Here is a 72,089-nt window from a genome sequence, read left to right as displayed (position 1 = left end):
AAGCAAACATTGATCAACCAAACTCACACATCCCACAAAATTTTGATACAACAACTACGATTCAACCAAATACCACAATTGAGACTTTAGTAGAAAACCCCTTTCATAACTTCCTTAATTACAATAGTCCACCTCAAACACCACCACATCAAGAACCAAACCACCCACCACAAATGGCTCTTAGAGATCACAACCGGCCTAACCATAATGATTCATGTAATCCCATCAATTTTGGCACCTTGGCCCCAAACAACTTTGAAATGCATCCCGCCCAAGTCGGGTTAGTTGAGAAGGACTTGTTTGGAGGTCATATTGAGGAGGATGCCCATGCCCATCTCCGGAAGTTTAAGAGGAAAGTTTCAATGATGAAGAAGAATGGGGTGTCCGAAGACACCTTGAGAATGATGTTGTTTCCGTTTTCATTGACGGGCAAAGCGGACCGGTGGTTGAACATTCACCCACCGGATACTTTCACTACTTGGGATGACTTGGCCCAAGCATTTATGGCCAAGTACTACCCTTCCTCAAAGACCGCGATGCTCCGCAACGAGATCCATACGTTCCAACAAGAGGATGGGGAGTCCTTAGGTGAGGCTTGGGACCGTTATCAAGATTTGATAGCAAGTTGCCCCCACCATGGAATACCGGAATGGTACATTACTCAAACATTCTTCCAAACTTTACTACCAAGAACTAAGGAGATGGTAAATGCCTCCATGGGGAGGTTTTGACCACTTGAATGATGAGGAGGGCACGGCATTGATCAAAAAAATGGTAGACTCGGAGGCAAACTATGGTTCTAGAGGGAACATGCTACGAAGGAACGGGAAATTTCCTAAGGAAAATGCCTCCAACTCCGAGACAAATGCCAAGCTCGACTTGCTCACAAAGCAATTTGAGAAGTTTTCAAAGAATCAAGTGAACCAAGCCGCGACCTCATATGGGCCGCCCATGGAAGAAGTTGCTCAAGTCGCGAGTTGTGAACTTTGTGGAGGGAGTGGTCATACATATGACTTGTGTGGCAACAATTACAATGGTGCCTATGAAGAGAATGCTCAAGAGGTGAACGCTTTTCAAAGTTACAACAACAATCCTAGACCACCAAGGCCTCCTTACAACAACCCAAACACCTACAATCCAAATACCAATTTCTACCACCCCGGGTTAAGGAACCACCCCAACTTTAGTTACAAAAGCACCAATGTTCAAAACCCCCAACATCTCCAACCACAAACCCAAACCAATCCACCCGGTTTTGCTCAACCAAGGGGAATTCTCCCAAACCCAAGAAATAATTCCGGAAACCAAAACCAATGGTCAAGCAACAATCAACCCCAAAACTATGGCAACCAACAACAAGGGTACCAAGAGTTTGGTGGAAACCAAAGCAACCAAGGGTTTTACCAAGGGAATCAAGTAAATCAAGCAAATCAAGGATTTGGGCAAGGGTATGTTCAAGGGTCTCAAGAACAAGGTCAAGGATCAAATTTCAACAACTATGGTCCTAGAGGTAACTTCCAAGGTGGGCAAAACAACAACCAAGGTCCCAATGCTAGATATGACTATGGGTTCCCTTTACCCATAGCCAACCAACCTCATCAAGAACCTCAAGGTGAGCTCTCTCAAGTGGAGCTTTTGAAGATGATTAAGAACATGCAACTTCAACATAGCCAAGAGATAGCTAATTTTGCTAAAGCTACTCAACAAGAACAAGCAAACTTGAGAGCTACATATCTTAAGGACATGAGGGAAATGGAATCTAGGATGGCTTCTCATGCTATGGCTAACCCTCAAAGGCCGCCCGGTGGTTTGTTGGCTCAAGGACAAAGCTCCAAAGATGCCTCAAATAGCCACCATGCTCATGCGGTAGTGCTAAGGAGTGGTTTAGAGCTTGAGGACCCTTACAAAGACCTTGAGTTGGAAGTTAATGATGATCCCAAGGGGAATGAGATAGAAATGGATGATGAAGAGGAAAGCTCACCCATTGAGGCTTCGGGTAAAGCTAATGAAGACAAGAAAGGAAAGAAAGCTTGTGAAGATTTGACAAGAAGAGGAATTCAAGTGGGCAAGGATGTTGATGGATATGTGGAAGACCTCCCTTATGAGGAGGAAGCTATTGAAGAAATACCTTTGCAACATTCTAAAAAGATAACAAAAAGTTCGGCTCCTCCAAAGGTATCTTCCAATTCCCAACTTGTTTCTAAAATTCCTTACCCTTCAAGAGCCATAAAGAGTAGGGAAAACCTCAAGTATGCCAAATTTTGTGATATGCTTGAGAAACTTGAGGTTACCCTACCCTTTACCGAGGTGATAATGAACATGCCAACCTACTCAAAATTTTTAAAAGACATTTTGACAAAGAAAAGAGTCTTGGGTGACCAAGAAATAGTGGCTATGGAAGAAGCATGTAGTGCTCATATCCTTAACAAATTGCCCACTAAACTTGGTGACCCGGGAAGCTTTTCCATTCCTTGCGTAGTTGGCGGTGTTCCTATCTCTAGAGCTCTTTGTGACTTGGGGGCAAGTGTTAGTGTTATTCCTTTGAAAGTTGCAAAAAGGATTGGCATTCAAAACTTGGCTCCCACTTCCATGACTCTCTAATTGGCGGATAGGTCCGTCAAACGCCCTATGGGGGTGCTTGAGGACGTGCCCGTCAAGGTTGGAAAGTTTTTGATTCCCACCGATTTTGTTGTCCTTGATATTCCGGAGGATAGCCACACTCCCATCATCCTAGGTAGGCCATTTTTGGCTACCGGAGGAGTACTCATTGATGTGAAGAATGGGCGGCTAACCTTCCAAATTGAGGGCAACAAAATCGAATTTAACTTGCCAAATTTGATGAAAGGTCCAAGTGTAGAAAGATTGAGCACAATCGAGGTAATTGATGAAGTAGTGCACGAAGTAGCCCGTGAAGAGGCGGAGATGGAAGAGGTTTTTCAAATCTCTTTGCATGATGAGGCAATGAAAGAGGATCACGAGGTTGATGAGGAACTATTGAAGAAAGTGGAGGGCTTTCTCCCTCCAAAGGTACAACTCAAACCCTTGCCTCCCTCACTCAAATATGCTTTCCTTGATGAGGGAGAGGCCTATCCGGTGATCGTCAATGCTAACCTAAGTGAGTCCCAAGAAAAGAAGCTTTTGGAAATCTTGAAAACTCATAGAGGAGCACTTGGGTATAGCATTGATGACATCAAGGGCTTAAGTCCGAGTTTGTGCATGCATAGAATAGTTTTGGAAGAGGGGAGTCAACCCAAGGTTGACGGTCTTAGGAGGATTAACCCAAAGATGGCCGAGGTGGTGAAAAACGAAGTGTTGAAACTCCTAGAGGCCGGTATTATATACCAAATTACCGATAGCAAATGGGTTAGTCCGGTCCACGTGGTACCCAAAAAGGGGGGGATACAAATGGTTGAACAAGAGGATGGCACCACCCTACCCACTAGACCCGTGACCGGGTGGCGAATGTGTATTGACTACCGCAAGCTCAATGCCGCCACCCTCAAAGACCACTTCCCAATTCCCTTCATTGACCAAATGCTAGAAAGGCTCGCGGGCCATGCATATTATTGCTTCTTAGACGGTTATTCCGGGTTTTTCCAAATTCCCATCCACCCGGATGACCAAGAGAAGACGACCTTCACTTGCCCAATAGGAGTCTATGCTTACCGTAGGATGCCATTCGGGCTTTGTAATGCGCCCGGCACCTTCCAAAGGTGCATGATGGCAATATTTTCAGATTTCCTTGAAAAAAGCATGGAAGTCTTCATGGACGACTTTAGTGTCCATGGGGACTCGTTTGAGCTTGGTCTTGAGAACTTGGCTAGTGTGTTGAGACGGTGTGAGGAGCATAACCTCGTCCTTAATTGGGAAAAGTGCCATTTCATGGTGGAGGAGGGGGTTGTACTCGGTCACATCGTTTCAAGGAGGGGTATTGAGGTCGATGGGGCCAAAGTTGCGGTCATAGAGAACTTGTCACCCCCTTCCAATGTTAAGGGAGTGAGAAGTTTTCTAGGCCATGCCGGGTTTTATCGGCGTTTTATCAAGGATTTTTCAAAAATAGCAAAGCCCCTAACCTCATTACTCCTCAAGGATTCCCCCTTTGTGTTTGATGATTCTTGTCTTGAAGCTTTCAATAGGTTGAAGAGAGCATTGGTCACGGCACCGATAATCCGGTCTCCGGATTGGAATCTTCCCTTTGAGATAATGTGTGATGCTTCGGACTTCGCGGTTGGTGCGGTACTTGGGCAAGTTGTGGATAAGAAGCATCATGTGATTTATTACACAAGCAAGACTCTCGACCAAACACAATGTGGATATGCTACGACCGAAAAGGAAATGTTGGCAATTGTTCATGCCGTGGAGAAATTTCGGCAATACCTTGTTGGGTCTAAGGTGGTGGTTTACTCCGATCACACCGCCTTGAGACAATTGATGGTGAAGAAAGATGCAAAGCCCCGACTCTTGAGATGGGTCCTTCTCCTTCAAGAATTTGATTTAGAGATTAAGGATAAGGCCGGTTCGGAAAACGTTGTAGCCGATCACTTATCTAGATTGACCGTTGAAGACCATGGAATAGAAGACAAGAGTGGACCCATTAATGAGTGGTTGCGGGATGATGGACTCATGGAAGTTACCGCCAAAACCCCTTGGTTTGCGGATCTTGCCAACTACATTGTGAGTGGTTTCCTACCGGATGAAATGGAACCAAGAGAAAAGCGGAAGTTGAGAAATGATGCTAGGAGATACTTTTGGAATGACCCACATTTGTTTCGCAAGTGTGGGGATGGAATGTTCCGGAGATGTGTTTCAAGAGAGGAGGGCTTAGAGATTGTGGACCGGGTTCACAATTCCGCCTATGGGGGACACTTGGCCACCTCTAGAACAATTGCCAAGATCCTCCAAGGTGGGTTTTATTGGCCCTCCATGTTCAAAGACATTCACTACTTGGTTAAATCTTGTGATGCTTGTCAAAGAGTTGGGAACATTGGGAAGAGAAGTGAGATGCCCTTGACTAACATATTGGAGATTGAGCTTTTTGATTGTTGGGGCATAGACTTCATGGGACCCTTTCCCAACTCTTGTGGAAATGAATACATCTTGGTTGCGGTGGACTATGTATCCAAATGGATTGAAGCGGTTGCCTCCCCCACCAATGATAGCAAGGTTGTAATGAAGCTTTTTAAAGGCACGATTTTTCCAAGGTTCGGAACACCAAGAGTAGTCATAAGTGATGGCGGATCTCATTTCCGCAAAAGTACCTTCAAAGCTCTACTTGAATCACATGGAGTGCGGCACAAAACCGCACTTGCCTACCACCCTCAAACTAGTGGGCAAGTGGAGGTTTCTAACCGCCAAATTAAAGCCATTTTGGAGAAAGTCACCAACAAGAGCCGGAAAGATTGGTCCCAAAAACTCCCGGATGTCTTATAGGCATTGAGAACCGCCTTCAAGACACCCCTTGGCACCACCCCATATAAGCTTGTGTACGGGAAAGCTTGCCATTTGCCGGTGGAGTTGGAGCACAAAGCTTGGTGGGCTCTTAAAGAAATGAATTTTGACTTTGATGCCGCCGGTGAGGTGCGGTTTCTCCAAATGAATGAGCTTGAAGAATTGAGATTGGAGGCTTATGAGAGCTCAAAAATTTACAAGGACCAAACGAAAAAATGGCATGATGGAAAAATCATGAGGAAAGAGATAAGTGTTGGGGACCTTGTTCTCCTTTTTAACTCCAAGATTAAGGTGTTTCCGGGCAAGCTCAAATCACGATGGTCCGGACCCTTTAAAGTGATGAAAGTATTTCCTTATGGTGCTTTCGAGTTATGGAGTGAAGAAGGGGGAACTTTTAGGGTCAATGGGCAAAGAATCAAGCGATACTATGACGGTGATAGCAAAGGTCCTATTGAAGTGCTCTATCTCGGGGAACCCCTCCCCGAGGAGAGGGAACGTTGAAATTCTCAAAAGTGAATTGGTTTGGTGGTGTTCCACAAGAACCACCATTTGTAAATAGCATGCATGTAGATAGAGTGTGAGATAGTTTGGATTGGACATTCTTGACAAAATTGAATTTGGGAGTAGGACCCCTAGCCTCGCCCAAAATCCCGACACGAGTCGTCGGTTTGAAAGTTGAAAACTCGAGAAATGGGCAAGATTAGGCCTTGGAAGGTTATTTGTGAGCATTGGAGGAAAAACAAGTTGACATTGACGTAGTGTAACTCTTTGCCGGTGGACCGGCAGCCGGTGCCCTCCACCGGTAGCGCGTCGAAAATTTCTCTGAAAAATTTGAAGGAATTAAGCTGAGGAGAATTCCCTGCCGGCAGGCCGGCAGCCGGCCCACCGGCAGGGAGATCCATACTTGTTGAACAAGGCGAAATGTTGAAGGAAATGAATCCTCTACCGGCAGGCCGGCAGCCGGCCCACCGGCAGAGGAATGCTTACTGAGCCAAAAATGAAGGAAGTATTTGGAGAAGGACTCCCTACCGGCAGGCCGGCAGCCGGCCCACCGGTAGAGGATCTCTTACATTGATGAATGTTAGGAAATTGAAGAAGAAGGAATCCCCTGCCGGTAGGCCGGCAGCCGGCTCACCGGTAGGGGAACCACTGACATCAAAATGGGAGTATTGAGGAATTCTCTGCCGGTGGACCGGCAGCCGGTGCCCTCCACCGGCAGCGCGTTGGATTTATTTTGGAGAAAGTTCGAATCCCCTACCGGCAGGCCGGCTGCCGGTTAGCCAACCGGCAGGGGATCTTTATAACCCGCGAAATCAGCCCGTGAAACCCCATTTTCTCAAATTCCTTTCTCTTTCCTTCTTCACTCATCTCCCTCATCCCTCACCCCCATTAACCCTAACCCACCCACATCACCATTAATCAACCTCCTCACCTCACCCTCCTTCATTCCCCTCATCCTCCTTCCCTTCTAATCCTCCATTCCTCCTTCAAGCATGGCAAACAAGCGGACTCGGTCAGAAATGGCGGAAGCTCAACGGCTTTTGGTCGAGGCGGCGGCGAGTGACACTAACCCGGATCCCGACTTCCCGGATGTTGAGTTCGTCACACAAGAGCAAAAAGGTAAATTTATCTTGTTCAAAAATCGCCCCTTAACCCCGACTAAATTCATTTGTCGACCGGCTATGAGAAATATGGGATTAGACAACGAAACCTTTGAATTGTTTAAGGGTGTTGGTATGAAAGGCTTATATGATTTGCATGAGGAAACTTATCCCCGCCTCACTTGGGAATTCCTTAGTAGTTTCCGTCTTGATAAGCACCGACAAACCCGTATGGTCGAGCAAATTCACTTCCGGTTGATGAACCGTGATCATTCCATGTCCCTAGGAAGGCTTTGCCGAATTTTCGGCCTTAACAACCCCCCAAAATTCAAGGCACCCGAGACCGCTCACTTTTCTCGGGTGTGGAAAGCCATTTCGGGCTTAGATGACCAAACCGGCGTGAAAAGGCCGGAAATTGCGTGCCACAATGCTCCCATTCACATTTGGCATCGATTTGTGGGAGGTTCTATTTTTGCAACTCATGAGCCATGGGTTTTTCGGGTTACCGAATTGGAGATTTTGGGGTCTTACTTACTCACCACCCCGGCCCCCTATGAAATCAATGTGGCTCACCATTTGGCCCTCCATTTGCAATCACTTTCTAAATCACCGGGGCAAAAAGTCCCTCTTCATGTGGGTGGGATAATAACCCGAATTGCTAAGAGCCTTGACCGCCCGGTGAACTTGAACAACATGAGGTGGATCCGGGGGGAGACCTACATCACCAAGCAATGGTTAACGAAAAACCTAGAGTGGATCAAGGTCAATCCTTTTGATGGAATCGAGTATTGGCAAGTTCAAAAGAAAAATTCCGTCCCAATTCCCAATACCTCCAAATTCAAAATCAAGCCCGGTGAGGAGTCCTACCTCCTTGAAATTGAGGAGGAGCCCGATCAAACCCAACCTCCCCCGACCAACCCCATCACCTATGGTCGTGACAACCGGAGGGAAACTCCATCCTCCCTCCACTACTCCATGCCCTCCTTCCGACCACCCTCCACCTTCCAACCTCAACCTTGGGGGGGTAATTTTGGTGAAGGCACCTCTAGCAACATCCCTCCTCCCCCGCCTCCTATGCATGCCGATTTGGTCAAATTCATGAGTGACATGCGGTTGGGTTTGGAAACCGCCGCTAGTGAGAGGCGAGGCATTGAACAAAGGTTGGATCGGATATACTATGACACCTCCGTGGGTCAATTTCCGATTTATGATGATTATATGAGGAGGAACTACGAGCACCCCCAACATCTCCACCCCTCCTACTACCTTGAGCCGGATGGTGGTTACCACAAGGATGCGCGGTTTGTCTACGCCGACATCAACATCCGGCCGGATTACTTTGCCGCCCCGGTCTTTCCCCCTCCCGCTTCTCAAGAGAAGGGGCTTGACGCTCAATGGTTCGAGGGTACACCCTCCATTTTCTCCCGCCCCGAGGTTGGGAGTGGCTCCGGGGCGGCCTCCGGCGGCTTCCTTTCGTCCGGCGGGAATTTCGGCGACTCCACCGCTCCCATGAACACCGACGACTTCCTTAGAGAGTCCGTGTTTGCAGCGGTGGACGGAGATGACAATGATGATGATAATGATAATAATGATGATGATGATGACGGGGACCTTGAGTCTTAGGCGGCCTCGAGTTTGGCCTATCTTTCCTCCATTTTCAATCCAAAGCCTTCGGTATGCTCCCCATATTCAATCCAAATGTCAAGTATGTATCCCAACAATCCAAACTTCTCATTCATATTTAAATTTCGTATGCATTTAGTTAGAAATACATATAATTGCATTCATATAAAATTGCATTAGATTTCAATTTGTAATATATTGTCACATTTAGTAATTGCATTCACTTAGGATAACTTGCATTGTCATTTAAATTTTGCATATAGAATAGAGCATGCATTGCATTTTCAAAGTAAAAAAAACCAACTAAAAAATCGAAAAATGACTAAAATCACCAAAAACATGTTATTTTATTTCACTCAATTGCCCTCCCATGTAAATGAATAAGTGTGGGGAGGGCCCCAAAAAAAAAACCAAAAACATGCATTTTAATTTCAAAAATCAAAAATACCAAAAATATGTTATTTTTATTTCAAAAAAAATTCAATAACCACCAAAAATATGTTGTTTATTTTTCCTATTCTCTCCCTATACTTTGTTCCATTGAGGACAATGTAAATTTCAAGTGTGGGGAGGGAAATATCCATTTTGTGAATATTTGTTTGTGCCTTTAAATTTGATAAAAATTCAAAAAATGCCTAAAAATTAAAAAATTTCAAAAATTCAAAAAAATTGCATTGTATATATATGTTTGTCTAACAAGTGGCGCAGGCACATACGGGACATTTGAGGCATTAGGAGACTAGAAGACCGCTCGGTTCAATCTTTCTTATCTCTTTCTCCTTTTCCATTCCTTTTCTTTTACAATTGTTGTATGTATGGAGGAGGATGGGCTATGTTGATGAGGATGTTCCATTTTGGAACTTGGTGTGTGTTGCTTACGTGCTGCTAGGTTTAGACAATTGTTGCATGTTTATTTAGGTTGCTAGTACTTAGAATTGCATTTCGTACCTTGTGAATACGTGTTTGTTGCTTTATTTACATTTTGCATCGAGTTTGTATATAAATTTTTGAACAAATTTGGTCTAGGAAGGGAGTATGATACCTCAATGATGATATTGTCTTGGCCACGTCTTTCCCCTCCTATTGGCTTGCACCTTGTGACATCCTCGTTATATACGGGAAATGAGGCTAGGCCGGAGAGTTTTGACCACCTTGTGAGACCATAGACCGTAGACTAGGCCTATATTTCGACATAGCTACTTACTAGTGAGATTTAGAGCCTCCTTGGGACCGGTACATCCATACCCGGTCCCCCTTTAGGTGTGAGTAGGCTCCTCGCGTGGCATGTCACATCACGACGCACAAGCATGGCGTCCTCTCCTTTTAGACCATGAGATGTTCATCTATATGCATATTTTGAAACAACAAGTTGCATTTCGATTTTTGAGCCTCACATTGCCAAATAAGCCTAATTCTTCGACCCTTTAGACTAGGACCGATTTTGTTTACCCCTTTTGAGCCTTGACCTTTCATTTGATACCTACGATACTAACTACAACCCAAAAACAACCGACCTTGATCAAGAAAGTTGTCTATGAGTTTTTGTAGTATGAAGCAAGGGGATTTGAATCTTGGTTTAGTGGATGTGCACAATCCACTTGAGTCGGAATGATGGTTTAGTTTGGTTTGCTTTGAATAAAGAGGTTTTGAAAAAGAAAAGAAAAAGAAAAATAGAAAAGGAGAAAAATATGAAAAGAAAAAAAAAAAAAATTACTTATTATGTATTTGAATTATGTTTGATGAGAAAAAGCCGAGCAACACTCCCTATGCATCATTAAAGGAGTAGAAAAAGGCGTTGCGAAATAAAGGGGAAATGATGTTTTTCCAAATGAGTCGGATTTTCAAATTTTTGTGTGATTTAGGCAACTAATATCATGTTCTTTTTGATTCATTCATTTGTTGTGATAAGTTGGGAAGAAAGGGAAATTTTGACAACTACTTGATCTTAAACTCCAAATAATCCATAACGGTGCTTGCACCAGTCCCGTTTCGACCCATCGCCTAACCCCATTACAACCCTTGTTTCTTTTATGCATATTTTTCCTTTTTTGCATCTCATTAGTGGTCTTGTAGGAGGAGATTCCATGTTAGATTACGGGCATGTCTCACGAGTCGAGTAGATGAGTGATTTTGGTTACTTTTTGCACAAAAATCACCCGTTCCAAAAACAAAATGAGAGATTAGTGAAAACCGTGAGGAAGTCGGTAGTCTTGGTCCCCTTAGTCATGGGTCAATTTGGTTGAATCTTGAGTGTGTCATGTGATTCTCGAAGGTTAGGCTTTGTTTCCCTCTTTCCCGCCTTTGAATTTGTTTTCCTAGGCATTTGGTTGTCAAATTGCGGTTGCTTGAGCCACCATTAGGGCATTGACACCCCGCCGAGACTATGAGATGGTATCTCCCGACCAAAACCTTTAATCGTTCAAAGCAAAACGGCCGCTTAGATGAGGAAAGCGGTTTGATTTTTGTGATGCATCATACATTTTGACTTGTGCTTGATTGAATGTTTGCATCAAAAATTTTGTAGCAAGACCCAACTTGCCTTGCAATAGGGCACTCTCCCCTCATGAGTGTCAAATTGTGAGTTGAAGGGGCGTTGAGTGCGCTAATACTCGATCGGCTTAAGTAGTAGTTTAGTTGAGTGATGCTTATATTGTGCACTCACTCTCCTTGTCTATTTTAGTAGGGACTTGTGCATTGATTTTGGACTTACTCGAGGACGAGTAAGGTTTAAGTGTGGGGAGGTTGATATATGAATTATTTACACCTTATTTCCCTCTTTCTTTTACGCATTCCGGCTCATAACGAGTCGGTTTCGTGTGCCTTTCCTCGCATTTGTGCCCGATCCCCGTACTTGTCATTTTGTGTGTCCTTTTGTAGGAACCGAGTCGAGTATGGAGGAATTGGGGCAAGAAAAGGCATTCTAATGCCTTTACATGAAGAAAAGGGAAATGAAGGATTTTGAAGAAGAAATCCTCTGCCGGCAGGCCGGCAGCCGGCCCACCGGCAGGGGATATGGCTATGAGGAGAAAAAGAGGAAACAAGCTGAGCAGATGTTCTCTGCCGGCAGGCCGGCAGCCGGCCCACCGGCAGGGAACACAATCCCATACTTAGTCAAATTTTTGAAGAAGTTTTTGGCCAAAGTTCAAGCAACGCGCTACCGGCACAGGTAGCCGGCAGCCGGCCCGCCGGCAGAAGGCACCTGACATGAAGAAATGGAAGAAAATCTCAAGAAGAGGAATCCTCTGCCGGCAGGCCGGCAACCGGCCCACCGGCAGGGAATTACGCAACCTCAATTCTTCCTCAGTTTTTGATGAACGCGCTGCCGGCACATGAGGCCGGCAGCCGGCCCGCCGGCACAGGAACACTTTACACGCAAATGGGCTTTTCCACTCTTTCCTCCCTTAATCCAATGATAGCCTATAAATACCCCCTCCTTAAACCCTTTTGCACATAACCCTAGATCTGAGAAACATTCCATATTTATTGTAATACCTTCTTAATCAAGTTCTAATCTTTCAATAATTATTATTAATATTTAGCAAGAATTAGTTAGTTCTAGTAATAGTCAATTGTTTACACTTGTTTGTTGAAGTTTGTATTGGGGATTTTGAAGGGTTTTCCTTCTTATTAATCAATCAAGCATCCATCTTTCCTTTTGTTGGTATAATTCCTCTCCTTTCTTTTACTTGTTTATCATTTGTTTACATTTTCCTTGTCCTTTGATATTGTTATAACCTTCATTATGTCTCCTCCTTGTGTTGTTTGCTTTTCTTCTCTATTTAGCATAATTTCCCTTAACATGAGTGAGTAGATCCCTTCTAGGGTTTAGGGTGATTCTTTATGGAATTTAAGGGCATGATTCTTTGAATATTTTGGTCTTTGGTGAAATTGTTTAACTTTCCTATTCATTGCACTCAAGGTGTTTGTTGATTTGCTCAAGTGAAAGCTTTTGCCTTTCTTCCATTTTTGCTTAATTCTCCCTTAGAATGAAAGTTATTTGGGAGTCTTGATGTATGTTAGGAGAGGAGGGATACTTAATGAAAATTAGTAGCCACCCTTAAGATAGCCAAGACATTGGTTCTTCATCTTAGGTTAATCTCTCACCGTTGGCCCTTTTTGATCTTCATGCTTGCCCCTAAACCATATTGATGACCCCGAAAGCCCTAACTTTTAATTAACCGTATTCATTATCATCATCTTGTTTGTCCTTTGTTCTAGTGATTATAACCAAAACTCTTACTTTTAATTTTGATTAAACTTGACTCTTAATCGAACTTTGTAGCAACCCCCGCCGTCCTTGAGTTCGACCCCGACTAAATACTACGCTTTTTCGGGTTTTACAAATAGTTTTGGTATAGGAAGTAGACGACAAATTTCCTACTATCACTTCCCAGTGATCATCTTATCCATTTTCGTTTGCTTAATGTTGAACGGTCCTTAACCTTTGACCGTCTGTCTGAAATCCTGGGAATAGATAAGCATACTGACGGGGACTTGTATGGTGTTTGTGGGTTGTCCGCTGTTCGTTATTTTCCATTATTTACCGGTTATGCGGACGCCGACGTCAGTGTTATGGCTTTGTTGGACATCCAACACGTTTGTCTCCGTATGTTTTTGAGGTATTTGAGCTATTTGTTGTATGGCCGGACCGACAAGAGCAAGACCTCCACTATTGAGGTCCTCATCCTTGCTAGTTACTTGAATCCTTATAGGGAGGAGACATTCCAGTTCTCTCCCCCTGCTCTTGTGTGTATGGCTTTTGACCGGATGATTGGGAGGTATGGGAACCTTGACTGTGGTGCTCTTGTCACCAAGATTGCTAGGGCTGTTTGTGATTTTGAGGGTGATGACCCATATGAGCCCATGGCTGACTATGAGCCACTTGTTGATGATGACCACCTTCGTTATGACATTTCTTATCTTGATATCAAGAATGGGAAGGACCATTACTGGAGGGTCCGGGGCGAGTCTTACATGCTTCTACCTTGCGCCCGTTTACCTGCTGTCGACCCCCTCGAGGAGAGTACGGCTGTGGAGCGACCCCCACCCGTTACTTATCTGATTCCTGAGGATCTTCTGGTTACTTTTCCTGGGTCTAGTACTACTACCACCACCGGCGGGCGCCGGAGACGTCGTGCACCCACTACCCATCTGCCAGGCTCATTCCAGCCTGCTCCTCCTCCACCTCCTTCAGCCTATCCCACTTCAAGCTATGCTTCAGGTTACCATTTTGATCCCGTTGTTGAACGGGAAGTGAGGATGCATACGGGCATCAACACTGCTTTGACAGAGAGGAGGATGTGGGAACATATGGAGGCTATGTCTTTAGCTTCTAGGGGGCAGTATCATGGTGTGTCACCTTCTTATTACACCACTCCTGGTGACGACAGCCGTGTGTTCCATCTCTACGGAGTGACTCCTACGGAGTTTGGACAGTTTAGCACCGCCTACGGTGCATTAGGCCGTCCCTTCTACACTCCAGTCCGCCCCCTCAGCCTACTTCTGTTTTTGCGGAGGACACCGGTATCCCTTGCTCCCAGAGAGGCCCGTTTGGCCAGTTTAGTGCTTCTACTTCCACTGTTGTTGCTACTGGAGGCACCCGTGGTAGAGGTCGTGTTAGGCGACCCACCCGTGGTAGAGGTCGTGGCGCCCCAGTTCCTGATCCTGAGTTGATGTCTCTTTATGCCGAGATTGATGGTTTTAATGATGCTGATGAAGCCCAGTAGTGACAGCTGGTCACTACATCCCTCTCTTTCCAGCTGGTTTGGGGGAGGCTACTGCATTACAACTGGTATTATCTTTCTTTTTGTTTTTATTGCATTTCCTTTTTACCCTCTTCCCTTTGTTAGTTGTGTCCCATAGGTTCTTTGGATTTCGTGTGATTGCTATCTAACAGAGGCGTCACAATGAGGACACTGTGACATTTAGGTTTGGGGGAGTGTGTTTATTTCTGTTGTGTGCTTTTATTTATTGTTGTGTGAAAAAAAAAAATTGAAAAATTATAAAATCCAAAAACATGTTTTTATTTATTTTTATTTATTTTGAGTCGAGTCTTGGTGAATTGTATAGCAATGATGATAACTTGTTTTGTCTTTGCATTTGAGTCTCATTTATTTGTCCATGTACATTGTTTTGACCTGTTAGCTATGATGAACAAAGCTCTTTACTCAAATCTTGACCGTCACAATATGCCTTATGCCGAGTAGACTTGACTTTATTTTGTTGGTAAACCACTTAAATTTCTGAGGTCTTTAGAGCTTCCTAGGCCGGGAACATTAATAAACCGGTCTCATTGTTATTTATGGTGATGAGTGTGGTCTCCTTGTGGTATATGTAATATCAAACTGCATAAGTGTGACATTAGTTTCTTAGCTTTTGCGCATTCATTTGATTAAGTACATGAGGATAGGCGGTTCTTTTTGTTCAAATAAGCCTTACATTACCCAGTTTTGTTAGCCCGTTTGAACCGTGTAGCCATTTTATATCCTACTTCTTAGCTACATCCTAGAATTTGCCTACCTTTTTTCGGGACAGTCGCAGTTGTTTGAGCATTATTATTATAGCTACTTTGGTTGGGTTGGGACTTTTATTGTCATGTGGGTAGTAGCTATCTTTTTGTAACAATTGTGTGACCTCTTATGTTGAAAAAGAAGTATTATGAAGCAAAAGAAAAAAAAAATCAAAAAAAAGAGAAAAAAAAAAAGAAAAAAGCTTCGAAAAAAAAGAATTCAGAAAAGGAAAAAAAAGGAAAGAAAAGAAAAAAAAGATGAATAATATTTGCTTCATTGAGTTATGTTAGGAGGTCGTGTGTGGTATTTACTGGAGTCTAATGCACATTTGGAGAGCTTTTTCATTTCTCTCATATGTTGTCAAAGCTGAGATTATTTCTCCAGTTGGATGATTGTTTAATTACTTATTAGATTTGGCTAATGGTTTAGCGCTGCGACTACCGTCTGAGCCTCACACTACCCATACGTGCTTTTGCACAAGCCACTTCTATACCCATGCCACTTTACCACCATTCTGTCCTTGAAACATGTACTTGGTCTGTTTCGTGAATGCGTATTAGTTGGAGAATCTCTTATCACATTAGAATGCATGCATATCTCATAAGTTGAGTGAGAGTCTTATTTCTTTCTATCTTACATATATATATCACCCAATATGAGTGCATGAGTGAAACCGCGAGAATCCGACAGAATTGTCTTGCAAGGTTGAAAAGTATTCGGCTGAGTCTCGGTATCATGTCACATCTTGAGTAAGAGCTGCGTTAGTCTATTTCCCGTGCTTTTGAATTTGTTTTATTAGCACAACTTCGGTCATTACTTTGTTATAGATATGGATAGCTGAGACTTGTATGTGCCTAGACATTTGCTCTGAGTTATTCATTCACCATATGTTTATTCTCCTTTATTTTGGCCTGATTGTTTTGCTTGAGGACAAGCAAAGGTTTGGTTTGGGGGAGTTTGATGTATCACTTTCATATATACTTTTATAGCTCCCTTTATACCATTTTACATTCCGTTTCGTGCCTATTATATCATTTATATGCTTTATTTCAATGAATTGTCGATACTGCCGCTATTTTGTATTTTGATGCAGAAATGACTCAATACGAGTATGATCAAGCTAAGATTAGCATGGCGGTGACGGCACAGAAGAATACACGAAGCATGGCACGGGAAACGAGGAAGTACGAAGACTAGAAGTGAAAGAAGAGGAGAAACCGTCTGTGAAGCAGTTCCTCGATCGAGTCACCACCGACTCGATCGGCGGTATCCTCGATCGAGTCACCTCGACTCGATCGAGGATCCTCTCGCGACTAATTTCCGGAATTTCCTAAAACGATTATCTTTTGTTATAAATTAGAAACTCGTGTTTTATTGTTAGATTACGTTATATTTTGCTTGGATACTGCTGGAAAACTCTCTTAGAACCCTAATCTTTCCCTTGTATGGTACTAATCCTTCCTCATCAATTAATCGTTGATTGTTTTATGTTCATTAATTCTTGTTTTATACTTTCAATCATGTGTTCATCTTTAATCATCATTGTTGTTGTTATTATAATTATGAGTAGCTAATCCCATCATCTAGGATGAAGGGGATCTAGGTTAATTAAAAGGGTAAATCAATTAGTTGCTATTGATATCATTAAAGTTGTTGTTTGATTATTGTAATTCTTCTAGTTAATCAACTTGAGGCCTGAGTTATTAATTAGTGTAGCGAATTGATCCTATCGCCGAATAGGGTTAGAATTGATATAGGTGCGATAATCAAATAGAGAGTATCTAATCATAGCGACCGCATGTTAGAATCGATCTAAAGGGCATAATTGAGTCGACCGATCTTATGACCTTAAACAACTTGATAGATTTAGCAATTGATTGATAATCCCCGACTGATTGACCTAGTGAACCGTAAATCCTAGACTTTTAAATAATATCGTTAAAACATCATTTAATTACTTGCAATTAGTTTATTAGAATCAACACAAAACAAACCCCCCCGAAATTGGTTACTTTTGACAACTTAAATATTTGCAGACCTAGCTTTTATCACCTCCCTGTGGATTCGATACCTGTCTTACTACTAGCTATTCTTGTTAGTCCTCAGATAGATTTATTTTGATTAAGGTGATACGACTTTAACCTTATCAACCAAACATGGAAAGAGTTGTTATGGAAGTTATATTCCCTTTCCATAATCAAGGAGAGATATGACTAGGGTTCTTACCCTATAAATAGCCAAGGGAGCAATCAAAGAAGGACATTCACATTCATATTCACATGCGCACACATACATTCGTCCAAGATCATACAAGCTCGATACCTCGTGCTAGCAAGATTAGCATCACGATACAATTGTAATCATCCTCCTATTTGAAGCTAGTGCAATATTTGGCAGGGTACCGTCCCTCCCGCGGTTGTTCCCACATTGGGTTTTCCGCGTCACCAAATCTTACGTGTCAATTTACATTTCGTATTTTATTTCCTTATTTAAATATCGTCATACAAACAAACCATCAAACATCCGACGAGTAAGACCGCATTGACCTGAATCAACCAATTCGTTAAAAAAATACCTAACCAGCTATTTTCGAAAAGGTCGTGTGTTTATAAACTTGTGCATTCGTTCTTTAGTTATCGTTATAAGATAATAGTGCTCAATCGATTTCTTACTTGTTCATTAACGTGAACCTTTGCAAGAATCATTAGTGCTTTCTTATTAGCGTAAGTTAGTCACTCGAGTATTTAACGGTACTCACTTGAGTTACAACTAGGGTTAGTTGTACGAGTTGGGTTAGTAAATTTGTAATCCATAGAAAGGTACTAAATTTATTAATCGAGAATAGTGGACGTAGATTTCGATTTGTAAAACTGAACCACTTCAAAAACCGTGCGTCTCTCTCTTTTGTTCGTTTGTTTATTTCGTTCTTGTTCGTTCATTAGTTAATTAATTAAAGTTTAATCAATAAACTTTAAATAATTAATTATACATATACAATCGAAAAAGTAGGTAAAAGTTTTAATCCTCAATTCACCCCCTCTTGAGTATTTCGGATCGATAGACTCTTCAATTTCGTATGTGAAAAAGTAAATTCTGTATGTGAAAAAGCAATACCGATTTAAATATGCAAGTTATCAAGATAAAGTATTATGTTACCGAAATAAATAATTTTCTTACAGATTTATTAACTTACTTAGTTGGGCTTTGTGTCATTAGACTAGTCTTTTGTTAAACATGGTCATATATAACAATTTGTGTACGTGGAAAATCCAAAAGAGAAAAGGCAAAATGAAAACCCAATCCAAAAAAGCCCACATATTTGTGTCGTGGAGAGTGGAGTAGACAACACAAGTCACATGCCGCTCCTGAACAAAAGAGAATAGAAAGACAAAAAAAGAGGAAGAAGCATAGTGAAAGTGAAAGAAAATGGAGAGAAGAGAAGAAATGGAGAAACAATGGAAACTTTACGAAGCTTATAATGATCTTCATTCATTAGCACAAGAATTCGAGACCCCATTTGAAGCACCTGCTATTCTTGTAGTTGGCCATCAAACTGATGGTAAGAGTGCTTTGGTTGAAGCTTTAATGGGTTTTCAATTCAACCATGTTGGTGGTGGTACCAAGACTCGACGTCCTATTACTCTTCATATGAAATATAATCCTGATTGTGAATCTCCCCTTTGCTTTCTCGTCTCCGATTTCGACCCCAATTCTCTTCAGCTCAAATCCCTTGATGCTATTCAGGTTTTTTCTCTATTTACTGCCTTTTCCTTTTCTTACTTCCTTTCTCATTTTGTTTGTTTGTTCATAATGATTGAGGCGCCAATGCGCAATTGAGTTGGCCCAGTTGGTTAAAATGTAGTCATCACTGACTAGTGGCGGAGTTTGGATTTGTAGCCAGTCTGGCGCGCGCATTTTTAAGAGGCCAACTACTTAGTTAGAGCTAGAAAAATTAACTGAAAGTTGTAAAATTTCCGTCACGCAAGGTTGGCCCCTGCTAGACCCTTGATGCCGCCACTAGTAGCAACTATTGTGAAGAAACCCATATTAACCCACATGTGAGTGTCCCACATTGATAGAAGAGGAGAGAGTTTACCACTTTATAAGCCAAGGGGCTACTCTATTGCCAATTGGTTTTAGAGTTGAACCTCCTTGGGTTTATGAAGCAAGGTTGGCCCCTGCTAGACCCTTGATGCCGCCACTAGTAGCAACTATTGTGAAGAAACCCATATTAACCCACATGTGAGTGTCCCACATTGATAGAAGAGGAGAGAGTTTACCACTTTATAAGCCAAGGGCCAACTACTTGTATTACAAATGATAAAAGGGGTACCTCTGTGTTAGTTGCTATCTGAGAAACATACTCGATTTTGGTCAGAGTTCCATTTACATGTGCTAGTTAGCTCAAATGCATGAGTTAGATAGATTGTGAAGAGGGTTGTATAGTTAAAAAGGTAGAATAGTGAGGCGAAAACGCCAATACTTGTGTTACAAATGATAGTAAGTGAACGTTTAGAAATAGGACTTAATGTACCAGTACCTCTGTGTTAGTTGCTATCTCAGGAACATACTCAGTTTTGGCCAGAGTTCCATTTACATGTGTTAGGCAGATTGTGAAGAGGGTTTGTATAGTTGAATTTCTAATTGGGGTTGGTTTAGGAATTAGGAGTGAGTTCAAATGTCCTGCGCATAAATCCTTCAAGGTAAATGCAAATTTGCATAGAGGTAGCTTGTTTAGTTGGGTAATGTATGATTAATTTGTATGTTAACTCGTTATTTTTACATGATTATTCGTAATTTGGGTTTGGATTAACGGAAATGCATCTTTATGCACTACATTTATGACCTGTGTAATAGTCTATGAAAAACTATATACATGGAAAACAGATAGATATTGTTTGTAGAATTATGGGACTTCGGAAGTTCGGATGGTTTTAGTTAATACTCTTTATGCATGACTATTATAATGTCCATTTAATTGGAATTTTGAGGTGGTTTTCTGAGCAGGTTATTATGCATATCACCGCAGTTGTCATTTGGAAGCGTCATATCCTGACATAGCTTGTTAAAAATGCTGATGTAAAAACCGCAAAATTTGTCCAAAGTCAGGACAACCAGAAGATTAGTGCTTGCAAATTATAGTTGTCACTTGAACTCTCTTGCTTGATAATCCCGAATTTTCTTAAAAATGGCTTCACTCTTCAGCTGATTAAGCCTAGGAGTGTAGTATTTAGTCTCTTAGTGAACATTAATGCTATGTTGGTTGCTTAAGCCTTTTTGGGTGAAGGAAATCCAAAATATTCTTATAAACGGGTTTCTTCAACTCATATCCATAGAAGTGGCTCATTTCTCTTTTGCAGCAATCATTTGTTCACATGCAGTTCTCTGTCAATGTGACAATCCAGTGTATTCCTGAGCCATATTAGTAAAAACATATTTATCATTTTATGATTCAATGTGATTTTCGAAGTCAATACAGACCTTTCAATTATTTTTATTTTTATTTTTTAATTTTTAAACCATGCCAACATGAAAATTATTGCAGAACAACCTTTTTATATCTTCTTCTTTTCTTAAACGCCACGCTGGCCCTATTCTGCCACTTTATGCAACCTTACTGCAACCTTACGCAACTAAAACCCACCCTAACCTGATTTCCTTTCCTCTTCATTCGTATGATTCCTTGTTAGTTTTGAAACCTTCATCCGTGTGACGGATGATTTTTAGGGAATTATGAAGTCTGGTGGAAAAATTTCGAGCAAAGGGGAAGAAAATCAGGGAATTGTTTTCTTCATATAACCTTTCTTCTTTTGGAGAAAAGATCTCACAAGGGTAAAGTCAAAATTTTGATGCTTTCCACGCCGTTTTAATTTGACTTTATAACATAATGCTCCAAACAAAAATGTGAATTGGTGAAAGTTCTATGTAGAGATTATTCTAGTGCAACATGGTTTAAAATATCGCCTGAGACCTACCATATTGCTCGAGATGTATCCATATCGAAGGCAGCCGATACGAGATATCCCGAGATGTATTAGGGAGATTAAAAATAGGAAAATATCTACGAGACGACCGATTTATAATGTGTATCGGCTAACTTGGTCCGATGTAGCCTGTGATGAACTCAAGATGAGCGAGTTATAACTTGCGCCGACCAAAATTTATAATGAAAAGCTCTTAAAAATTTTATAACATTGGTCAAATTGATTATTCTATATATAATTAATCTTAACTTTATATGAAATAGCCAACAGATGATAAAATATTTACAAAAGCTTCTAAAATAAATATCACTGCACTAACTGCAACACATAGCACGACAGCCAATATTACCCTTAATTTAGTAAGAAAAATGAGCCAATATTACCCTTAATTAAAGACCACTCCCTCTATCACAATAACATTCCCCTGTCTATTAATCATTCATTATTCCTTAAATCATCCAAAAGTGGGAAGTATGACAATAAAAGTAGGGGTGAAGGAGTACAACAACAATAAGAGAGCCTTAATCCAGTGTGGATTTGGAGTTGGCTAACATGAATCATCATTTGACGTAGTCAATCACTATGTAAAGTAAATAATGAGGATAGTTAAGTTATAGGCATTTCTCCCCTTTTACTTGAATAAAGTTGGCTTTGTTATGATTTTTGAACTATTTAATGAGATATATATGTGAAGTGAGCGATTGTAATATCGTGAATGCTAACCTCAAGGGGTATTAAGAAAATTAGTTTGACCATATCATGCTCATAGGAGAACAATACTTGATTTGACTCTCTATTTGCTATTAGCAGGACTAGCTAATAGTAATTGCTGCATTTGCCTCAGTATAGGAGATCTACTTTGGCTTCTGCTGTTTGGCATTTATCTGAAAGTAGCCAAGGAATGTAAGTTATGAGTAGATATTTTACTGTTATAGGCTGTTGCAGTAGTTATATTATTCTAATGTTTCACATTATGGATGGATTAACGTACATTCATATTTCCTACAAAACATCTCTTTGTGATCGAAGTTTTTAAAAACTTGGTGCAGGCATACATCGAAGCTGAGAACAAACGGCTGGAGAGCGAACCTTGCCAATTCTCTTCCAAGGAGATAATCATCAAAGTGGAATATAAGTATTGTCCTAACCTCACCATTATAGATACTCCAGGCCTAACAGTTCCTGCTCCAGCTCGAAAAAATCGAGCACCTCAGGTACACTTATTAATTTTTATTTAGGTTTAAAATTTCTTTTACAAGGTTGCAAATGATGGTTTCATTAACAGGCTCAAGCTTCAGCTGTAGAGTCTTTAGTACGAGCTAAAATGCAGCATAAAGAGTTCATCATATTATGCCTTGAAGATTGCAGTGATTGGAGCAATGCAACTACTAGAAGGGTGGTAATGCAAGTAAGTGTTACAGGTTCTTGGTTCTTGATAAAATTTTGTTGTGTTCTTTTCGAAGTTTATGTAATGGCTTTCCTTGCATGCAAGGCAAATTCCTTCATTGAGTACATAGCCAAAAGTAACCTCTCAACTGGAGCTGTTCAAGTGTGGGGCAATATTTTCAAGAGTATATATAGGGCAGCCTGCTAGCCGGATCCGAACCCACTTTCCCATCTCAAACCCGCTTGCCCTCATGTCCGTGGGCCATAAAATACTTGTTAGGTGCACCCTAGTCCTGTCTGAGATATAGTGTTAAAGTTCTGCTGTTGGAAGTACTTGTGAAGCTGTGAAGTTGTGATTGGACTGAATAAAATTTCGGACAAGTAGCTTATTCATGGTAACGAAGATAGTATCTATGACATTGAGCTTATTTTTTGTTATACAAAGCTTTGCAACAAGACTGAATTATTTATTGGTTAATGAAGTGTGAACTTTGTAATTTGGAAGATCACTGTTTGCTTCAGAAGACGACCATAAGATACAAATATCCCCATGACCGAGTAGGGTTGATCTAGTGTTCATCAGGCTAAATGTGTTTCCTGATTTTGTACTATGTTGCATGCGAGGGAAAATTTGCAATTTCTTGTTTCCATTTGACTTCTAATGGTCTATTATCCATGTACAATGTCTGATGCTACCTCGGAGTTGCTCACAACTTGCACAAAAGACGAATCAAAAGAATTGCAGAGGTCCTAATATGTAGTACACTAGGGGATTAAATACCAAGCTATTCTGTGTAGGTCATTTGGTGGTTGTTTTGAAGGAGGGTCAAACATAATTAATCTTAGAGGCAAGAGGCTTTACGTGATTTAATTACTCTGTGTATCTCGATTCTCTCACTTCGTCAGGAGGGACTTTCTTTTTAAGGCACTTGAGCGTGTGGTATTAGATTGTCTGTATATAAGTTTAGCAATAGAATTGTAGAATATGTACATTAGCTACACTTTTTAATGTAAATTTGGCACCGAGTAAGATGGTTTTCTAATGATTTATGAACTTCACACAGATTGATCCTGAGCTTTCTAGGACTGTAATTGTGTCGACAAAGCTTGACACCAAAATACCACAGTTTGCTCGAGCATCTGATGTTGAGGTTTTCCTCTCACCACCAGCATGTACCCTGGATGGATTAATTCTAGGCGACTCTCCCTTCTTCACGTCCGTGCCTTCTGGAAGAGTTGGTTCATTTCCTGATTCAGTTTACCGATCAAACGATGAATTTAAGAAGGTATGTTTGTGCTTTTGTTTGTAACTTAAAGTCAAAATAAGGGTGCATGTCTCTTATGCTCCTTTTTTTAAATTATTTCAACGGGTTTAACTATGAACAAATTTGTCCTACCTCCTATTTAAAATAAACTTCCCGATTGACTTTTCAGGGTCAAAGTTGTAATTAGTAAAACTTAACCATTAAAATTTTGAAGTTTAAAAAATATAAAAACGATTATATGATACTAAAATATTTACATTTATCATAAAAAAATCGTTCATAAATGTAGGCGAAGTGTCATGGCGACAACGTAAAGTCAAATGGGATGTTTATTTTAAGGGATATTCTACATGGTACCCCTCAACTTTTCGACTTTCTACGTGGTACCCCTACACTTTTTAAAATATACATGGTACCCCTAATTTAGGGATGGCAATTATGACCCAAACCGAACCGAACCCGAATCGAACCGTAGGAAAAAATTCGATCCAAACCCACTCTTTAAAAACCCATTCCCGATCCACTATTTAAAAACCCATATCCATATCCACTATTGGAAAACCTGAACCAAATTCAAACCCGATCCATTCATACCCGAACCCGATCCAGGTGGATATTATTGAAAATTTAGGCTTTATTAACCTTGAAATTTAAATTTTCTTATATAAGATTAAATTTTTATGTAGTCAAATCAAATTTCATATTGGGTTTTGGATTATTTAGTGGATTGGGTATGGATTTGGAGCGGGTATGAGTCTGAAAAAAGTATAATGGATCGGGTATGGATTTTAAAATTTTAGATATGGATCGGGTATGGATATGGATTTGTGATCCAATAAGTAAGTGGATCGGGTTTGGATCTTGCAAAACCCGATCCAACCCAACCCATTGCCATCCCTACCCTAATTGTTGTCATTATCACTAAGTGCACCCCTAAACTTTATTTTCCGCCAATTAAACCCAGTTTTAGGCATTAAGTGATGACTTGGGTGCGTAATCAAGCTTGTCATTTATTATCCCATGACATATGGACTCTATTAGGCTCAATATCTATCTCGATCCTAGTATTTATTGATATATATGGGCTAAAAAATTTTTGACGGGAAATTTATTGATCCCATGCCAAATTATCACGTCCAAAGATGGATATTGAGCCTAATAGAGTCCTTATGTCATGGGATGATAAATGACAAGCTTGGTTACGCGTCCAAGTAATCACTTAACGCCTAAAACTGAGTTCAATTGGCGGTAAAAAAAGTTTAGGGGTATAGTTAGTGATAATGACAACAATTAGGGGTACCATATATGTTTTAAAAAATGTAGGGGTACCATATAGAAAGTCGAAAAGTTGAGGGGTACCATGTAGAATATCCCTTATTTTAAATATGAGGGAGTAGTCATTATGTCTTTGGTCTTCATCAGCATCGTAACTCCGCACGTTGCTTTGAATTATTTATCATAGCGTCATCAAAGTGGCACTTCATGAACTATACATATATGATACTTGGACTCGCCCTTTTGCCCGGAGTACCCGTGTCCGTACGACCCGACCCAGATACGGACACGGAATTCGTTTCCGGACGGCAGCAAGAAAAATGGGACAATGTTGTAGAAAAAAGAAGTACCTTGATGCCATTGAAGAGAAACCTGGAAACCATAGAAGAAGGCAAGCAAAAGGCTAGTTTTTTAATGTTTATGAGGGGAAAAAGAAAGAGACTTGAGTAGATTTGTGGGGAAAAGGAAATTATTATTTTATATCTTGCTTTTACTTAATTATCTCCGTAACTCGGCTTTTGTTATCTTCTGCCCTTGATGTCACTACATTAATGTGTAATTTTCTTTCCAAAATAGGTGGGGTGAGTTGTGGGTTTATGGATTTTTCTTTTCTTATTTTCTTTTATCTCTTTTTTTTTTTTGGTAACATGTGAGCTTTCATTAATATTATAAAAAGTTACATCAAGGAATACATTTCATCCATTATATTTTCCATACATTGAGAATCACAAAGAAAGCAAGTTTAACTATTGATCCCCAACGAACTTAACCAATGCTGATCAGAGGTCAGCACAGGTCCTTTAAGAGTTTAAGCAGTATCTGTAACCTGGCCTTCACCAGTCTCTGAATTTCCTGCACTAGCTTCTCAGGTCTAGTAAGTTGATGCTCCAATCTGCATCTGTTCCGTTCCAGCCAGATGGTATACCAGCAGGCTAGTTTTGACATCCTACCAACCCTCTTTTGCAACTTAGTCAAGTTTGCAGTCTGACAATGCATGCTGTACTGCAACCAAACTTCAAGTTGTCCCATGATCCTTGCTCCATACTGACAGTCCCCAAACAAATGCTCATGGGTCTCTGTATCAGCTCCACACACAATACACTCATCATTATCACACAATTGGAGCCTGAATAATTTTTGCTTGGTAGTCAGTGCTTGCTGTTTAATTAGCCAGCCTATCATGGAGTGTTTTGGCACACACCAAGCATCCCATATCTCCTTATGCCACTGGACAGGGGGGTGCACACCCTGTAACCAGGCATAACCAGAACCAACACTGTAACCTCTAGCATCCTGCCACACATTATTCACATACCCAGCACTCAACAAACCTCTCACCTTGCAAATATTCCTCCAGTTCCAGTTGGAATCAGGAGGAGGGACATATGTATTCCAATCTTGGCCTTTCAGATAAACATGGTCTATCCAAAGCACCCACAATCTATCTGCCTTTTTATAAATCCAATCCACAAGTTTTCCAACTGTTGCTATATTCTATTTCTCAGCATCTTTAATACCCAAACCTCCTTCTTTTTTGCAGCAACAAACCTTATGCCAGGCCACCAATGGTGCCCTCTGATAGTCAGTACCTCCATCCCAGAAGTAGTTCCTGCACACATTCACAATTTTCTGAACAACTGTCTTAGGGATTAGAAAAATAGAGCCCCAATAGTTATGCAAGGTATTTAGCACAGAGTTAATAAGTGTCAATCGTCCAGCATAGCTTAATTTCCTTGCACCTAACCCCCTTATCCTAGCTACAATCCTTTCCACCAAAATATTACAATCTTGCCTTGTCAAGTCTCCCTGACTGGATAGGAATACCCAAATATCTGAATGGTAAAGCCCCTTCCTTGAATCCAGATATTTGGAGAATATCATTCCTGATTGCAGCTGTCACTCCACTGAAAACCACTTCAGACTTGGAGGCATTAACTTTAAGTCCAGATGTTGCAGAAAATGTAGAAAAAGCTCTCAGTAGTAGCATAATAGATTTCACATCCCCTTTACTAAACATCAGTAAATCATCAGCAAAGAGTAAGTGGTTCAGTTTCAATGCACCACACATGGGGTGATACCTAAAGAACCAAGTTTGAGCAGCATAATCCAGTATTCTTCTGAGATATTCCATGCATATAGTATTCTTTTATCTCTTTCACAAGTGTCAATTTCAAAATTTATATTGATAGTAAGCAAGCATAATACTTTCCCACCTAGAACTTCAACAAGCTATTATACATATGGAGCTTTATTTTAATTTTTTTTATAAACTAGGAAAAATATAAAACTGGAAATAGGTTGACCGTGTCCAAATTTGAAGATTGGATACGTTGACCGTGTCCAAAAGTTGTCGTATCCGTTGGTTACTTGTGTCCTCGTATCCTCGATTTTTTGACTTCCAAGTGTCAAACACAAGGATTCGTACCCGTATCAGTACGTCGTACCTGAGTCCGAGCACCATAGCTATACATTGAAACATGTTCCAAAGTCACTCCTCAGATTAGATTATGTATGAAACTTTGTATTTTTTGAAAACCTTGCAGGTAGTACGTTTGTGTTTATTGAGAGTTGGGTTGTGATTGTATTCTTCCCAAACTAGGAGCACCTAGGTGAGGTGGTTGTGGTACTTTAGTAAATGGTTGCCTAATTCGTTATGGATACGCCATATCCGATACTTTATAAGCTCCTATAAAGTGTCCATCGCAAGTGCCATGATAGAATATGCGAAATGAGTGGAGAAGGAACTTGGTGATCTAGGGTGGTTTTGGTGATTACCAAGTTCCTTAAACTAACCTATTGGAACGGAGGATGTATCTATTTCCCAGTTCAGTTTCAAATTCATGGGTTAGTTTAAGTGGAATCATCTACTTATTTTGCCAGGCTGTATGCTTAAGAGAGACAGAAGATATTTCATCCTTGGAGGAGAAGCTGGGAAGACAACTTTCAAAAAAAGAAAGAAGCCGAATAGGAATAAGCAGCCTGAGGTTATTCTTAGAAGAATTGCTGCAGAAGAGGTTTGCAATGTCATCTGAAAATTCTGAACTTCTTTCTGAATTTATCATATTACGTATTGTCATCCTGTGTTGTGCTTTAGGTACATCGACAGTGTTCCGTTGATCATCCCGCTTCTTGAGAAAGAGCATCGCAGTGCTACTAAAAATCTAAATGAAATTAATGAAGAACTGAGGTCAGTAGCTATTTTAATCATTTTACTTTAGCCCTTTTGAGGAATCTCTGGATATTGTTAACTAAACAGGAAATATGTCAGTTTTGGTAGTTTGGTATTTCACCCAACATAGGGTTACCGGATTCGCTTGGTAGTTGATACCTTACGAATCGCGAATCGTTGAATGAGAATTCTATCAAGTTGCTTACTGAAAATACATATAACACACATTCTATAAGAGCGAATCGTGAATCGGTAAGAGCGTATTCATAGCGAATCTGGTAACCATAACATCTAACTCATCATTGGAGCGTCCTCAATGTTCTTCATATTTCCAAGATACAAAGTGTGTATCTGGTGAATGTCTGGTTTGTAAGATGTTTTTTTCATCACTTATGGTCACAAGTACTCATAATACTTTCAAATTGTAACATCACTAATACGTCACAGAGAGAGCAGAATTATTTTATTTATAAAATATGGTCACAAGTAGGCATAATACCTTCAAATTGCAACCTCACTAATACGTTACAGGGTAAGAATTACCTCCCTTGTGCTTGCTGTAAATTAAAGGAATTTACGTGAAGAATATAAAGCTTTGTGCATCAGAAGAAGGCCTGGTGTATAAGAGGGAGGATTAATGTATATGAGTATGTCCTAAAATAATGCTAAAAATACTCCCTTGCCTTCATAATGATCTTCCTATTACTTTTACGCGGCCCCCAATGCAACGCGTTGACCTTTATATTGTTTTTGTTTGTTAAATTTTTATGAATGATATTATACAAATGTACATATATTAATATCATACCATAGTCATTTATATTTTAAATTTAACAACAAATAATATATGAAAATCATTGAGAAAGGGAGGGATGTTTAGCAAAGAGGCTGAAGTTGAAATTTGATGACCGGGTTTTTGCTGTCAATACTCGCATCAAACACAATTTATAAAACCCAATAAAAGTAGTATTTATCGGGGTCGAACCACAAGGATGGCGGGGGTTAGATACTTGGTTTATTTAAGTCTTTAGTTTAGTCAAACAAAGGAAGAGGTTGATTGATTGTAAACTAAGATGCAAACAAGATGTAAAATTAAACTAAGTGAAATTGTTTCTAATTAATGAAGGAAAGCTAAGGTCTTTGGGTTCACTTGGGTAAGTCGGGGAAGAGAAGAGTGTTAATAAGAAACGGGTAATGATAATGGCCTAGGATTGAACCTAATTTCTTGGTCAATTAGAGTTAACCAACAAGCATTCATTTAGTAAGAAAGACTCATCTCGACCATGCCATATAGGCCTTCCATTGACTTTCGACCTAGGATAGGCTAAACATGATAAAGAAATACTCAAACTTTCATTTAAGAAATCCATCACACTTCATAGGCATGAGAATAAAGGTCAACTAACATGGCATAAAGACCATCCAATAGCATGAGCACCAAGATAGGCCAAACATGTCAAGGAAGAGTTCAAACTTTCGTTTAAACAATTCAACAAACATTTCATATGCATGAGAGTAAAGACCAATTAATTACCCAAATCAAAGTGTTAACAACCCAAATTCATCCCCTTTAATTACCCAAGATCCCCCATGACCTTAGATAAGACTACTCACACATAGGTATAAAAGAGAAATTGAAAGATAAAGAAACAAGCATGAATAACACAATAAACATGGTTACTAATTCAAACAATTGAATTAAATAAACAAGAAATGTAAACAAGCAACAAGAAATGAGATTAAGAAGAGAAATTATACCAAAAGATAACAACTTGGATTGAAATATGGAAGGATTCTTCAATTCTCCAAATACAACCCAAAATTACTAATTGTAAACTATTGAGAAGTGAAGAACTTGCATAAACTAGAGAGTAATTACACTAATATTAAGTAAAGATTACAACTTTTGTAGTGGAAAATTAAAGAGAGAAAACTAAAATAACTAGGGTTCTAAAAATGTTGAGAGAAAAATAAATTAAAAGAGTGAGACTAACTAATCTAATTGGTAGTGTATATATAGTAATAGTAATAGTAATAGTAATAGTAATAGTAATAGTAATAGTAATAGTAATAGTAATAGTAATAGTAATACTCACTTAACAAAAGAAAAGACACGACACTTGACTCAAAACAAAACAAAAACAATACTCACTTAACAAAAGAAAAGACACGACACTTGACTCAAAACAAAACAAAAACAAAGGGAAAGGGGATATCGTGTAAAACAGCCAAAAAGAAGGAGAAACAAAAAAAAAGGGATAAAACGAGATTTAAAACAAAGCAGCGGTTGGGAGCCGGTCCACCGGCCGTCGCTTGTGCACCGGCTGGGGTCTCCTGGAAATAAAAGGTGAATTGATAGGATTGGGAGCCGGTGAGGGTGTCGGCGGACGGCTGACCAGCTGAGAGCAATTGTTGATGATGGGAGCCGGGTAGGCGGCGGCCGGTGGGCCGGCTAGGAGCACAATTGGTGATGGTTGAAGAAGGTACCGTGGTGGTTATTGCTGGTTGTTGATGCAGGTGCGTGAACACGAGCAGGTGTGTCGATGGGATCGAGCTGCTGGTTGCGACGGAGGAAGGGCTTTGGTTGATGCGAGGAGTTCCTGCTCATGGCGGTGCGATCTGGGTTCGTGGGAGCAGGCGGTTGTCGAGTTCACCGCTGCTCGATAGTGATCAATCGAAGTGATGGTGTTGCTGGTTGTTGACGGCGGAGCAGAACGGAGCTGCTGGTGTGGTATGGTGATGAGCGGAGGAGAGGAGATGGAGATGATGATTGTGGTTGCGTTGGTGATGGCGGAAAGTGATGGTGGCTGTGACTCGGTGGTGAAAATCGAATGGAGGTCACACGGTGGTGTTGATTGGTGAATGAGGATGGGTGAATGGTGATTGAATGTGATGAAAGGTCGAAGATGGCTGTTGGGTTTCGGTTGCGGGTTCGGTTGCTGGTGATGGCGAGAATGGCGGAGGTGAAGAACATGGTGTGAATTGATGGTGATGAATGACGAGCGATGCTGATTGTGCGCTGTGGCAGTGGGCACATGGTCCTTGATTCTGGATTGTTGCCCGGATGAACGAGCCAAGGTGGCCTGGTGCGAGCTGGTGGTTGCAGTTGTGCACGAGGATTGATGGTGCGCTGATGGTTGTTGCAGGTAGTGGTTGATATGGTGATGAATGAATGAATGATGATGATGAAATACGAAAGGACAGAAGCAGGAGTTCAACTTGGTGGATTAATTAGGAGACCTTGGTCTCTTTTGCTTTGTTTGACCCGTCTTGACTTCTTTAGCCCGTCTTGTTTCATTCGGTTTTGCTTTATTCCGTCTTTATTTACGAACTAGTTCCTACAAAATGAACACAACTAATCGCACTAACTAATTCTCATATAAAAACAATTATTTGCAATAAATATAATTAAATTACTAATTACTAGTTACAATAATAAAATGAGCTATTTAATTATAAAAGCACACAAAATCGAGTTGAAATAAGGTTATAAATGGGGGATAAACGCTACCTAAATACTACTCATCAAAATTTAATGGCCAAATTAAGGTCCAAGTAGGATTGCCTTATTCGTAGATGGTTAGGGCTTAAAAGTTTAGAACCACTGCCTCGCATGGGGATTTTTACACCCTTGCCAATCTAATATGCCTGGATTCTTTGCTTAATATATTATACATTTGTATAAATATATTATCCCCTCCTCTTAATCGAATGCTTCAACATTCTTTTTGGACGGATTCACTGAAAGCTTCCACTTTCGTATTTTAGGACACTTATGTTTATATCACAAAAATGACCATACTACCGTCACCTCACTCACCCAGCCATAAAACCCCAAACACTAATACCACCACACCAGACCTGAGCCCAACCCACTCAATCCTAGCTCCCAACAACCGTGTTCAGTCACCGTGCCCGCAGCACCTCTCCATTGCGCCATAAATAACCTCTCATACCACTGTCCATCTCACACCACCCAACCCTCCCATGAATCCACCGCGCCCCCTCCCTCGACATACTCTCGCCTCAAAACTAGCCTTCTCCAACCTCGAAAACCAGCACCACAACATCGATGACCCATCTCATCCTCTGAAACAGCCACCTGGAAGGCTACAACCCTGATTTTATGCCCCACCCTTTAAAACCCTAGATCCACATTTTTCGAGGGTGGACTGAGGTTGTAGGGGTTTTGGAGGGCCGAGAACTTAGTTGCGCTTCTAGTGGTTGTGGTGGTAATGGCCAAATCTCAGGGGAAGGGGTGGTGACCATGGTGGTGGCCGGAATTTATGAGGTTGGGCTGGTATCATGATGGAGTTCTGAAGGGGAGAAGGGTGTTCAGGGAGTTGTGGGGGGAGTGGGGTTGCTTCGGTGCTTGCGGCGGTGATAGGGTGGGTTGGGGCGCTCGTGTGGGGTTGAGGTGTGGTGGTTTTGAAGTGAAGGGGTGTGGTTCATGAGGGCTTGGTGGATGTTTGGTACGAGAAAATGAGTGGTGGTGGCGGTGGGTTAATTTTTGGTGGAGGTGTTAGTAGTGATCTGATGTTGGGATGAGAGTATGTATGGGTTTGTGACTTGTAAGGGTGATGTGAGGGTAAGAGTAAGGCATTCCTTAAATCTTAATATTCACTCCCTCAAAAGTTGGAAATTTTTCAAAGAATAGGAGGGAGTACTTCGTATGAAAACTAGTCTCCTTAGTTAGATTAGGTTTTCTAGGTCAATTTGGGATTTGAGTCTTTTTAAATCCTCCTTATCTATCTTGGGGAAATTCAGTCGCCTAATGTCGTCGTTTATTACCGAAAACATGTGAAGATTTCCCGTATTTTATATATTTGTTGAAAATCATAGCATTCTATATTTAAGCTTGAATTTGATAGATATATTAAAATACAGTTTGTATTCCAACACTTTTTCTTATCACAATACTTGCCATTTGTATTACTTCTGACAAGAAAAACAAAAAAACTTACTTCTCTAATCTCTCCTATCCAAACAATACAATCTCTCAAATTTCTTTAATTATGGATCTTAATTTCACTAAAAAGGGGGAGCCCGGTGCACGATGGCGTCGTCGCTAGGCGAGGGTCCGGGGAAGGATCCCACCACAAGGGTGTAATTGGGGCAAGCCTTCCCTTGCCATTTTGGCAAGAGGCCGCTCCAAGGACTTAAACCCGTGACCTCACGGTCACAAAGCAACACCTTAACCGGTGCGCCAAGGCCCCCCGTTCATCCTAATTTCATTATAGAACAAATATTTGATTGTTAATTGGAAATTATTGATGGGAGTTAATATTTTCATCTAATTGTCGTATTTTTATCTGTTTTACCTAAGGTTTGTGATTATTTTATTTGTCTAACTGATAACTGATAGAACCCCAAAATGCTATGAACCAAAACTGATCCGACTCCACCCCAAGGCTAATCACGGATAACCGATAGAACCCGAAGTGATATGAACTAAACGATCCATCACTTGACTCATACGAATCGTAAGTCGACTCTTGACCCGTAACTAGATTCGTAATCGGTTCTAACTCGGCTCGATTACGTATTTTGACTCAAAAAAACCTGAACCCAAAATGACCAACTCGTCTTAGCCCAACACATAACCGACAACCGACCTGAGTGACCCGATTGACACCTCTAGGTAGGTGGTGAGAGGGTGGCCATCATGAGAAGGGCGATGGCAATGGGCGGTAACCAGTCACTGGTGGTGCGGCCTAGAATTGGTTGTGCGATAGGGGTAGTGATTGGAGGAGGTTGGTATGTGAGCTGGGGAGGGGCGGTTAGGAGAGGTTATGAATTGAGAGGAAGGGAAATTGAGGTGGACAATTTGGTAAAAAAATGTACAACAGTAAGATAAACAAACACCGGTAAGATAAACACCCTTAAAATACGTACAGGCAAAAATAAACACCCTTATAATATTTGCAAATAATGAGCATAAAAACATTCTGGTTAAGCTGGTTGGCGCATAGGTGATTTTGAGCCTTCATAACCTAATTTTTTCCCCTAAGCAAACATGTGAGGGCTAAGGCGTCTCTGGAATGTATTTTCAGGTGGTCTGTTTAAAACGCCTTGCGAGGTAGGGTTTTCGAAGAAACAAACCATATGTGGACCCTATTTTAACTATTCAACTTCAATTTTCCACTTTTTGACAATTGTTTTTTAAGCATTATTATGAAAAAAGGACTCAATACTCTACACGGAACATAATGATGCCTTAAATTTGTTATTTTGAAATTTTACCTTCTTACTCCGGGTGAATTGAGGAGAGAAGTGAAATATCAGGGTGTCCTAAAGAGTACAAACCCAACATTGCTTTTGGCGTAGGACAATAAACATTTAAGGAATGTCATATTGACTCCGGGTCTCTTACAGGGAATTCAACATCCCTTTGTCAATGCATCTGAAATCGGTCATTCACCTTGAAACGCCTAATCATTCCATTCTTGATAATATATAAATCTTGTAGGCTCTGAAGTCTTAATTATTAATATGATATGTTATCCATGCTCTCCTGATAGTTATAAGCAATATTAATTGTTCCTGATTTCCTTTTTTTTGCAGTATGTTGAGTGAATTGAATTTAAAGGAGAAAGGAAGAGAATTTCATGATCATTTTCTTACAAAGGTTCCTTGCTTGTACTTTTGCTTAAACTACTAATATATTTTGTTGCAACTTATGATTTGACCCTTTTTGAGTAAAATAGCTGGTCACCACTTCATATTCTTATAGAGGTGATGCAAAATTGCTCAAAGTCCTTGTATTGGTGGCAGGGTTACCTAATTCGCCAACATAGGGTGCGTATTGCGAATTAATACGCGCGTATCAATTCGCAATACGTTTTCGAATTAATTCGCACTAATTCGCGAATTATATATAAAAACTAGCGAATTCTAAAAGTTTTATTCATGTACTAATTCGCACTAATTCGCGAATTATATATAAAAATTAGCGAATTTTACAAGTTCAATTCGTGTATTAAAAACTAAAAATTCAATATAATATGATCAACTTCAAAGATCATCAAAGGGAAAGGAGAAGATGTATCAATAGACTAGCAACTTAATCTTATTTTGGTGTTTTGTCTGGTTTCGTTACTTTGTGTTTACTTAAGAAACCAGAAAAATATGATCAGTAGACTTATTTTGGTGGTTCCGTCACTTTGTAATGCTGAATTGCTGATCTTTATGCAATGAACCTTTTGTTTTTTTGTTATTATCATCAAGTAAATGAAGCGTACTAGTAATTATGAATTCGCGAATTGCTTTTTTTTTTTTGTAATACTTTGCGTATTCAATTCCCTATTTTGAGCGAATTGCGAATTCGAATTATGTGTATTATGAATTCGGCAACCCTGATTGGTGGGATAGAAAATGATTTGAGATTAAATAAGACAAACTCTAATGGCTCTTTTGGTAAGGGGTACTACCGTACTAAGGAAAGTAATGGTTATTGATAATATATTCGTAAGCTTGCTTTCAAATGTCATTAAGGGGATTGAAGCTAATTTTTTTTTAGTTTCTTGTCTTTTTCCCCTCTTTTTTCACTTTTATTGCCACCTGCTAAGGCGGTAATTAAAACATAGGGAAAACATAGTTTTATTGCAACATACTACCTTGTTGATATGATATGGTCACAATTATAACCAAACACTACAACGGACCAAAGAAGTATATGAACTTTGTAACGTATACATATAAACTAGGAAGATCTATTTCTTGCGTGAGTACTTTCTTTTTGCAACAGCAGTTATATTTTGGCAAACTAAACGTTAGATAATGAATAATAATGCATAATAACATGACCAATAGCAGTACTGTAGGACTTCCATCCAATATTAATTGTCCCGATTGGACTCTGTTCAGTTGCTGGACAATCTAGACCATTGATTTCGCCAAATATACGTATGGATACGATGTAAATTTGTTGTGTTGGATTTATCAAAACAATTATTTTCATATTATTTATTTTTTTTAAAAAAAATTCATGGTATTGTGTATTGAGAGAAATTTCAGTCAAAATCGACATGGTTTGATTACAAAATTTGGAAGGGAACAATATAAATGAATATAGGTAATAATTAATGGTAAATTACACGGGGTAGCTTTTAAAAAAATGATGTTTCACTTACAAAGATAAAGGTAAGTATAATATTTGGATGTTACCATAATGTAATTGTCTAGGTTTCATTTAGCCTCAGATGGCAGAGTATGTCTTTTGTCTTCAGACTTGTTATATGGAAGAAGACAATTAGTTCTATATGAAACAAGAAAGAAAGCATAACATATTAACAACACGGAGATTTTGAATTCGACAGCCAATTTGTCACATTGACTTTTCTCATTGGTTTGAGTGTGCTCTGTATATCTGGTTTTGGTTTGATATATGCTTTGGCATTTGTGGTGTCAAGTTATGTGATTGCACTTATGTGTACCTTTGCAGTTGTCATTACTTCTGAAAGGATCCATAGTAGCACCACCAGATAAGTTTGGTAAGCTCTGAAGGCTTGTTTGGTGTTGAAGATTAGCATAATTTCGTGAGCACAACTGGAGATCGTAAAAGCATCTGTATCATTGTTTTGATTGCAGGTGAAACACTACAAGATGAAAGAGTGCAAGGAGGAGCATTTATTGGTCCCGATGGTCTCCAATTTCCGCCGAAATTAATTCCAGTAGGTGTATCCATATACTATTCGCATCTCAAATTATTCTCCCCGTTTGACTTTGGTAGTCAACGAGTTTCAACTTGAGCCATTAACTTCTTCAAATGCTATTGTGAGAAAATATCAGTAGAAGTCAACATTGTTTGACTATCAAAATTAAATGGGGAGGTTAGGGACAATATAAATGAGAAAATATCAGTAGAAGTCAACATTGTAATTAGTGTGGTCATGTATCTCCTTGGCAGTCGACATTCCATGTCCCAGTCTTCAAAATATTGATGATTATTGCATGTAATGTTGCATCAGTAGAAAACTCTCATTCTAAGAAGCTTTGTGTGCACTTAGTTTTTTCAGTTAAGGGAATTAATCTTGTCAGTCTTTCCTTGTTACTTCTAATATTTGTAGACCATGTTTTAGTGCAAGGACTTATAAGTAACTCAACAGCTCTCTGCGCACTAATTAGAGGACCTTTTTTTAGGCCATTAACAACTTTTTATTGTGAAAATATAATTATCTAATTTAGCCTTTTTCCCTGTTTTCATAGCATTCAGATTTGCAACATAATACTTGAAAATATCATGTAGAATGCAGGGATGCGTCTCTATGGAGGTGCACAGTATCATCGAGCTATGGCTGAATTCCGCTTCGTGGTAGGAGGCACTAAATGCCCACAAATCACACGTGAAGAAATTGTAAATGCATGTGGCGTTGAAGATATTCATGATGGAACAAATTATTCAAGGTATCATCTATTTACGTTGTTCTTCTTGCTGAGCATAATGAGTACATGCTCGACTTTACTCCCTACTGTTTACCTGCTGCTTCTGTGTTGTATTACTGTTTGCCTAATTTGCTTAGAGGCACTGTCAAATTGTGGCGTCTTATTTTTGTCTTTCAGTTGAACGACTTAAATCTCTGCGTACCTCTTCTCTCATCTGTGATTTTTGTATGTCTTGCACACACATTCGGGACTAAGGCAAGTACCACTTAAATGTTTGTGTGCCTCTCCTCTCGTCTGTGGTTTTCTTATGCCATGTATACATATTTGGGACTAAGGCTTTGTGGTGGTGGTGGTGTGTTTTTGTTGTTCTCAACTGTTAACTAATTACTCCCTCCGTTCTGGTCATTTGTTTACTTTTGGTTTTGGCACAAAGACCAAGAAAAGAGGAGGGTGCCAATTATTAGATGACAAGTGGACCAAATTGTGTGTGGAGGATCAAATTGCTCATCAAAGGCATTCCTAAAATAGAAAAGTAAACAATTGACAGCAATTGACTGAAACATCCCAAAATGGAATAGGTAAATAAATGACCAGGACGGAGGAACTAGGGAGTATTATTTTTTCCTGTAGTTGTCAACTGTTATGTTGTGTTTCATATCCTATGTCAACGTCTTATATCTATATGCTCTACACCATTTAAAAAGTCAATTCTATTCTCTGTATGAGTGATGTTGACACGTGTAAAGGGTTACATCCTGGGTTAAATACATTATGGTTACAGCTTTGTGCTTAGGTGGTCCATGCTTGCATCATTAACTTGTGTAGGCATATACCTTCAAGTTTCTTTTGACGTTGCAGTGCATAGTGTATATCTACAATGGCATTACAAGTATGTGTTCATTTTTGTGCGTCATCTTGTCTACGCCTCTTTTTTGCATACTCTATTTTACAGGACGGCTTGCGTGATTGCTGTTTCAAAGGCTCGAGATACATTTGAACCTTTCTTGCAACAGGTGACATGCTAGTTAGGACTTTCAGTACGTTTTCTTTTTCTCATTTGTTAAATCTTTCCTTGGTGTTCTTCTGTTTGTTCCTAGACTCTATAATGGGGTTTATTTTGTAAGAACTCTCTCTCTTAAGATGATGAAATTGACTCCTTACAAAAAAAAATTACTTTAATACAAGTATTTACTTGCTTTTAGAACCCGTTTCACAATTTAATGTTTGAATAATGCTCAAAAAAGTACCCACGAAAGAGTTTGCCTTGGAAATACAGTACAAATCACTTCAATTCGAAGTATCTGATATTCTTGTGAAGCAATTAGAATATGTAGAAAAGTTTGAATTATTTTATTTTTAATCCTTGTGTGTTCTTAGTTGTCTCTTGTGTAAATCTATTTGTTTGCAGTTGGGTAATAGGTTGCTGCATATTCTCAAGAGATTGCTTCCTATTTGCATTCACCTTCTACAGGTATACATTCTTTGATGTCTTAACGGGCTAATGATGCTTTATTGATCAAGTTCATTGTATATTTGAACATATGTGCGTCAAATTGAACAAAACTTTCAGAAAGATGGTCAATATTTGAGCCACAATGAGGTATTTCTGGATCGTGTTGCTTCTGCCTTCAGCAATTTTGCAGAATCCACTGAAAGATCTTGCAGGGAAAAGTAAGCATACTACAACATTCTACACAGTTAATGGATCCTACAACTGTTGTATGTTCAATCAGATTTTGTTTTTGTTTTTGTTGATCTCCTTTGTAAAGTTACCGAGCTCCTTCATAAATTTATTGAGCTCCTTACTAAGTTACCAAATTAGCTTTAAAGTTAGGCCAGTTACTTTACAAAGGAGCTCAATTCTTGTACATAAAGTTACTTAAAACTAGTTCAGTAACTTTACAAAGGGAACTTCCATTTAGTTGTAGCTACAACCAGTTACAGGATCCTTTTTTCCCATACAACTATCATCACCACTGTGTCTTTGATATTCTTATTATATTGTACCACCTTCATCCCATTTATATTGATGTTTAACCGATGTTAAATTTATAATAAATTCTCCAAATTTATGTAGAGCTATTATTAAATTCTCCGTTTGATGGGATTAATTATATACTATGCTTATTTGATGTCATGTGCCCTTGCAATGTGAAGCCATTGCATTTGAATTTTGGTGTTTCTTGAATGTGGTTGATTGAGCAAGGGAGTTAGGAAATCCTGTTCCCCATATTAGATGCTTAGTTTTTAGGAGGAATTCGATTGATCAATGAGGCATTCTTGATACTTTTACTATTTGTTGCCAAATATTGACGTCAAGGGTGAGCCTCTGTCCAAGACTGGATCAAACCGGACCTGACCAAAGACCGAAAATGTAAATTTCGTGGACAAAAGACCGGACCTAAAAGTTGTCTTGGACCGGACCAAACACGAAATATTTGTTTCGGTCCGGTCTTAGACCTAAATGGACCAAAAAATATGATTTGTCACTAATAAGTATACAAAGTTTCTGTAGTATCTCATTATAACTGTTAAGAGGCACCTATTATGTGGTTTACCCACATGTGTATCTCTCACAGTGACAAAATGAGGAGAGAATTAATACTTTATAAACTAATAAGCTACTGCTCCTATTACCAATTAGTTTTGGGATGGAACTTTCTTCGTCTTATTTTGGGTTCTCTGTCCTCATTGCGGGTGTGACCCAGACCCGTATTCATGGTTAAACATGGTATCACAACCAAGGTGTCGTTCTCGGTTTGATGAGTTTAAACTGGGCCAAAAATATGCCACTGGATGTTGGCCTTTTTGGGTTTTTGTTAATTATCACTCAAGTGTGCTCCCATGGTTTCTCCCGGGTTTCTAAGGGAATACAAAAAAGAGGGGAAGTATTAAGAGGCCCCTATTATGTGGTTTATCTACATGTGAGTGTTCTACATTGACAAAATGCGAAGGGAGTTCAGTACTTTATAAACCAATGGTTTACTTCTATTACCAATTGGTTTTAGGATGAAGCTTTCTTGAGCTTATAAACTGTGTTCTCTCTCCCTCGTTTGCTCAGTTCGGAGTTCCTTGGTTGGTTCGAACTCAGATCGCCCGTATTGGAACTTCGGAATGGGATCCGTTTGCGAACCAGAATAGTGAAACCAGCGAACTCGTCATTGGAGTGTGATGGAGGGGATGAAGAAAATACAATTACCTGAAATGGAAGCAGTAAAATGAAAAAAGAGGGAGCTTGGAAGCCATAGATGAGAAGTTCCAAAAGATGAAGTTGTGTGGTTATTTTTTGTTTTGATAAGGTGGGGGTAGATTTATAAGGAATTTTAAAAGTTGATTTTTTTTTCTCTCAAAAAAAAAATTGATTTTTTTTCCCGCCTTGGATTTAATAGGGAGAGAAAACGTGTTATGGGACTTGGAAAATTACTTTTCTCCTCTTTTTCCCTTGTGAATGAGTGGTGTGCAGTTTAGGGTATTACCCTCCAATTTTTAGAAAAGGTGGGACCAGTATGTAAGCACTAGGTAGAGTTGGTTGAATATTTTTTTTCTTACATTTTTCTTGGGTAAAGTTTCAAATGCAATGGAAAACAGTTCACCAGGACAATATTCTATTTGAACCCAGCTCAGGGAGGTAGAAAATTACGAATTCCAACCCGTTCCTCGAACTGAACTACAAACGATGCAACAGTTCTCTCTCCCCTTTATAGACGTGGCTTAGACTTGTTTTCATGGTTTGACAATAATGTTGTATAACAATTTGTAGGTGATGATCGTGATCATGACTTGTAAAATTTTAACTATCTGAGATTTCATTATCATAACATCTTCCAATGTTATCACAATATTGAGAGTATGCTGTTCTTCTCGTTGGCTATTTGCCCCAGAGTTTGGGTTCTTCTTTGACAGATTATTGTCGACAGGTGTATGGAAGATCTGGTGAGCACTACACGCTATGTATCTTGGTCCCTACATAACAAGGTAATATCAGCTGATTAGAATTGTTTATTTCTCCTAAAATACAATATATTTAGATGGATGTGTGGGGATGTCGATGTTTTATGGTCACTGAACGTTGTTTTTCAGATGAGATTAGTTGGTGTAAATGGAATATTTCTGAATCTGAAAAAAATGTAAATAAGAGTAGGAAAATAAAATAGTGATCACCTAATGCAACACTCTGGTCTCTATTCTTCACTAAGGATTAAAGCTACCTAGGTTTGATAACCCTTGTAGGACAATATGTTATAAAACCCTTAATACTTTTGCAGAACCGGGCTGGTTTACGTCATTTCTTGGATTCCTTTGGGGCAAGTGGAACAGACCCTTCCTTGATTTCTTCTTCTATTGTTTCCCAAGATTCAATAGTCAATGAAAAGCCAGAGAATAAACCAAAATCAGGTGCAAAATCAAGCCACTTAGTTCCTGGGGTCGACTCTGGTAACTCCGCCCAGATGACGGAGACCAGGCTGGCGGACCTGCTCGATAACACCCTTTGGAATAGGAGACTTGCTCCTTCTTCTGAGAGGATCGTCTATGCTTTAGTTCAGCAAATTTTTCATGGGATTAAAGAATACTTTTTGGCATCTGCAGAATTGAAGGTTATCATTATTCTTCTCCTTTGTGTTAATTTTCAGTTCCATTGCAAAATTATACTCTTTTCATCTAAATACTGATTAAATTGTGTTGATTACGTTTCCTAAATTTCTATAGAGCCAAGGACCCACTATTCTTTGGCTATTTAGTGATGAATGAAGTAAAAAATTTCACTAACTTGTACTCGTACGTTCTTATTTCCAAAGTAATTTTCATTATGGGTATTCTCCTTCGCCTTTGAAACACTTGTGTAATGTAATTGTTTGTTCTAATTTGATTTTATCCTCTCTTTGTAGTTCAATTGCTTTTTGTTAATGCCGATAGTAGACAAGCTCCCGACACTCTTGCGTGAAGACTTGGAATGTAATTTTGAAAATAATGTGGACAGCATCTTCGATATTTCTAGTTTGAGAAGCTGTTTAGACCAGCGTAAGCGAGATGTTGACATCGAACTTAGAAGGGTATGCTAACACATTTTGAGTCCTTTTTTCTCTCTTTCCCGAGTATTGTCATTTGGAATTACATGATGAGGCAGCATATGGATTTGTTTAGATACATCTCAAAAGAGTGTCTCACACACTGCTTCATTTACCCATTAATAAATTAAATCCGACCCTTGTTAATTGTCAATCTTAGGAGACTAACTCTTTGTTTGGGACATTCAGATTCGAAGACTGAAAGACAAATTCAAACAAATTCACACACAGCTATACCACGAAGTCAAGTCTGCACCGTAATAGCTTGATCCACTCAAATGAGCAAGTTTCCGATCCTCAAGTGTGCGAGACACGAAGATTGGACTTGGAAAGTTAGTCAGCCTGGTCTTTATCATTTGAACAGGACTTGAGGTCCAAATGTTGAGTTAGTGGCTACATTGGTTTAGAAGAAAAATATATATTTATATTTTATATATATAGCAACAGTGAAGTTGGTTGTATTTGTTATCCAGAAATATATCAGCAAATCTACATAAAATTAATAACCCCATATATAGCAACATTATGTGGAATTGTGTATACTTCTTGGGAGCCATTTCAGACTTTCTATGAATGGTGGGTGAGGAGTAAAGAAAGGCTAAAAAACAAAAACATGGTTGTGCATGATGGATGGTTAATTACTGCACTATAAAGATAGAAGAATGAGGAAAATTTCCTAAAGTTTGCCGGCGTTTTTTATTTAATTTACAAATTTAATCATTTGCTCTTCTCTAATTTATTACACTTTTTTACCAACCACTTTCTTATATATTTTACTTTGTTTACTTTTAAGGCATTCCGGATCCTTAATTCTATTTCGGTTTTCAAAAGCGTTTTAATCTTTTCTCTTGATTTAAATTTTAAGTTTTTATAAAAGAAATCCGGAATTTGATTTTAGAACCCTTCTAAAGGATGATTCATGTCAGCCGACCCCAAATCATTTTGGGATTAAGGCTCTGATGTTGTTGTTGTTGCCAGCGACTCCCATAGTCCCCATATTATCTATATTTTTTCAAAAACACATTCACACTGGTCGCTACTCCCTCCGATCTAGACCAAAGATAGCACTTATTATAAACGGACGATCCATACTAAAGGTAACATTTCTTATTTGGCTCACAATATTACCGAGTTATCTTTATACCAATTTTATATTTTACACAAAATGTCATTACATACTTTACCTATCAACCCACAATTACATGGCTGATCTATTTTTTTTCCTCTTTACCCTTATTTTTCCACCTTTTCTTAAATACTCCATTTTTCACGATGACGTTGACCCATTTCTTGTACTCTCTCTAAAAACTAATGTTCTTCCCATTTCTTTATTATATGTGAGTAATATTTTAATGAAATGGGAAGAACATTAGTTTTTGGAGGGGTAATTAGTTTGAAATAGACTATTTTTGTAAATACTTTGGGTTGACCTAGATTTAAGAAAAATATTCCTTATTTTCTTGTAGCAAAAGAATAAAGGAGAATTTGGACAGAGTCATACACAAGACACATACATACCTCTATGCAACAACTCTTCATCAATAGAACTAATCAAATGAAAAATTGCATCTAAATGTTTCAACGTAACCAAAAAGGGTTTTCGTGTATAATTTCCATAATTATTCTAATATTCAACAAATTGATTTATCCATTATCATCTGCATATGTAGATGAACAATATGCAAGCTGTGCTCCTCTCAACTCAACATGCGGTCCATCCATAGATATCAGATATCCTTTCTGGGATGCAACTCGGTTCAACTACTGCGGTCATCCAGGTTTCGCTCTGGAATGTCAAGGAAATTCTCTAACCATTGAGATTAAAAAGGAGATATACAATGTACTTAAGATCAATTACAAATCCAACATCTTAACTATATCAAAACAACAATTTGTTCAAGGACCTTGTCCAACAATGGAATCCGAGTTGACCAACACTACCTTGGATTTAACCCTCTTCAACTTCACATCTAATTCCGAAAATGCATCCCTATTCTATAATTGTGAAAGACGACAAGGTGAAATTGCACCATTTGGTTTTACTTGTCCGTTAAATGGTTATATTGATCCAACCTCTACCAACTTCACAAGCGACCTCAACTTTGTGGCCATAGACAAGAAATGGAAGGACAAGCTTAGTAATATGTGTGCGATCAAAATTGATATTCCCGTGTTTAAGACGGTGGTAGCGGATCTTGACAAAGGTACAGGAAGTTTAAGTGACGTTGTTACTAAAGGTTTTGAGTTAAAATGGAGGATTGATGAGAGTCGTGAATGCCAAGTTTGCTCTGCTGCAAAGGGAAGATGTGGATTTAATCATACATTGGGTGAACCTATTTGCTTCTTCCCACAAGGATCTCTTAATAACACTTTTTCACTATTTAATGGCTTTCAAGGTCTGCCTCTGCCTCCATTCTCTCAAGCTTTCAAAGGACCTTCTACCACACCCTTTTACACTAATCTTTTCTCTTTCACTCTCATTTTTCTGTTTTCCCTTTTTTAACTTCGTTAATACAGTATTCCCTAGCCATCATCAACAATTGCCTTAAACAGTGCCTCAAAAGGTCATCTTTTCTTGCATTATCGTTTTTTTTAAAAAAAAAAAATTAAAAAATTAAAAGAGTTAAAAAGAAAAAGATAGATTCCCAAACACAATCAAGTTTCCTGTTGCTCGCAAAGTTGAACGATGGATCCAACGACTTCTAAATTGACTAAATCAATGATTGAATTCAGGGAAACACAAGGAGAATTCGAGAAGATGAAGGAAGGGAGATGACAAGAGGATTTCTAGGTTTTTGTTATTGTAATTGGGATTATTGCTTTGTTGTTTTGTTGTCTGGTCCATGAGCTAGGGGTTTGGGCCGTTAATAGATGGTGATGGGCTGGGTATGCTCTCTTGTTAGTCTTGTAGCAACAACCCGTCTTTTACATGGTATCGATCTTGTAACGATCTTTTGATTCATTTATTTATATAATTCTTACTGTTCCGGGTGTAATTCCAGAGCAAGTATAGTTACCACCCGTGGCTTGTTGAATAATGTCTTGAGTTGGATTCTCCCTTGGACTTAATCGTTCCTCTCGGCCTCTCCTGCAACAATGAACAGGCGAGGGCTTGGCTTTGAGCCAGCGTACCCACTCCGACGCCCAAGTCGTAAACTTAGATGTATAAGTTGTATGCTAATTGGCTAGGAGTATATTGTAGAGAGATAAGGAAGATTATACCAGATGAATAGTGTATTTAGGTTAAGTTGTGTATTCGGATTGGATCCTCCTCAATGAAGGTTGAGGAGTATTTATAAGACTTCACCTTTTGTCACGTAGTGGCCAAGTGGCCAAGTGGCTAGCAGGTGGAAAAGATCGATCTACCCCTCGCCGAGGGACCTATGGGTGGCCGGCGGGCCCCGGTGACTCACCGCCGAGGGGTCTTGGATATGAGTACGCGGGTATGTGTTCCTATTTGGCGGTTGTCATGCGGGACCAGTTGGCAGCCGATGGGCGCATCGGCCAGGTCGTCTAAGTCATTGACTTCTTTGTGGATATCTTTGACCTTGCTCAATATGTTGACTTGGTCGGTCGGTGCGAATATGCCCCATCAATTTGCCCCCAGCGTAGTCTATGCCGTGGTATGGGCTTCGATGTACGTACGAGCGTATATATGCGCAAGTAGTTTGTAGAAAATTTTCGCATCGGCTTTTTTCTCTGCGGCGGCTTCTTTTGCCTCTGCTGGTCTTTCTTAGGCCGTACCATATCCCCCTCCACATGGATGTGTATTGGGCATCCGATGTGGAAAAAAAGAAAGGGACGCTGGTCGAGACCGGGTTTGAGAGTCTTAGGTAGTTTTTGATTGCCCCGGCCGTATTTGTCTAGCTTGGTTGATCATGTGGCGGCGGAGAACAGGATCTTGGGAATTTGTTGAGGAAGATGAATAGGCAAGGAGATATGAATAGGCGTGTTGAAGACGCTTGGTCACTGTTGCATTGATTGACACTCAACTGTTGCAACGATTGACATCCCGTGGTTGCATGTTCGACACGTGTCCGCACGCCGATTGGTTGACGCTTCATGGGTCATTCGCCGATTGGCCCGCTTCATGGGCTTTTCCCTATAAATAGGGTAATTGCCCGAAAAATTGGCCACCAATTTCATTCTCCAAAATTTCCTTCTCTCTAAACTTCCAAGGGTTTCTTTGTCTTCTAATTTCCGAGTTGTTACTCGTGAGCGTTTTCTTCAAGGTAAACAAACAAACTTTCCAATTTTTAATTTTGTAAGTTCATTGTAAACATGTCTTCTGCCGACGCCGGGCCTAGTAAGCCGGGCCCTAGGTCTCCTTCTCCCGAAGTCGATCCTCGGATTACGGAGGAATGGGAGGATGATTCGATGTCGATGATGACGCGGACGATTTTGGTGATGATCGAGGGGGCTCGTCCTAATACCGTGAGGCGGCGTTATGGATCACGGCCTCGCCCGTAAGGCACGCGTTGACCGAGTTTGGACCCATAAGTTGGCCAGCTCTTCCGGTGAGAAATTTTTCGAGGGCCACTTCTTCTTCGGCAGGGGATACAAGATTGTTATCCCCGAGGAGGGCAGGCCGTCTGTTGCCCTCCACCGGGCCACACTGGCGTATATATGCGACATTTGGAGTACGGGCTCCGGTTTCGTGAATGGGTATGTTGTGGCCATCCTTAAGGCCATGAACGTTGCCGTTGCCCAATTGCACCCGTTGGCTATGAGGACCATAATCGGGTTTGTCTGGCTTTGTCTCTTTAAGGGGGAGGCCCCAACGGTGAACTTATTTCGCCGACTTCATTACCTCCACCGTCATTCTCGGCCGCGCGCCGGTTGGCACGATGTGCACACGGAGAAGGGTTATGTCTCTCACGACAAACTTTCCTCTTGCAAGGGCTGGCGGGGGTCGGTGGGTGTACGTTAAGGTCCGGACGACTATCCGCCGCCTCGCTCCTTTCAAAGATCAAGTTAACTTGCGGTGTGAGACTAAGGCGGAGCATGACGGATGGGTCTCCGGAAGAAACTCAAAATGGATCTTGGCAAGGTTCTTCTCTCGGAGGACGAGAGGCCGGCAATGCGGCTTTTTGAGGTAGACAAGGGTGGGTGCCGAAAAGATGGATTCCTCCAACGCTTGAGATCATTCTTCGGGATGAGCCGCTTTGCCATGTCGGCCTCATACCGGCCCTAGCGCAGGGTGAGTGGGGTCGGTGTGAGGCCCATCACCGTTCTCATTGTGTCTTTGAACTTTGATTTATTTCTTCTACTTAACTCTTGCTTCGTTTCCTTCGCAGGCCATTTTGGACCGGACTGTCGAGGATATCCTCGGAGAATGGGATCGAACAAAGATAAGACCGTTGCTAACTTACATCCCAAAGCTCTCCCCAATGACCGCAGGAGGTCGTCGATCGATCTCAGAGAGCGGCGGTGAAAAGCTTGAGTGCGGTGGAGACCCAGGCGAAGGTTGTTAGTAACGTGCCGCGCCACACGCGAAAAACGAAGTCCTCGGCGGTGGTGGCGTCGACATCGGCTCCGCCTTCCATCCCCCCTGTTCAGAAGAAGACGGTGGAGATCGTTTGTATCTCCAACGGGGATGACTCCGACGAGGAGGAGGGGTCGCCCCTTGTCCGTAAAAGAAAGCAGACGGCCTTTACCGCGACCGTTGATTCTGCTGCTGACGAGGAGACGCGCCTTTCGGCCAAGAAGGCCAAGCACGGTATTGTTCTTTCTGTGGCTTCAAATTTAGCCGGTTCCTTAGGCGCTGCCTGTGACAGGCTCTTCGGCATGTCTGCGTATGTCGATACTTATGCTTACTTTAAATTTTGTAGATCGGCCGCAGTCGTCCGCCGCTCCTGTTGGGCAGCAAGTGGAGGGGAGTTCTGTGCGGGCTGGTGATCAACACGTCACCGTGAACTCTCCATCCCAGAAGGTTTTCCTCCCCCATCTGCAGGCCGGTGATCAAAATGTCACCGCTGTCCCTTCATCCCAGAAGGTTTCCCTCTCCCGCCTACGGGTAGGTGATCAAAATGTCACCACTTGTTTCCTCATCCCGAAGGTTTCCTTCTCCCGGCTCATAGATGAAGGCACGGAGCTCATCAAGGAGGAGTGGCGAGGTGGAACGGTCTTACCGGTGCTCGTATCGTAGAGCAGGAGAAGGCCTTGGCTCAATCCGCTTTTGAGCTTAATGCCACTAAGAAGGTGGCCGCGAAGGCAAAGCGGGATCTTCTCAACGAGCAGAGGCTTAGGGGGATGCCGAGAGGGCGCTCTTGGTCGAAAGAAAACTTAGGCGGGGACGTTGAAAAGGAGGTCCTTGCCGAGAGAACCAAGGCCGAGGTGCGGCGCCGAAAGTCGCTAAGTCGCCGGGGAAGTGTACACTTGTTCGAGAGGCACGCCGACCTCTACCTCCAGCGAGAGGAATGAATCCGGGGACTGTTTAAGGCCCGGGCGGAGGTGGTTCGGATCAAAGATGCCGTCATTAGGCAAAAGGAGAAGGACATTGAGATGCTCCAAACCGTCATGCTCCCTAACATGTGTCTTTGAATTAGGGATTTAGCCGAAGGAGTCGCTAGGGAAGTGATTGAGGAGCTCTTCCCTCTTGATGGTTCCTTTCCGTGGGACGAGATATGACAAGTCGCTTGATGACAAGCTCGAAGCCAAGGAGAAGGCCGTGGCGGAGAACGCTAAAGAGGCGGTGAGGGCGAAGGCAGAGAAGGAGGCGGCCGCCGAGAAGGCGCTACGGGCCGAGAAGGCTAAAGAGGCCCAGGAGGAAGCCAAGCGGGCAAAGGCGGCCGAGGCCGCCGAGGCTAAAGCCGAGGTCGCCAAGCCGAGGTCGCTAAGGGAGCTTTGGGTTACCCATCGAAGAAGAAAGTGCATTGCCGCTGGCGATGGCGAGCAACAACGGACATAGGGAGATAACATTTGTAACCTTTTGTCTTTTGGCTTATCCTTGTAATTTCTTGTAATTCGTTGAATATATTTAATAAGAGTTCGTTTTTACTTCACTTCTTTTCCTTGCGCTAGTATTTGAGCTTCGACTGCCCTTTTAGCGTCTCCGTCTTTGTCTGGGTTGTCTCCTTCCGTTATTAATTGAGTGTCTCTTTTGTTCCCGCCTCGGCTTGGCCGAGGCGGTCTAGAGTGCGTGTCTCAATTGTGTTAACGCTTCTAAGGCATTGTGAACGCTCTGCGAGTATCACCTGCGTCGGTGATTGCCGCTCTTGTCAGTGTGTGACAGTGTGAGCCTGCATCTGCTTCTTGTTATCGACTGCCGTGGCGTCTACCACTTGGAGTGCTGCGACGGCGTCGGACCTCTTGGGGTGACTTTGTGGCGTCTACTACTTGGGGTGACTGCGACGGCGCTGTATTTCTTCATAGAGGCGCCGTGGCGTCTACCACTTGGAGTGACTGCGACGGCGTCAAACCTCTTGGGGTGACGGCCGTGGCGTCTACTTCTTGGGGTGACTGCGACGGGCGCTGTTTCTTCATAGAGGCTGCCGTGGCGTCTACCACTTGGGTGGCGCGACGGCGTCAAACCTCTTTGGGGTGACTCGCGTGGCGTCTACTACTTGGGGTGACTGCGACGGCGCTGTTTCTTCATAGAGGCGCCGTGGCGTCTACCACTTGGAGTGACTGCGACGGCGTCAAACCTCTTGGGGTGACGGCCGTGGCGTCTACTACTTGGGGTGACTGCGACGGCGCTGTTTCTTCATAGAGAGCTCGCCGTGGCGTCTACCACTTGGAGTGGCTGCGACGGCGTCAAACCTCTTGGGGTGACTGCCGTGGCGTCTACTACTTGGGGTGACTGCGACGGCGCTGTTTCTTCATAGAGGCTGCCGTGGCGTCTACCACTGGAGTGACTGCGACGGCGTCAAACCTCTTGGGGTGACGGCCGTGGCGTCTACTACTTGGGGTGACTGCGACGGCGCTGTTTCTTCATAGAGGCGCCGCTCTTGTCGGTATGACAGTGTGAGAGACATCTGCATCGATAAAGACCGCCGCTCTTGTCGGTATGACAAAGTGTGAGTCGGCGTCACGCTTCCTAGTGACTATGGGAAGGGCGAACATTCGATGGAAGACTGGATGATTTTTCATTTAGGTAAAAACATGCGTCGGGGTGCCCACAACTGTTTTGGACACCTCCGCCGCTACATAGATTATTCCCGAGATTACCAGCGTCCTAATGGCCTAGTCAGCCACTAGTTACATCCATGAGGTCGCCCCCCGTTGTAAGGATAGACCTTTCCCTTTTTCGATTTCTTTGCCACTTTGAGGGATTGCATGTTGCATCCTCGGTGGCTATCCGGACGTTGACCACCTCGTCATTCTCGTCTTTGGAGACGAGCTTATGCGCTTCCCCCAGGTCCGAGACATACACATCGGTGTTAGGGCCGGATGGACATCACCGCGTCGGCCTCGCTCGGGGTGACTCGGCCTATGAGAACGTTGTAGGCGGACGAGCCGTCAATGACCACGAACTCGGCTAGGACATTTTTAGCCGCATTCTTTTCGCCGAACGTCACCGGGAGTCCGATTGATCCCGGTGGTACGGGCCGGCCCCAGAGAAGTCGTATAGTGGGTTAGTGCGGGGGCTCAAGTCCTTGACTTTCGGCCGAGGCCGAGGAAGCACTCCCGAACATGATGTTCGTGTACGCGCCGTGTCAATCGGGCACCTCTTGACCAGGTGGTTGGATATGTCCAAATTGACTACAAGCGGGTCGATGTGAGGAGCGATGATTCCTTCGTAGTCCTTCCTTCCGATGGTTATATCGGGGATGTTGGAAGCGGGGATCGCTGTGTTGGGCACAAAGTTGATGGCCTGATATAGCTCGTTCAGGTGTCGTTTGTGCCCATGAGCGGACCCTCCGTTCTCGTTGCCCCCGATGACAACATGGATCACTCCTATTCGTTCAAGACGGATTTCTTACCTGTCTTTGCCGGCGTCGGTCTTTTGGCCTTTGGCAACGTACTTGCCGAGGCTCCCCTTCCGGATCAGCTCTTCAATGGCATTCTTTAGATGCGGCGATCGTTGGTTAAATGGCGGTGTGGCCGTGGTACTCACAAAGATCTTGGCTCGTGTCACCGTCACTTTTTGGCTTGGGGGTTTTTCCCACTTCGGCCCTCGCTTTTGCTTAGGGCAAAGACCTCGGCGGCGATACGACGAGAGGGGTTTTATCACTATACCGCCTCGGTGGTACTTTCCCGAACTCCACCCGGTGCCCGTCGAGTCTGTCTCTGGCGGGTTTGTCCGACCGTGACCTATTATTCTCACGGCGTCGTTCATCGGACCGTGACCTATTGTCGTCACGGCGTCTTTCATCCGGGTTGTCCCCCCGGCGGCTCTTCTTTTCTGAGTGCTCAGCCTCGTTGGGGCCTAACCACGTCTTGTGATAGTCTTCTACTTTGATGGCCTGTTCGGCCATTTTCCTGGCGGCATCCAAGCCCAGGCCTCCGCACTTGATGAGCTCATTTTTAAAATCTCCCCTTGGGAGGCCCTTCATCGCCGCGAAGGCCGCCGATTCGGGATTAATCTCTCGAATCTGTTGGACCTTTCCGTCGAACCTCTTCATGTAGCTTCTTAGAGACTCGCCCCCCTCCTGTTTGATAGTTAGGAGGTCCGATGTCTCCACGGCCCTTCTCTTGTTGCAAGAGTACTGGGCTAAAAAGGCGTCCCTTAGGTCGGCGTAGTAGTACACCGAGCCGTCGGGAAGCCCCTTGTACCAACTTTGAGCCATCCCATGCAACGTTGTCGGGAAAACTCGGCACCACACTTCATCGGGCTGCTCCCATACCGACATGTGAGACTCGAAAGCCTCAGCGTGGTCGGCTGGATCACCTTCCCCTTTGTATGATATGTGCGACAACTTGAGCTTAGTTGGCACCTGGACTTCTAGGACGTAGGCGCGAGGGGGGTGTCGATCACATGCCGGATGACACGTGGCGATCGGCTCCTCGCATTCCTAACCCGGCTTCTCTCCTCGTAGCGGGAGGGGCTCCTTCTTCGACTTGGACTTCTTCTCCAACTCTGCTGAGTCGGACTCCTCTGGCTCCTTTGGGGTATGCCTCGTTCGTGTTGCGGGGACGCTGTCCTCCCACGAGTACGGGAAGGACTTAGGTCTACCACGCCCACTTTGGGCTCCCAGCGACTTTCTTTGGGTCAGCTTCTCCTAGTGCTTCGTTCAAATTTCTCGGAGTCACATTTTGGGCCCTGGTCTCCTGGACAGTTTCCGCCGCTCTTGTCGGCGTGACAGTGTGAGCCGACGTACTACCAATGAGGTCCAGAAGTTGCTTTAGTAATGCCACGTCGACCACATGTCCCATGAGGGTGACTTGGTTGGCGGGCAGCGGCGCATCTGGTGTTATTGGCATCCCGAACTCCGGCTGGATCACTCCGCCGGTGGAGGGCTGCATGACTCCAGAATTGTTGAAGGTATCATCTGGGTGGAGGGGCTCGTCGGTTACGAACACCTCTTGCTGTTTCGACATTTTCTTAGCTTTTTTGGGTGAGTTTTTGTTGTTTTTTTTTTGTTTGGGAATGAATGTGACTAGCTTCTAGTGTCGCTGTCCCCACAGACGGCGCCAATTGTTCCGGGTGTAATTCCAGAGCAAGTATAGTTACCACCCGTGGCTTGTTGAATAATGTCTTGAGTTGGATTCTCCCTTGGACTTAATCGTTCCTCTCGGCCTCTCCTGCAACAATGAACGAACTGAGGGCTTGGCTTTGAGCCAAGCGTACCCACTCCGACGCCCAAGTCAGTAAACTTAGATGTATAAGTTGTATGCTAATTGGCTAGGAGTATATTGTAGAGAGATAAGGAAGATTATACCAGATGAATAGTGTATTTAGGTTAAGTTGTGTATTCTGGATTGGATCCCTCCTCAATGAAGGTTGAGGAGTATTTATAGACTTCACCTTTTGTCACGTAGTGGCCAAGTGGCTAGCAGGTGGAAAGACTGATCTACCCCTCGGCCGAGGGACCTATGGCTGGCCGGCAGGCCCTGGTGACTCACCGCCGAGGGGTCTTGGATATGAGTACGCGGGTATGTGTTCCGGCTGGCAGGTTGTCATGCCGGGACCCAGGTTGGCAGGCCGATGGGCCGCATCGGCTAGGTCGTCTAAGTCGTTGACTTGCTGTGGATATCTTTGACCTTGCTCAATATGTTGACTTGGTCAGCGGTGCAGAATATGCCCCATCACTTACCTTTACCAAAAAAAAAAAAAAAAAAATTGAAAAGAAAAAAGATTAATGAGCAACTATAATTAACAATGGGAGTATTTATTAGCACAAATTATAGAATAAGACGGTTTTACAGTAAGACATCATTTTCTGTAAAATTTAGTCCTTTTTTTTACTATCAATTAAAGAGTAATTTTTATACAAATGAATCGTCTTATAATGTGAGACCGCCTCACACAATATATTGGGTTGAAGTTGTGAAAATTTGGAATTTTTAATTTCTCTGTGTTGTGTAGTAAATAGTTTTCAACGTGAGGGAAACTTGAGAGAACTCGATGTATTTTATTGCCCCCACACCTTTAGATTAAATTTTATTTTGTTATATTTTATAGTATAAATTTTATTGAACACCCCCATTGCATATATCCTAGATTTGTCACTGCATGGGTGGTTACTATCATATTAGTTGATGATTATATAGTTGTATTAAAGTTATATACTTAAATAAATCTGAAATATTAGATTAGAATATTATTTAAGAGCAATCATTATTATTTACTAAATAAATTACAAATCTAATGAATTATGGGAATATTATATTTTTTGAAAATCTAAAATGATTTATTTACCTTTTAATATTTTCCAAAATATAACGACTTATATTATATTTGTGTATGTTAAATACGAGTAATTATTATCTTTATACTAATTAATACCATAAGTAGAGCCTGTTTATTTAAGGAAACCCACCATATTCTGGTGTTCTCTAAATTTATATTTCAACCAAAATTATATAATATTTACATTGAAGTCCCTTTTTCAGGTCAATCACACAGCGCTAGCGATTAAAAACTATGTAGTATAGTTACTTTGTATAGATTTATTTAAATACATTGAAATCCCTTGGTTTCTAGAATTAATATATACTCCCTCCGTATCACACCAAAGGTAACGTAGGGTAAAATGAAGTATTTAAGAAAAAGTGGAAAAAGTAAGGGTAAAGAGGGAAAAAAAATAGGTGGGGTATGTAATTGTGGGTTTAATTGTGGGTTGGTAGGTGGGTATGTAATGGCATTTTGTGTAAATGTGAAATGGGTGTAAGGATAATTTGGTAATTTTGTGGGCCAAATAAGGAATGTTACCTTTGGTGTGGTACGTTCGTTTATAGTAAGTGTTACCTTTGGTGTGGTACGGATGATGTGACCATAATTAGGGCATATTTAGTCCCCGAATTAGCCTTGTTTCCATGCTTTTTAGTGCATATTTGGGTCATTTATTGTCTTTAGTTATTTGTTTTGCATATTCTTTGAGGTTTTGTGTCCTTGGTAGGAAAGGAGTGCAAACCTTGCATTTTCATGGCAAAATGAGACTAAATTGATTGAATTCAATGACCAAGCATTAAGGAGAGACAAGATTAGAAGGCCTTTGTACATATATTAGTAGATGAGCAATGTTAAGGAAAGATCCTTGCATCCTCAAGGAAATCCCCAAGGATTTTACGAAGAAAAGGGAAGAAAAAGAAGAAGAAACAAGACTGAGGAGCAATCCGTGCGGATTGTCCTGAATCCGGCCGTCCCCAGCACGACAATCCGTGCGTCTTTCTTCAAAGACGCCCGGGCAGCAGCTCTAGAAGACGTGCGTCTTCTCCCAAAGACGCCCGGGCAGAAGCTCACGAATCCGCTCGTCCCGTGCCTAAGACGCACGGATTCCAGTCCAGCACAAATCCGTTTCTTCAAGCATCAAAGAAAGAAGCCCTTCCTTCGAAAAATACCGGCGTCTCCCTGCTCAAATCTCAAAAGTGTAATTACTAGTTTAGCCCTTAGTTAACCCTAATGCATCCACCTAATTTCCACTATAAATACCCCATTAGTCTAATTAGAAGAGCATGTTCTTCTTATCAATTATTAGAGTAGTTAATATCAATCAAATCTCTCTTTAGTTTTGTAATCAACAATTAATCAAGTATTAATACAAGTTTTATTTCCTTAATCTCTCTTTTGTTCATCCTTTATTTTGGGTAATTGAAGATTATTTGGGTTATTATTGGGAGATTGACAACCTCTCAATCAAGCATCAAGTACTTCTTTTATTCTTTGCTTTATTATTGGAATCATTAGTAGGTATAATTCTTTTAATCCCTTTTTAATTATTGTTAATTACTTTCATTTATTCATCATGTTTCATTTTGTTGGTATGATTGACAACCTTGCTAGCATGATCAACATGATAATGAGTGAGTAGTGACCTAGCTAGGGTTAATGGGTAATTAGGGGAAACCAACATGGGGAATGATTCATGCTTAAATTAATATGCTTTCATGGTTTATTTGCTTGCTTGTTTTGATCTCAACTCATGCACATGTTATGTTTGATGAAATGCGAGCCTATGAATCCTTGCATTTTTTACCCATCACCTATCTTTTCAATGAGACTTGTAAGACATAAACCAACTCGAGTCTCATTAGACCATGCATGTTGTTGAGTAGGGAAGACTAAGTCGACTTGTAGGTGTTGTACAATCTAATCGATTCGGCTCCGGGACCCAAACTTTCCTAGGATTGTAAGATATAACCCAACTCAATCCATCACAACAATAATTGCTTGCTTATAATTTGAGAACATGTTTGTATGATCAATTCCCATGATTCCCCTATGACCCCATGATACCCTAGTGCTTTTTATCAATTGTTTACAACCCTTTCAATTCATCTTGCTTATTTACTTTCATTGTTATTTAGTTTAGTGACCTTCTACATCAACCCAAATTGTGACACCCTTAAGACACCACTAGTTTCAATAGAAATGTCATCTCAATTCTCGTCCCTTGGGATCCGACCTTTACTTGCCTCTTTACTAATTGTAGAGTTGTTTGTGAAGTTATAAATTGTGTTTTGGTCTAGGTGCTCCTAACGACAAGTTACTGAAAAGATTTAGTCCGGCCAAAAATGGCGCCGTTGCCGGGGACGGTGTTAACTTGATTTAGATTTTCTTATATAGTTATTAGTTGTGTCTTTCTTTGCCTTGAGGAAGTAAAACTCCTCAAGGTTTGTTCTAATTATTTTCGAGTTGTTTGATATTTTGCATGTCTAGAAGGTCACAAGGTGATTTGTTACCTTTTGATCGTGAAATTGAAAGAACTTTAACAACCAATAGAAGATTTGCTAGGAGGAATTTGAGAGGTATTAGTGAGGTTGTAGATATTCAACCAACTATTGAGTTCATCAACCCTTTTGCAAGAGAAGGTGAGGAGAACCCAACACAAAATACCACACAAAATCAACCCACAATGCTTAAGTTTTCATCACATTCCGTACCCACCGAGTAGAACCTACCCAATGGTACTCCCACACCACAACATTTGACCGGAAATTTTATTGCCAAATCCGCCTTTATCCAATTAGTCGAAAGGAGCCAATTTGGGGGGATGCCTAGTGAAGACCCTCATTCTCATATGGAAACCTTTTGTGACTATTGTGATGCGATTTTTCAAACCGGTGTAACTCAAGACCAAATTCGATGGGTCTTATTTCCTTTTTCTCTAATTGTCACCGCGAAACAATGGTTGAAGGGCCTTGATAAGGCCACTCTCGGAATTGATTCTAGGAAGAAGTTGGCTCTAGCTTTCAACAAAAAATTCTACCCACCGGAAAAGACTAACATGCTAAGAGCTCAAATTACGGGTTTTAAGCAAAGGGATGAAGAATCTTTGTATGAAGCTTGGGAGCGGTTCAAGGGAATTTGTCGCTCATGTCCTCACCATGGACTTAGCGAGTGGTTCTTGGTACAACAATTTTGGAACGGTCTATATGAAGATTCAAGGAACATTCTCAACATGGGATCAAATGGAATGTTCACCGAAGTTGATGACAATCAAACTTGGAACAAAATTGAGGAAATGGCGGTCCATAACTCACAATATAGTAGACCTCGCAAGGGTACTAGAGGAGGAAAGCATGAAGTGGACTCCGTTACTCAATTGGGTGCTCAACTTAGTGCTCACATTGACACAATCAATTTGAAGTTTGAAAAAGCTATGGCTAGACTTGAAGAAGCCTCAAAATCACCAAAGCATCATGTTAATGCCATGACGGCATCCTCATCAATCCCAAGTGGGATATGTGAGAATTGTGGAACTTTGGGACATGATCAAAGTGAATGTAGGGGAACAAATGAACAAGTGAATGCTTTCCAAGCATACAAGAGTGGTACCTCTTATTCCAACTATTACAATGAAAACACCAAATTCCATCCAAATCTCTCATACAAAAGCCAAAATGTTCAAAACACTCAAACAACATACACCCCACCTCCCATGAGAAACCAAAATCAAAGACCCTTTTACAACCAAAACCAAGGTTTCCAAAATCAAAATCCATACAATCAACAAAATGACCAAGGTTTTGATGTTCAAAAAGCGGTCCTCCAAATGCAAAAGAATCAACAAGAATTTTTCACTCAAATGCAAAAAGATAGTCAAGCAAAGGAAACCACCATCAACAACATTCTAGCTCACACGAAAATGTTGGAAACCCAATTGACTCAACTAGCATCTTCAAGCTCACAAAGACAAAAGGGGCAATAACCACCTCAAAGTAATCCCCCAAGACATGAAACGGTTAGTGTCATTCACTTGAGAAGTGGTACAAGGTATGAAGCACCGAAGAAGCAAGTTGAGGATGAAGTTGTGGAAGCGAGTGATAAGGAAGAAATTGTGCAAAACTCCAAGGATGGAGAACCATCAAAAGAAGAAATTTCTAGGAAAAATGAAGACAAGGTCAAGGAGAAGGAGCCCATTGTGATTAGACTTCCTTTTCCAAGTCGCCAAGCCAAACCCAAATTTGATGACCAACTTGGAAAGTTTATGGAAATTGTGAAGAATTTGGAAGTATCAATTCCTTTCACGGAATTAATCAATCACGTGCCAGCCTATGCGAAATACAAGAAGGACATCCTCACAAAGAAGAAGTCGATCCGGAAGCTTGAGACTATCGCCTTCACTAAGGTGAGTAGTGCAATACTTCAAGGGAGTTCACCTCCAAAACTCAAGGATTCGGGAAGCTTCTCAATACCGTGTACCATTGGCGACACCACGATCAACAAAGACTTATGTGATCTAGGGGCTAGTGTGAGTGTTATGCCGTACTCAGTGAGTAAAAGGTTGGGGATGGGAGAGCTTAAATGCACCAATATCACACTCCAAATGGCCGATAGATCGACGAAGACACCATTAGGGATATGGGAAGATGTTCCCGTACGAATTGGGAAGTTTTTCATCCCGGTGGACTTTGTCATTGTTGATATGGAGGAAGATTCCAACATTCCAATCATTCTAGGAAGACCTTTCTTACAGACCGCGGGTGCGGTGATTGATGTAAAACATGGTGAGCTCACTCTAGAAGTGGGAGATGAGAGTATAACTTTTAATCTTGACAAGACTATGAGAGCTCCCCATTTACATGAACCGTGTTTTATGATCGATCATTATAGTCGGAAGGATGAAAGGAAGAAGTCGGAACTCCAATGGAAGAAGAAAATTGAAGATGCTCCATTCAAAGAGCAAGTGAATTGTGACAAAGAGAGCTTGCAAAGCTCACCAAAGTCAAGCAATGAAGAAGACGGCCTTATTGGCCAAGAAAAGGAAATGGGAGAGTTGTCTCCATCAAATCAAGAGATTTTCAATGATCAACTTAATGAAGTTTGTGGTCTTTGGGACGACGTATTTGAAGGGATTTTTAATCCCTACATTGGTAATGCCATCGATCAAGACCGGCCAAGGTCTATTGAAGACCTCTATCATGACAATGAACAAGCATTTGATTACTTTTTCAAGGTGTTGAGCAACATCAACAACACCTTGAACATGCCCCCTTGACATCTCATCAAGAATGAGAGTTTGGTGGAGTCCTCCCTAAACCACCATTTGTAAATATTTCTAGCTCCCTAACTTGCATTTCAATTCTTATATTGCATTTTTGTCATTTTTGGATTTTTATACTTTGATCAAGATAATTATCATGTTTGAGAGAAGTAAGGGAGGGACTAATAATTTCAATTAATGTGTAGTGCTTTAGCTTAGTGTGGGGATGACAATTGCCTAGGCTATCCATGCCTTAGTAGTGCCCCCACAATGAAGAACACGAGATATGAAGAAGAATGGAAAAATGACAAGGGATATGCAAAGTACATGGATGGAACTGAATCCGGGTAAAAAGGGGTCTAATCCGAGCGGATTCGGGAGAATCCGCCCGTCTTCAGGCAATCCGGGCATATTGGGTAGAAGACGCCCGTCCATTATGAGCTGAATTTTTGAAATTTCTGACTGTCAACGAATCCGGGCGTCCTGCAGTGGAATCCGCCCGTCTTCAAAAATCCGCCTGTCCTGAAAGAAAGACGCCCGTCTTCTTGGCTGAGAAAAACAAGAAAAATCCCTGTAAAGGAATCCGCCCGTCTTCTCTGAAAGACGCCCGTCCCGTGTTTGCAAATCCGAGCGTCTTCACTGAAAGACGCCCGTCTTTAGGCGAGTTTTTCCCAACCCAGAACAGGCCAAATCCGGGCGTTCCGAGCAAAAACCGCCCGTCTTGCCCCTGCATTTCAAATTTTTCGGGTTTTATAAACCCCCTCCCACATTCATTTCTTCATTCCTTCATTCATAACACTACTTATAAACCCCATAACTCCAAAACCCTCAATCTCTCCATCACAAAAACAAGATTCCTCAACAACATTGATAGGCTATCGCACACCTATACAAAGATAATATTTATACCCTAGACAACAAATGAATGTAGTACTTAGGGGTCGAACCCAAAGGAGACGGGAGTTTATAATTTCGTTGTTATGGATTGAATTTTACCTTGGTAGATTAACGTTTGCTTTGGTTGATTGGTTTGATGTAATAAAACAATAATAAATAAAATGTCTAGGGAGGTCGGGTCACACATGCCAATTACGTAAATATATGATTATGTTAAACTTGGTAATAATAATATTGTCAATTGTTTAGGCTTAAAGACACCCCACCTTACGATATTAGTGTCAACCATAGACCGGGTCCTAGAGAAACTCTCGTCCATGACTAGGTCATCCTACTACACATGCTTTGTCTAATTCAATTCCGTGCCTCTCGACTTTTAGAATGAATGAACAAACTTAATCAATGAATAAGGCCTTTAAACATAGATTAAACGTTATGGTGCAAACATGTGATAGAAACAATTATACAATATTATTTTATCCTTATTTTGACATTTACATATTACTTAATCATGCATGGCTTCCTTTATTCCCTAGACAAATGTAACTACTCAAACATGATGAAAATGTAAACTACACTAATGATAATTAAAATGATAAACATAATGAAAATGTAAATAGAAATTACCTTGCAATATGGAAATGAACTATAAATGGAAGAACAATGCTTGTAATACAAATAACTTGTAATGTAAATTGTTTTATAACTTGAAATGTAAATAACATAAAGTAAATCTAAACTAAACTAAACTAAGAGCTAATCTAAACTAACTACTAAGTTTAGAGAGAATTATATGTAAAAGTGTGTAAGAGATGTCCAAGAAGTGTCGACCAAAGCTTCTATTTATAGGAGTGAAGGGAGTAACGGAAATAAGCTACAGGGGGCTAACCCCGATCGGGGCCACCCAACCCCGATCGGGGTCGTGGTATTTCTCAAATTTCTCTTAATTCCGTCTTAACTTTGCACTTAATGTTGATGCGGAATCCGATGCTTATGTCTTAATGCGTCCGTCTAAGGTATCTTAAGCATCCTTTGGCATCCAATGCAAACTCTTATCATGGGCTTTCATTTGGATTTCATTTCTTTACATATCCACCAACTAAGATTGGTTTCCTCTTGCTCGGGTTTTCCAATTTCTTCCCAAAATGCCCCTATGCTTCCCGAAACTCCTTTGCATGATCAAGACTTGCTCTCATTAGCCTCGTGAACTCTTGTACTTGCTACTTTGACGGGAAAAAGCTACTAAAAGCTTAATTTCTTACAAAACACAATAGAAAATAAGCAAGCACAACTAGAACACGGAATTAGCTCACAAACACTAACATTAGTGCAAATGACATGTAAAATAGAGGTAAAATAGGGGGTTAAAATGTATATAAAATGGACCTATCAAACATTCACCAAAATCAAATCAAAACATCCTTTTAACAACAAATCAATCACTCCTCTTTCAATAACAATCAAAACCAAGAACAAAATCTTCAACCTTTGAGTCGATTTTTGAATTCATAAAGGCAAAGCCTTTCATCTTTAAATCGATTTGGGTACAATAGAAATTGAAGATTTTCACTCTTTTCTTGATTCATTCATCAATGGCAAGGACTAAGGGAGCAACAAAAGCAACAAAGGCAAAGGCACCAAAGGCAAAGGCACTCTCATCAAGACAAAAGAGTCTTCAAGCAAAGAAAGCATTAGCTATGGTGGTAGCTAGCCCAAACTTGGAAATGCAACAACAACAACCTCCCATGGAAGCAACAACATCTACTACTCCGGAAATTGCTCAACTTTCGAATTATCCGGAGGTAATTTTCATTTCCAAATCCCATAGGGACACTTTTGCCAAGTTTGCTAGAAAATCATTTCTATCCACCAAGTTTATTTGTGAAGATACCTTAGATAAGTTGGGTGTCCTTGAGAAAACTAGAGCCTTCTTTAAAGCCATGGGGTTGGAGAAATTGTTTGAATCAAAAGAATTGACATACCCCTCCCTTACCTTAGAATTTTTGAGTTCTTTGAAAGTTAACAAGGTTGAGACTATGGAGACCATCGAGTTTCGTCTAGCTAATATTAGTAGGCGCATCTCCTTTGAGGAAATGGGTAAAGCTTTGGGTCTTAGTGATTCACCGAGTTATTTTAAGAATGTTGGCAAGTATGACCCCGACCCTCTTTGGGAGGCGATTTCCGGAAGGAAATTTGAGGACTTTCATGCTAGTCGTGCTCTATTAGTCCACCATCCGGGCATTAGAGTGTGGCACAAGGTCATAGGAAACACCATCATTGCAAGAAAAGACACCAACCATTTCACCAAACTCGATTTTGTTCTTCTTGAGTCGGCTTTGAACATTGGAAGGGAATTCACCAAGCCTTTCAACTCTCTAAGGCTTTTGGTGGATAGATGGCTAAATATTGATTGTGGGAAGAAAGGCACCATCGTTATTGTGAATGGAGGCCTAGTCACTATTCTAGCTAAATACTTTGATCCGAACTTCAACAAGGATAGCAAGTATGAGGCGAAAGAGGGAGGTCATCTCATTGATATTAATACTATGATATACAAGTATAAGTGGGTTACCCATAACCCTCTTGACACCAAGTATGGATGGCTCACTAGTGAGGCTAGATCTTTCACTTTGCCTTCAAAGATTTGTCGATTGAGTGTCCATCGGACCAACTATCTACTTCCCCTTTCAAAAGAGGCCGAGTACATTATCCGACAACAAAAGGGTGAAATTGAAATGTCCTCCTCTTCCATTGTCACACCACCCTACCCTTTCGAGTACCAAGAGTTCAAGCCCGAAGGCGTTGAAGCAAGAAATGATTATTTGACTCTTCTCATGCAAGAGATGCACAAGCAAGCCTTCGAGGATCGGAAAAATACTTACTTAGCCCAATATCCACCCCTCCTTCATTTAGCTAGGCAAAGACTACTTGACCCTTCATGTCCTTTGCCTAGTTGGGCGGATAGGGAAGTCTTCTTTCCGAGTGCATCTAGGGTTGTTCCGGGTGATAATGAGGTTGTCGGTAATGAAGAGGTTGATGATAACATTGATGAAGAAGCTAGTGAAGGAGAAGAGGATGATGAGCAAGGTGAACAAGAAAGTGAAGAAGAAAGTGGTGATGAATCCACTTCTAGTGAGGAAGATGATGATAGTGTTGATATGATGGAAGATTAGCAAGCTTTAGAGGCTCCTACCCTCTTGAGGTTTGTCTATTTCTCTCTTTGTTTTATTTATTAATCTTGATCATTATTGGAGTAGTCCTAGCACCATAGAGGACTAACACCTCAGCCCCATTGAGGTGTTCTCATTTTATTGTTCCCACCTTTTCAAAATCCAAAATGACAAAATTAGTTTCATGCATTGCATAGTGTGTGCATGAACTACACCCAACCTTAGGACATTAGCAATAATGTCTAGATTGGTTTGGGGAAGTTAATGCATACACAACGGGAGGTAATCTAAATTATCCTCTCCGTCATAAACAAAAACCATGCATCATATAATGTAGATTAGTGTAGCTTGCATTTAGTGTAGAAATCATGCATCATGTTTGCATAATTTCCCGTCATTTTGGCCATTGAGGACAATGCCCATATTAGTGTGGGGATGGAGAATTCTAACTTAACTTTTATTCAAAAATCCAAAAAAATTGAAAAATTTCGAAAAACCATAAAAATTTGAAAATTGAAAAACCCAAAAACAAGTTTATTTCCTTTTTAGTGTAGTCATGTATATATTGTTGTATATATTGTGTTTATTCTATCCTTATTCACATTCATTGACTACGCCACATCCGAGACATGAGGATCATGAAGACCGCATGGTATGATCTTTCCAATCTCCTTTTTCCTCTTTATGTTAATGACTATGTGGCTTTATTTTGATTGATGCGGTATAACAATGTGAACTTAGGACTTGCATTTAGTTTATATGTCATATTAGTTGATAGAATCACTTGCATTAGGATGTATATATATTAGTTGCATCATGTCATATAGTTGCATCTAGATAAAATATTTTGAAAAATGCCTAATTGAGAACTTTGACAAGAGCAACTAAGCCATTACAAATACTTTTTCAACTTAAGACTTTGCCTACTATAATGGTTGTAAAACACCCTAGATTGTGTCATACTAGTGTCTTTTGACCCATGACCCAAAGCCTAGTCAAGGGTTTGCATGTGAGTCACCTATTCCAACCCCGTGATGCGATGTGGACTTGGTTAACTTGTCTAGGTGACCTTGATTGACCTTGTGGTAAGGCAACCCAAAAATACTTTCTGTCAATAAGTTTGAAGTGCTCATTTCGAAAATTTTGTTATGTGGAAGTAATTTATTGCCAACGAAACCTCAAATGTTATGAAATGTTGAAATGTTGAGAACTTTAGTTGTTTTGATGGAGGCGTACCACTTCGATGTGCTTTGGAGAGGGATCCATTGAATTGGGCCCCCACACGGTTGTGAATTCAACCGCCCAGAGACAGAGTGACTATCAACCCGAAAAGCTATTGTCTAGAGGTTAACCGGTTGCCTAATAAGCGATTGGCGAAAGCAAAGGACATTAGCCCGGAAGGGACAAACCCCATCTCTAATTTTTGAAATGTGAAAGTTGAATGAGGTCAAATTTTGAATACTAGTCATATCCACCCCTTGTTTATAACGATTTGAGCATTTCATTGCCAAAAAACCTTTTTGTCAAGCCACTTTGCCGAGCTTGGGACGATCCATGACCTTTACTTTTGTGGAGAATTCGAGACTTGTCATGTCATATGCTACTAGCATCATAGGGATCATCATTCCATACCATCCGATCGCTCTTGATGAAAGCATTTGGAAATTGAGGACGAAAGTAATCTAGTTTAACACCATTTGGAGGTGATTTAGTGCCATCCTCTTAGCCTTAGTAATGTGTTGAACTAGTATTTGTGGAGGATTATATACTCTTAAATTTGTTCTCTTTTAGTTGCCTCCGCCACTTGATGAGGAAGTGGCTATTCCTTTTGTAGATGCATCCATTATTTGATTTTGTGTGCTTAATGTTTGGATGTGTCGCCATTTTGGCAAGACCCATCTTGCCTTGCAAGAAGGCATCCTACTTCATGGTTGTCTTGTTGTGAGTTGAAGGGGCGGAGTGAGACCCGCTAATTGTCTCATATCGGCTATGTTATTAGGTTAGTTTAAATAATGGTCCTAGTCTTTGTCACCTCTTTACTCGGGACGAGCAAAGGTTCGGTTTGGGGATATCTGATGTGACCATAATTAGAGCATATTTAGTCCCCGAATTAGCTTTGTTCCCATGCTTTTTAGTGCATATTTGGGTCATTTATTGTCTTTAGTTCTTTGTTTTGCATATTCTTTGAGGTTTTGTGTCCTTGGTAGGAAAGGAGTGCAAACCTTGCATTTTCATGGCAAAATGAGACTAAATTGATTGAATTCAATGACCAAGCATCAAGGAGAGACAAGATTAGAAGGCATTGGTACATATCTTAGTAGATGAGCAATGTTAAGGAAAGATCCTTGCATCCCCAAGGAAATCCCCAAGGATTTTACGAAGAAAAGGGAAGAAAAAGAAGAAGAAACAAGACTGAGGAGCAATTCGTGCGGATTGTCCTGAATCCGGCCGTCCCCAGCACGACAATCCGTGCGTCTTCCTTCAAAGACGCCCGGGCAGCAGCTCCAGAAGACGTGCGTCTTCTCCCAAAGACGCCCGGGCAGAAGCTCACGAATCCACCCGTCCCGTGCCTAAGACGCACGGATTCCAGTCCAGCACAAATCCGTTTCTTCAAGCTTCAAAGAAAGAAGCCCTTCCTTCGAAAAATACCGGCGTCTCCCTGCTCAAATCTCAAAAGTGTAATTACTAGTTTAGCCCTTAGTTAACCCTAATGCATCCACCTAATTTCCACTATAAATACCCCATTAGTCTAATTAGAAGAGCATGTTCTTCTTATCAATTATTAGAGTAGTTAATATCAATCAAATCTCTCTTTAGTTTTGTAATCAACAATTAATCAAGTTTTAATACAAGTTTTATTTCCTTAATCTCTCTTTCGTTCATCCTTTATTTTGGGTAATTGAAGATTATTTGGGTTATTATTGGGAGATTGACAACCTCTCAATCAAGCATCAAGTACATCTTTTATTCTTTGCTTTATTATTGGAATCATTAGTAGGTATAATTCTCTTAATCCCTTTTTAATTAATGTTAATTACTTTCATTTATTCATCATGTTTCATTTTGTTGGTATGATTGACAACCTTGCTAGCATGATCAACATGATAATGAGTGAGTAGTGACCTAGCTAGGGTTAATGGGTAATTAGGGGAAACCAACATGGGGAATGATTCATGCTTAAATTAATATGCTTTCATGGTTTATTTGCTTGCTTGTTTTGATCTCAACTCATGCACATGTTATATTTGATGAAATGCGAGCCTATGAATCCTTGCATTTTTTACCCATCACCTATCTTTTCAATGAGACTTGTAAGACATAAACCAACTCGAGTCTCATTAGACCATGCATGTTGTTGAGTAGGGAAGACTAAGTCGACTTGTAGGTGTTGTACAATCTAATCGATTCGGCTCCGGGACCCAAACTTTCCTAGGATTGTAAGATATAACCCAACTCAATCCATCACAACAATAATTGCTTGCTTATAATTTGAGAACATGTTTGTATGATCAATTCCCATGATTCCCCTATGACCCCATGATACCCTAGTGCTTTTTATCAATTGTTTACAACCCTTTCAATTCATCTTGCTTATTTACTTTCATTGTTATTTAGTTTAGTGACCTTCTACATCAACCCAAATTGTGATACCCCTAAGACACCACTAGTTTCAATAGAAATCTCATCTCAATTCCCGTCCTTTGGGACCCGACCTTTACTTGCCTCTTTACTAATTGTAGAGTTGTTTGTGAAGTTATAAATTGTGTTTTGGTCTAGGTGCTCCTAACGACAAGTTACCGAAAAGATTTAGTCCGGCCAACGGAGGGAGTAGTTGATAGGCTATCGGACACCTATGCAAAGATAAATTCCCTAAATACAAATAAATTTAGTAATAGGGGTCGAACCACAAGGAGACGGGAGGTTGCTAAACAAGTTGCTATGGATTGAATTCTATCGAGGTCGGTTTATCGGTTGTTGGTTGGTTGGTTATGCTAATAAAACGTTGTAAAATATATGATAAAAGGAGTCTAGGGGAGTCGGATCACACATGCAATTGTAAATATATATTTGTGTTAAACTCGGAAATAATAACATTGTCAATTGTTTAGGCTTAAAGACACTCACTTCACGATATTAGTGTTAACCATAGACCGGGTCCTAGAGAAACTCTCGTTTATGACTAAGTCGTCCTATTACACATGCTTAGTCTAATCCGATTCCGTGCCTCTCGACTTATAGAACGAATTAACAAACTTAATCAATGAATAAGACCTTTAAACAAAGATTAAACGTGACGATACAAACATGTGATAGAAACAATTAGACAATATTATATCAACCTAATTTGTCATTTTACGTATATTAGTTATTGAATGGCTTCCCTAGTCCCTAGACTAAGGAAATTACTCGAACATAATGTGAATTATCTAAAGAGAAATAAAATAATAAAAATAATGCAAGAAATGAAATTACCTTGATAATGGAAGAACTTGCAAATGAGAACAAGGAATGAAATGTAAATAACTTGTAATTGAATTATAACTTGAAATGTTTAAAGGGAAATGTAAACAACATAAATAAAAACTAAACTAATCTAAACCTAACCTAATGACTAAAACTAATCTGAAATTTAGAGGATTTTTGTGAACTAGAACATTGTAACACCCCCATACCCCAAGTGCCTTACCAGTACCATATAAAGCAAGGAAGTGCTACCATCTCGGTTACCCGAGGCAATGTATATCAAATAGACAATAAAGAAACGTACTTTAATAAATGAATTTAAAGTGATACAAGTCCAAAAACCAAAACTGATAAAGTAAATACAACTGTTTCTCAAAACTGTCAAACCAACTGAAAATAATATAAAAGAATGTTTATGACACAACGGAAAACTTCTAAACAGCTGGTGGCGACTCAACCCAGCTATCCCATGCGCATCAACTCATACCTGCTCAATAACTGCTCACCATCCCCGAATGGATAACCACAGTTTTTAAAACATTTAAACCAGGGTCAGTTACTGTTTACATAAAACAAAACAACAAAAGCAATACAACAATCCAATCTAACCAACCAATCTCCATCATATCACCACACACCTGACTACACACTAAAGTGTGTAGTCCTGCCAGAATACCCATCGCAACAAGTATTCCACACCGCCAGTGGGGGACCGCAGCCGTTCCCACCTAAGCCCCGCTCATCTCATCCGAGTGAGAACCCATGTTCTTAAATGTGCACATCCCCTCTGTGGCGGGTTCCACAGAGGGAAAATCAAGGGCGTGAAGCCACTCCCGCAAGTGACTCCACTCAGCCGAGGACGCACCTCGCAAACCACAAACAAATATACAACAACCACATTATACCACACAATTACTATTTACCAATTCCGATATGATATAAACCAACAACAATGATCAACCAACACAATACATGTAAACATTAACCGAGTAGGGAAACCCTACCTGGAATAGCAACCACAAGACCGTCACAGCAGCTAATCAGTAATGTTCCTCTACGAATCCTCCTCCTATAACACATATGCATACAATTAACGCCTAATTAACACAATACACCCAAAACCCCCAAATCTACCCAATTAGGGTTTTAACCAAACTCAACAAAACATTATAAAAATTATACAAGAATTTTACCCTCGACACGACGAACTCAACGGTGTAAAGAACAAGACAATCCAACGACCTTAGCCTTGGGATTTGCCAATAACACGATGAAAGCGAACTACGTAACTTCTTGTTCTTTTGAAAAGTGAAAAAGTGATTAGGAAGAATGACGGAAACATTTTGTATTAATCACGCGTCATTAACGAATCCCGGCTAAAATAACCCGCAAGACTCACTTACTCGATCGAGTGCCCCTTACTCGATCGAGTGTCACACGTACTCGATCGAGTACCCATCGGGTCACCTACTGTTTCGTATAAAAACATACTTACTCGAGAGAGTAAGACCCACTCGATAGAGTACCCATAGACATAGAAAACCGTAGTATTACGGTCTTTACTCCTTAAAAAGAACTTCGTCCCCGAAGTTCAACCGATACACAAAAACAAAACATACTATCTCAACTCCGACACAACAACATAACCAAAACTCAAAACAAAACTCCCAACCAAAACTCAAACCGACTCAAAAAAACTACTAACTGTACTAAAACTAACATAAAACCACACTAAAACCTTATGCGACCATCTCCTACCCCCCCTAAAATAAACATGGTTACGTCCCCGTAACCACACACACCTGATAAAAAAGAGAGGGATACCGCTCCCTCATAGCCTCTTCCGCCTCCCAAGTAGCTTCCTCAAGCTCATGGTTAGACCATAGAACCTTAAGCAACACTATTTCCCCATTCCAAGTTTTCCGAACCTTGCGATCAAGAATCTGTTTTGGCACCCTAAGATAAGACAAGGACTCATCCAACTTCTATGTTCTCCACCTCTAACACATGTGAAGGATCGCTCACATACTTCCGTAACTGAGATACATGAAACACATTATGCACCCTATCCAAAGCCGCCGGCAACGCTAACTGGTAAGCAACCTCACCCACACGATCCAAAATCTCATATGGTCCGATAACATTCTGGCTCAGCTTCCCTTTCTTACCAAACCTCATAACCCCACGCATAGGAGACATTTTCAAAAGAACCTTGTCCCCAACCTGAAACTCTATGTCACGATGGTGTAACTCCGCATAACTCTTTTGTCAATCCTGGGCCGCTTTCATCTTTGTCTGATCAGCTTAACCTGTTCGATCATCTCCTGTACCATCTGCGGTCCTAAAATCACTGCCTCAGCTCTATCATCCCAGCAAATCGGACTCCTACACCTCCTCCCATACAAAACCTCAAACGGTGCCATCCCAATACTCGTGTGATAGCTGTTGTTATAAGAAAACTCAATAAGATCCAATCTATCCTCCCAGCTACCACCAAACTCAATCACACAAGCTCGCAGCATATCCTCCAAAGTCTTAATGATCCTCTCTGTCTGTCCATCTGTCACAGGATGAAAAGCAATACTCATCTTCAAAGCTGTTCCCATCAACTCCTGCAACTCTCTCCAAAAACGTGATATGAACCTCGCATCCCTATCTGAAACTATATCCTTAGGCACCCCATGCAAACGAACCACATGCTTCCTATAAGCCAAAGCTAACTATATCTTGGTCCAAGTATCTTTCATCGGAACAAAGTGAGCTGACTTGGTCAAACGATCAACTATTACCCATATCATGTAATACCCAGGATATTTAAGGACTCTGTTGACCGACCCTGTTGACCAAGGAGGACCTTAGGGAGGAATAGGTGAGAGGCTATGATTGGAATAGGTACCATATAGGAGTGGGTACTCGACCTAGCAGAGGCTACTCGACCGAGTATTACCTATACTCGACCGAGTAGAGCCTACTCGGTGGAGTATGCCAGTACTCGACCGAGTATGACTGCGGTTGATGCGTTGATATAAAATGCTAGTTCGCGAGACTCATTTCATTTCTCATTTTCTCGACAGTTCCTCTTTCTCAAACCCTAACCTACCACTCTCTCCTATCATCCCTACCTCCATACACTCTCATGTTTATAGCCTACACCTCAACCATGGGAAGGTCGGGTTTTGCTTAGGAAGGATGTGTGTGTGGTCATCGTTCGTATCACCGTCGATTCGCTTTAATAGGTATGTCTCTGCCTCGTGTCTCTTTTAGTAGCTATTCATTCACCATATGTTTGCTGTTCTTTGTTTGGCCTGTTTGCTTTGCTTGAGGACAAGCAAAGGTTTGGTTTGGGGGAGTTTGATGTATCACTTTTATATATATACTTTTATAGCTCCCTTTATACCATTTTACATACCGTTTTCGTGCCTTTATATCATTTATATGCCTTATTTCAATGAATTGTCGATACTGCCACTATTTTGTGTTTTGATGCAAAAATGACTCGTCATGAGTATGATCAAGCTAAGATTAGCGTGGCGGAGACGGCATAGTAGAATACACGAAGCATGGCACGAGGAACGAGGAAGCACGAAGGCTAGAAGTGAAAGAAAGGAGGAAGCCGTCTGTGAAGCAGGATCCTCGATCGAGTCAGGGAGGACTCGATCGAGCAACTGTCCTCGATCGAGTCACCTCTGGCTTAATCGAGGAACCCTTGTGGCGGTTTATTTTCCGAATTTTCCAAAAACGATTATCTTTTGTTATAAATTAGAAACTCGTACTTTATTGTTAGGTTACGTTTTTATTCACCTTCATACTGTTGAATA

At 40.9% G+C, this 72,089-nt stretch overlaps 2 protein-coding genes and 2 non-coding genes across 4 annotated transcripts; 2 read left to right on the top strand and 2 right to left on the bottom strand.

Annotated features, from left to right (window-relative positions):
* Positions 1–536: 536 nt before the first annotated feature.
* Positions 537–643, bottom strand: LOC141610397 (small nucleolar RNA R71). Its single transcript, XR_012528309.1, has one exon. It is a non-coding gene; the product is annotated as a small nucleolar RNA R71 (small nucleolar RNA).
* A 17,859-nt stretch (positions 644–18,502) lies between these two features.
* LOC141605709 (dynamin-like protein ARC5) lies at positions 18,503–43,334 on the top strand. The gene is made up of 17 exons (XM_074424584.1): positions 18,503–18,925; positions 22,215–22,379; positions 22,451–22,573; positions 23,616–23,837; positions 27,972–28,105; positions 28,186–28,278; positions 34,825–34,888; positions 36,704–36,752; positions 36,850–36,932; positions 37,508–37,665; positions 38,597–38,657; positions 39,053–39,115; positions 39,215–39,315; positions 41,562–41,619; positions 41,910–42,239; positions 42,531–42,695; positions 42,900–43,334. Exons 1-17 carry the CDS (start codon positions 18,608–18,610, stop codon positions 42,969–42,971), a joined length of 2,259 nt encoding a protein of 752 aa, XP_074280685.1. The 5' UTR covers positions 18,503–18,607; the 3' UTR covers positions 42,972–43,334.
* Positions 43,335–44,122: 788 nt separating this feature from the next.
* Positions 44,123–45,717, top strand: LOC141605708 (LEAF RUST 10 DISEASE-RESISTANCE LOCUS RECEPTOR-LIKE PROTEIN KINASE-like 2.1). The gene is made up of 2 exons (XM_074424583.1): positions 44,123–45,106; positions 45,444–45,717. Exons 1-2 carry the CDS (start codon positions 44,284–44,286, stop codon positions 45,470–45,472), a joined length of 852 nt encoding a protein of 283 aa, XP_074280684.1. The 5' UTR covers positions 44,123–44,283; the 3' UTR covers positions 45,473–45,717.
* Positions 45,718–57,541: 11,824 nt separating this feature from the next.
* On the bottom strand, positions 57,542–57,648 carry LOC141609970 (small nucleolar RNA R71). The gene has a single exon (XR_012527869.1). It is a non-coding gene; the product is annotated as a small nucleolar RNA R71 (small nucleolar RNA).
* Between the last annotated feature and the right edge of the window lie 14,441 nt (positions 57,649–72,089).

This window comes from Silene latifolia, chromosome 10 (genome assembly GCF_048544455.1).
Source record: "Silene latifolia isolate original U9 population chromosome 10, ASM4854445v1, whole genome shotgun sequence".
In the NCBI taxonomy this organism is placed as follows: Eukaryota; Viridiplantae; Streptophyta; class Magnoliopsida; order Caryophyllales; family Caryophyllaceae; genus Silene; species Silene latifolia.
Note: the sequence above shows the minus strand (reverse complement) of the source record. Positions and strands in the feature narration are given on the sequence as shown.

Excerpts from the sequence above, each read along its gene's own strand:
- LOC141605709 (XM_074424584.1), top strand. The coding sequence starts at position 18,608 with ATGGAGAGAAGAGAAGAAATGGAGAAACAATGGAAACTTTACGAAGCT. Across the intron at positions 22,380-22,450 it reads GAAAAAATCGAGCACCTCAG|GCTCAAGCTTCAGCTGTAGA; the intron begins GTACACTTATTA and ends TTTCATTAACAG. Across the intron at positions 28,279-34,824 it reads GAAATTAATGAAGAACTGAG|TATGTTGAGTGAATTGAATT; the intron begins GTCAGTAGCTAT and ends TTTTTTTTGCAG.
- LOC141605708 (XM_074424583.1), top strand. The coding sequence starts at position 44,284 with ATGTTTCAACGTAACCAAAAAGGGTTTTCGTGTATAATTTCCATAATT. Across the intron at positions 45,107-45,443 it reads ACTATTTAATGGCTTTCAAG|GGAAACACAAGGAGAATTCG; the intron begins GTCTGCCTCTGC and ends GATTGAATTCAG.